This window comes from Carassius auratus, chromosome 21 (genome assembly GCF_003368295.1).
Source record: "Carassius auratus strain Wakin chromosome 21, ASM336829v1, whole genome shotgun sequence".
Lineage (NCBI taxonomy): Eukaryota > Metazoa > Chordata > Actinopteri > Cypriniformes > Cyprinidae > Carassius > Carassius auratus.
This window is the reverse complement of record NC_039263.1, coordinates 13055794-13127882: the sequence shown is the minus strand read 5'-3', so window position 1 is coordinate 13127882 and position 72089 is coordinate 13055794. Positions and strand designations below refer to the sequence as shown.

Below are 72089 nucleotides of genomic sequence, written 5' to 3'. Positions count from 1 at the left end.
ATCACACCTCTCATAATAGCAGATGAAAATGCACCGACTGTCATCACAGAATATTTGTACCCTGCTGTTAAATATCCAATATTTAAATCCAGTGTGATTTTACAATAACTTTATTATCGCTGACTATTTTTAATGGCTCATATAGAAACAGCCTATGAAAATTTTAAAATTTTAATGTCTATGGACTTGGCTTTAGTGTTAAGTATGATAAATGCTATGAATTAGTTGTTTTTGAGGAGGAGAATTTTTTTAAATGATTCATTTATTAAGGGAAAGAACTGTGAAAGAACTGTGATTAAGCACATTATTTTAGAAACATTATTTCACACCCAGCCCTTATTACTGCCAGACCTGCTGAATCAAGAAATCACTTAAATATAACCTGTCTGACAAAGTGAAGCGTGCTTAAAGAGCAACACAAAATGCAGTGGTTTATAGAAATTCAAGAACTAATGAGAAACAAAATAGTTGACATATATAAGTCATATCAGGCTTTGGGACTCCAGCGAACCACGGTCAGAGCCAACCACTTGGCCTACCAAAATTACTCCAAGAGCGCAAAGACGACTCATCCAAGAGGTCATAAAATAACCCAGAACAACATCTAAAGAACTGCAGGCCTCACTTTGGGTGTTTGAACTTATATCATTTCAGCAGCTGCTGGAAATGGTAAGCAGACTGAAACCTACTAGGTCAGCTATAGATATGGTTCCTCTGTGGTTTTTAAAAGAAAACTTTGAGGTTATTGGACCTAGTATTCTACAGATTGTGAATAAAAGCTTGAACACAGGTACTTTTCCAAGCATGCTGAAGCAGGCCCTGGTGCAACCTACACTGTAAAAAATTTCTTGTTGTTTTTACAAAAACTTTTTGGCAGCTGTGGTTGCCAGAATAATTTTGTAAAAATACAGAAAACTGTAAACACATTTACGTCAAAAACTGTTAATTTTACAATATAAAGCTGTAATTTACAAACAAGAAAATGTGAATATAAACCAGTAAATTCAACAACACACAAAATTAAATCTGTTTTGTACCTTGAAAATACTGACAACCACCATAATAATAAAGATGGTACTGTATAAGAGAAAGCCACATGAAGTATCAAAGCTCATCACAAGTAGCTTCACCACAAGCAGAAGTATATATTAACATATAGAAGGTGCACATTTATGGAAACACAAAACACCATCATGGTAACACACGTGATACTTAAATAATGCAAAAAACTTTCATTAAGCAACAGAAGATGTAACATAAAGCTCAAATGTACATAACTGATAACAAGAACTATTTAAAAACATGATTATTTAAACAAAATACTTTCAAACGTGGAGTGTCACGCAGGGAATTCTGGGAATATCAGTTTACAGTTTTAGACTGTAAATTATACATTGATTTGTTCTTTTTTTACTTCTAAAAGCTGTATAATTAACAGAATTTTACTGTAAATTTACATTAAATGCTTTGTTAGATCTTTTACAGTTTTCCCCTGTATATAGTACGGGAACTTACTGTTAACCTATTATCAATTTTTTTTCCTTAGCGTTTTTACAAAATTTTACAGTTAAAATTACACTTATTTTTTACAGTGTATATTAAAAAAAACCCTAACTTAGATCTAACTGACTTGACCAATTTTAGACCGGCCTCTCATCTTTCATTCTATCAAAATTTGTAGAAAAATTAGTGTTTAATCAATTACATGTATACTTAGAACAGAGTAATATTGGTGAAGTTTACCAGTCTGGTTTTAAGAAGCATCATTCCACAGAGACTGCTATTGTAAAAGTGTTCAATGATTTGCTGATGACAGTGGATGCTGGTGATTTAGCAGTGTTAGTTTTATTGGACTTAACTGCGGCTTTTGACACAATAGATCACACGGTAATGCGTTCACGGCTAGAGGAATATGTAGGGATTCAGGGGAAGGCCCTAAATTGGTTTAAGTCTTACCTGACTGCCAGAACCATGGCAGTGAGACTGGACACGTACACATCGAGATCGACATCACTTAAATGTGGTGTGCCACAAGGCTATATCCTAGCCCCTATGCTTTTTTCTCTTTACATGCTCCCATTAGGAGTCATTTTTAAGAAGTACGACATCATATTTCATTGTTATGCAGAAGACTTGCAAATATATTTACCGTTACAAAATGGAAATAATGTGCAATCTCTAATGTCTTGCCTGTCTGATCTTAAATCATGGGTTGCTTGTAATTTTTTATACCGCAATGAAAAAAAGACAGCAGAGTTAAATTTCGGATCACTGTCATTATATGTGAAAGACTGTGTTAAAAACTTGGGTGTTTATATTGATAGCGCACTGAAATTGAATGCACAGGTAAATTATGTTGTCAAGTTTTTTTCACTTATGAAAAATGAAATAATTTTTGACACATAAGAGCCTTGAAATTGCAATCCATGCTCTTATATCCTCAAGACTTGACTATTGCAATTCTTTATATAAGGGTATTAGTCAAGCATCTATTCAACGGCTACAAAAGGTACAAAATGCTGCAGCAAGATTACTAACTAACACTAAAAAACGTGAACACATCACTCCATCCTTAGTCCATTTACATTGGCTCCCAGTACAATATAGAATTGATTTTAAACTCCTTTTATCAGTGTATAAATCTCTTCACGGCCTTGCACCGACTTATTTATTAGATTTGTTAATAGGGTACAAGAGAGGTAGAACCTTGAGATCATCAACTCAAAACCTGTTCAAAGTTCCGGGGACCAAGCTAAGCCAGAAAGGGGATCGTGCCTTTGGGGTAGTTGCTCCAAAACTTTGGAATAGCTTACCACCACATGTTAGGGATGCTGATTCTGTACATGTTTTTAAAGTACAACTTAAGACAGACTTGTTTGAAATGGCTTATTCATCTGTTTGATGATAATGATTATTACTATTTATATATTTTAATCAGTTTGTCCTAATATTGTTGTATTGTTTTATTGAGATGGTGTAAAGCACATTGGTCAACATGTGTTGTTTGAATGGTGCTATATAAATAAAAGTGACATTGACACATTCCTCAGTTAAGGTCATGATTCAACAATAAGAAAGAGACTGGGAGAGTTCCAAGGCAAAAGCCGTTGCTGACCACAAAGAACACAATGGCTCGTCTCACATTTACCAGAAAATTACCTTGATTATCCCCAAGACTCTTGGGCAATGATGCGACAAAAGTTTAACTTTTTGGAAGGTGTGTGTCCAGTTACATCTGGTGTAAAACCAACACGCATTTCATAAAAAGAACATCACACCAACAGTCAAACGTGGTTGTAGTGTGATGGTCTGGGGCTGCTTTGCATCTTCAGGACCTGGATGAATTGCCATAATTGATGGAACCATGAATCCTGCAGTCTATCAGAAAATCTTGAAGGAGAATGTCCGGCCGTCAGTTTGTGACCTCAAGCTCAAGTGCACTTGGGTTCTGCAGCAGGACAATGATCCCTAACACACCAGCAAGTTCACCTCTGAATGGCTCAAGAAAAACTAAATTAAGGTTTTGGAGTGGCCAAGTCAAAGTCCGGACTTAAATCCAATTGGGATGCTGTGGCATGACCTTAAACAGTCCATTCATGCTCAAAAACCCTCCAATGTGGCTGAATTAAAACAATTCTGCAGAAAAGAGTATAGGCCAAAATTCCTCCACAGCGATGTGAAAGACACATTGCCAGTTATCACAAATGCTTGATTGCATTTGTTGCTGCAAAGAGTGGCACAACCAGTTATTAGATTTAAGGGCAATTATTTTTTTCACGTAGGGCCAGGCAGGTTTGGAGTGGACCGCTTTTTTTCCCTTTAATAAATGAAATTATTTAAAAACTGCATTCTGTATTCACTCGGGTCATCTTTGTGTAATATTACAATTTAGATGATGATCTGAATCTTTTAATTGTGACATGTAAAAAAAAAACTGGAAAGGGACAAAAACTTTTCCATGGCACTGTGTATATGTTTTCATATGATAATTGTAAATTAATACAATTATTTTTAAGTTAATTGTTATTAATATATTCTCTCTCTCTCTCTCTCTCTCTCTCTCTCTCTCTATCTATCTTTATTAGAAATGAGACAAAAAGCTCAAAGCATAAATTCAGAAAAAAAAGTTGCAAGTCTAATTTTTACCGCTAGATGTCAGTGATCAACCAGTGTTTTTTAGACGCTGAAGCTGCTAAAATGCGTTTCCCATTCCATATCATCTTCTTCTTCTTCAAAAAAGAAAAGAAAATCAATAATTCAGTCATGCTTTCTATTCTTTATCAATCAGTCCTTTATTCATTTTAATGTCGTAGATTTTCAAATCTCTGCAGTGTTTTTTTTTTTCTTTCTGCCAAGATGTAGCTGTTGATGCCTACAGCATTGTGGATATTGGAAAATATTAATACATAGGTGAAAACAGTTATGAAAGACTGCTTCTACAAAACTGCTGCAGCTGATTTTGAAATCATCATGAGAATAGTGTATAAAGCATAATAATTTTTTAGGTACAGTTAATATTTTACAGCATTACTTGTGTTTTCATTATTATTTTACAGCACACATTGACAGGACCAGAAACAGGTTACAGAATTACTACAAGAAATTAAAAATGCATTCATACAGAGCTCCGAAGACTGGAAGAAAATGTCAAAGGACATCTCAGGGTGCTTTATCCTGGTATTCCTGTGCTGTCAGAGCTGTTTTTCCTCAGTTCGCCTCCTGGCGGTCTTGAAACAGGCCTTTTTTTTGAGGAGAGACTTGAAGTGACTTTGCTGTGGGCAGGTGTTTCCACTAACAGTTTCACCATGAGTTTCCTTGGATCTGACAAGACATTTAAGACCTCCTCACGGTGCTCTGCTGCCTCAGGCAGACCTGCCGCTTAAACATTTAGCATGGAAATGGCCCGGGATGTCAGAGCGGCAGTCGAGAGCATTGTCTTTCTGTCCCATATTCCAAATGACTTACCTCATACAATTCATCAGTCATTTATATAGATGCATAGATACATAGCTTGCAAATGATTTCTCATCACGTGCCACCATATAACCTACTTCACAAAGTTTGCTTCTGAGCAACAGACAGTGAATGAGAGGACTATCTCTTCATCTTTTAGGGCGTCTTTAGTCGTGCCTGTGCCAAGAGGCTTTTGTGCCTTGGCAGAAGGAACATCCCATAGCGGAGTGGCCCACTCATCTGTCATCACAGCTCCTCTAGACTCTGGCTGATGTTAACACACTTTGATGTCAACTGTACATTCTGATGACATTCCTTCTCCAGCGTTTCATTTACAACATTAGAAAGCATTTGGCAGATCACAAAATGACAACAACTGACAGTCTGGAGCCTTAATGACACGCTGCTAAACAATTGTCCTTGCTGTGGAAGCCATGCGATGTCTGTTTCCATACAGTGCGATAGATCTGTAAAGCTGAAAACCCTCTGGTCTCAGTTTTTGCTCCTGGGGTAAACAATCCAGCTGTGCTTTACTGATTGAACTGCATTATTTCATTTCAATTCATGTTCCTTTTTTGTCATATTTATATATATTTATACAAACAGTACACATAAAGGGTATACAATTTATTTTGGAAACAATTTGCATTTTAAATTACAAATCACAAAAAAGGTATGTATTGAACTCTTGTTGTTTGTTTTTATTTTTATATTAGATTTTATTTGTATTATTTATATTATTATATTATTTTTAATTTTATATAATATAATTTATATTATATACAATATATAGCTTCTTTTTTATTTTTTATTTTACATTTTCTTTATTTCTTTATACAGTACAGTTAATTTTCTTGATCTTAACTATACTGTGATGCATGAATTGTGATATACGTATAAATAACTTTTCTTGCCCCTTGTATAGTCTCTGAGGGGTCTTTCGGAATGCAGTAAATACATTTGATGAATATATTTAATCTTTATTAAATCGAGTAATGCATTTAAATCAACCAGTTATTAAAATGTATTCAGTATTCTATTAACCAAAAAGATTCATAAACATTTGATTGTCTCTAAAGTTGATTATAAGTAAAATGCTTGTGTGTTTAAGTTGCTGTCAATACAGTAATGGTTTAGTATCAGTACAAACATGGTAAAGTGTTCAAACACTTCACACTAATATTCAAGTTTGGGGTTTGTGAGATTTTTTATTTATTTGTTTTTGAAGAAAGCAAAATACAGTAAAAACAATAATATTATACATGGTAACTTAAAATAATGTTTTAATATATGTATATATTTTTAAATGTTATTTATTTCTGTGATATCAAAGCTGACATTTCAGAAATAATTCTGATAATTTTTCCAGGATTTTGTTTTAGAAAAAAAAAAAAAAAAAAACCTTTCTTGACCCCGTAAAATTTGTAAGAGGGGTCTTTCTATTATTATTTTCATTAAAGACATTTTTACAAAATAAATAAACAAATATAAAAGATTATTTTTCAAGTAAACACTAAAATGTTAATAGTCAAAGTGAATACATGGCTTGTTTTCCAAACAAACTGATGACGTAACCCACAAAGTAGCGTGCAAGTCACAGAAAGGACTTTCAATAATATATACTCAAGCTTGTTTGTGTGAAAGCTTTAAGCATGAGCCTTGGTGAAGCATCAGCGCTTAAATCTGACAAATGTGCCAGCCTTTGAAAATCTCATTAGAGGCCAGTCCAAACCAATGAAGGGCTCCTTTTATCAGAAGGTCACAAGATGCCGCTCGGTGTGACCGATGCTTCTCACAAACCTCTCTGACAACTTCTTTTAAATCTTTGAGTGTATGATGACACATTTCCATAAAAGATGAAAGTGGTGAATAATGCATAAGACTCCTTCATGAAACATTGACTGTTCCTCTGATGTCACTTCTTGACACTTTTTGTGATGCATCTCTCTGATGATCTTGTTATACCATATCTTATGTATATTTATATGTCGTTCACTGTTCATCTTTGATCTGTGATCTCATTAGTATTCAAATTATTGTATGTAATGTTTACATGTATGTGTTTGGATATATACAGGGACTTAAAGTAAGGATGTACTGACAGCATCTTAAATGTTAAAGTATTAGAATGTTAATTCATATTATATTTGTATTTATATTTGTATAGTAAAGTTTAGCTGTTATATAAATATTTTAGGCTTGAGTAAAATGATGGAATCCTTGGTACCATAAATCACACAGAGCAGGATGAACCTATAAAAAAAGGAAAATGCAGGAAATATATATGTGATACATTTAATCTCTATTAAACTGAATAAATACAGTAAAATCAACAAATTACCTAAGTGTATTCAGCATTCCATTAACTAAATAAGGTTCATAAACCTTTGCATGTCTCTGAAGTTGTTTACATGTGAAATGCTTTAGTTTAAGTTGCTTACATTTAGTAATAATGTTTCAGTGTCAATGCTTGGTAAAAAAAAAACTCTTTACACTGTTATTCAAAAGTTTGGGGTGTGTGATATATATATATATATATATATATATATATATATATATATATATATATATATATATATATATATATATATATATATATATATATATATATATATATATATATATACATATATATTTATTAAGAAATCTCCTATGCTCACTAAAGCTGCATTTATTTGGTCAAAAATACAGTAAAAAGGATAATATTATAAATGATTATTTAAAATAATGGTTAGTTTTATATATTTTTAAAATGTAATTTATCATGTTGATAGAAATGCTGGGGTCACGTGATCCTTCAGAAATCATTCTGATGCTTTTTTTCTTTGATATATTTGTAAATATTTAAAAAAATAAATTTATCAAAAGTGCCAGTAAAGAGATTAACATTGTTACAAAAGATTTCTAATTCAAATAGATGCTGTTCTTTTGAACTTTTGAAATGATTTACTGACACTTTTGATCAGTTTAATGCATCCTTGCTGTATAAATGTATTAATTATATACACACATATATGTATGTGTGTGTGTGTGTGTGTGTGTGTGTCAAATATATGAAGAGTACATAAAAACAAAAAACAATGTAGTACTCTTAAATGTAATTCATTCAAATATGTGCGTTTTCAAAGAATTCATATGACACCATATGGAGTTCATTTGTGTGTGACGTTACAAAGCTGACCAGCTCCAGATGTGACCAGTGTCTCTTTCAAAAGAACACCTTGAGTAAGTTAACCTGTTATCCTCAAACGTGGCAGGGGTTGTTTTGAAGGAGACCAGTGAAACAGGTGTTAAGAATTCATCATCTGCACGCCATATTATTACTTCTGCTCGGAGAATTTCAATCCACCGAGGGCATTTGAGGGTTTGAGGAGAGCTGGCAGACTCTTAAAAGGCCTGGCAACCTGGACAACCAGCCTGGAATTTGAACAACCGTTGGGAAACACTAAAATCCTTCCATTACTGTGAGGCTCTTTTACAGCAAACACACCGCGGACATTAACACACACTCAATGGTGAATTTAAATCATTTGTGAAGTGTTATGTCAGTGACAAATAATAGTGAAACCATAGCAAATAAAAGATAGTAATTAAGCAAAAAAATTTAATAGTTACAATATGTATAGTTTGTCTGCCGTCTGTAGAGATTTCATCCATTTCTTACTGGTTAAACTCACTGTGGCAAATCAACCCCTCCAGCTGTAATCAAGGCTCTATAAGAAACGCCTCCCCATTAAATTTCTTTCTAGCTTGACACAGTTGCCATGCAACGCAGGTGTATAAATTTCCTCCCACAATGGAAATTAACTTGGGAGCTGCCAATGAACAAGAGGGCTATAAATACAATCCAGGATAATTATCATTGGTTCATGAGGTTTTCAAAAGTGTGAGTCTTTGGCTAATCTGTGCACGGGGAGGTTAGACAAGCTGTAGACCCAGGTGTTCCTGTATGTAGCATCTGCTCGGATGGCAGACATCCAGAACCCCATCTCTCTCTCCATGCTCTCTTTTCTGTCTATTCTTTAGGGTTGGGAGCTGAGATCCCCCTGTTGCTTCCGTTCTTGCAATCTATTGCCGACAGAATATCGTACCAATACCAGCAGCTTTTAGTGCAGAATAGTGACGCATCACTGATATTATAAAAATGGATATTTCCGGTCCTTGATTCTGATTGGTTGAGCTGCGTTTGAAGCTGTTGTAAATTACACTACAAACATACACCTTTGTTTACTTCTGTGTGTTGCTCGGCAACAACTGTTAGAACCACATGTGTTTCTGAGGAACTACATTGTTTAGTGGAAGAATACTGTTTCTATTTATATCATTACACTTTATTTGCTCTGCTTTATTTTGTGAAACCTTACTACATATATGGAATAACCATTTTATAAAAGCAATAAAAATCATAAAGCCATGGTTTACAGTGAATTTATAAGAGCTAAGGGGGTTTTAGACACTGCGCTTCACGTCCTGCGTAACAACGGCCTTTATTAGCTGTTATAAATTCACTGTAAACCACGGCTTCTTGGGGCTTATTGCTTTAATAAATCTATAGCACAAAACAGACATTGGCCGACTCCAAAAAGAATGACACAGGTGTATGCTATTATTCCTGAATAAATTCATCTAAATCTAATGGTTCTTGTGAATTAGAAACGCACGCAACCTATAGTCTGATTCTTGAACACATTTTTAGTTTCTTTTTAATTGATTGAAACATGTTGTGCAGCAGTGTAGCCAATTCTCAGATGTAATACTGATTTGATAAATTTTTTGTGAAAATCAAAAAAATACAGTGAAAACAGTGTAGTACAATTACAAAATAAATGACTCATAATATAACCTAGTTCTTGTAGTGAATCAAAAATGTAAATCTAATGAGTAATTTTTTGAGTAAATCAAAAACATAAAGCACAACTAATGTAGTTCACTTCTTGAACTAATGGCTATTATGAATTGGTTATTTTTAGTATATCAAAACATGCCATGAAAGGAATGTAGTCTGATTCTCAAACAAATTACAAATTACATTTTTTTGTAAAAAAAAAAAAAAAAAAATGCAGCTTAAAAGTGTAGTCTGGCTGGCTTCTTTTGAACCGATTCTTTATTACTGTAAAATTTTATACTGACTGGTTGTTCATAATTATTATGCATTTTGCCTGTAGCATTTTATAAATAATTATTAATTTTTTTTTTTTTTTTTCAATAGTTAGGAATTTTTTTGGAGTATTTAAAGTTGTTGCACTAAATTAAAAAAGCACAGTTTTAAATTAATTTTTAAGAAAGAAAGAAAGAATGACAGAAAGACAGAAAGAAAGAAAGAAAGAAAGAAAGAAAGAAAGAAAGAAAGAAAGAAAGAAAGAAAGAAAGAAAGAAAGAAAAAGAAAGAAAGAAAAAGAATTGTTGATGGAACCATTAACAGTAGTTAAGTTCCACTTTTCAGTGAAACTCTGAATTTTGCTTTGACCCCAACATTCTTCAACAAATCATTTATTCATGTGCCACAGTAAAAAGTCATTTATCCAGTTTTGGGGCAACATAAAGTTTAACTCAGTAATAACATTAATTTTGGGAGAACTATTCCATTAAGTAAGCGGAATCATTGAGTTGAATTCTTCATGACTTGCATCCCTACTTTCATTTCTCATTGTCACTTGTCTGTGTTCCTCTCTGTCCTATTAGAGCAGTGACTACAGCCAGACTGCGTTCCATCGATGGCCGACGACTCTGTTTCGGCCGGCTCAGGCTCTGCCCTCTTTAGCTCTTCTGACCACATGCACGTCTGACACGCTGGGAGCTCATGACAGCTGTAACTGTGGAGGGCCAGACAGTGACAGTGCCTAGTCTTGGCAGGCTGGATGAACAGGTGGATGAGACTAGCGCTAGCAGACCCATCTGTGTATGGGGTTGGCCAAGGGCACACCTATATCACGTGCCAGGAATGTGAGGCATCAGTGTTCAAGTGACTTAATCTATTTGTGACAAATACCTGGAAAGAGTAAACATGGAGCTGTGAAAAGACGTTGAGCAATCACTGCTTCTTTTAAATCAAAAGCTGACGTTTTGGCAGTGCACAGATCTATTTCATTAGCATCATAAAAGCTGAATCTTTTAAATCGACTGGGTTATTAAAAAAAAAAAAAGGTCCATTGGATAATGGTGATATTTCTGCTAAACTATATTATGTATTGCTTGTAGTATATTTTGCAATACTTTCAAGGTGAAATGTCCAGTTAGGGTGGTTAAAATTGAGTTCAGTTTTATCCAAAACATGAATATAAATATTTTACATTGGTTATTGTGTGTAAGCCCCCCTCTAAACCTTACCAAAGCAAACATGGGATAAAAAAATGTTTTGCTTGCTTCTTTAAACTCTTCTATCGGGACTTGTTTTTCACGGGACTCGTACCTTGCTCCACATCACAAGGGACTCTTTTCATATTTCCAGGGTTGACAGAAGCGGATGCAGAAGTTGTCATAGCTGAGGAAGGCTCTAAAGTGGTGAACTGAGAATACAACAAATATAATTCTTGCAAATATAATTTTTGTAAATAAAGAATTTTGCTTCAAGAGTACAAAAAAAAAAACACAAAAGCCTTTCTATAACTTTATAAAAGATGTCAAATTTGCTGTTACTCGCTCAGTCATTGTATTAGAAACACTAATGGAGTAGTGTTAACTAATTTAATACCATGGTAATAATGTAATACAAAGTATAGTGTTATAAATGTACATAAATAAAAATAAAAAAAGAAGATATAAAAATGTACAGTGTAAATAACTGCAGATATGTGTCATCACAGTCTGTGAATAGGGTCCAGTGCAACACTCTACCAGGTGAGCAAATGAGCAAGTTTACTACATCAGAAAAGCCCTACCTATGGAACTGGATATGTGTTGAAAACATCAAAATGTATTAGTTTACAAATCATACACTACGTTAAGTGTGTTTTGATCTCGTAACATAATATTGTGCTAGGAATTGCTTGAAAATATGTATTTACCTGCCCCTAGCCTATGTGTTAAGGAATAAAAGTTTTACTTCCACTAGTGTTCACTTCAGCTGCACACTGCAGTGAATTGTATGTATAAGTATATTTTCTGGAGTTTTGCAAAAAAAATATAGGTACACTGTAAAAAAAAAAAAAGATTTTTAAAAAGTTTACGTTTTTGTTGTTGTTGTTGTTGTTAAAGAGTTTAAGCAAAAAACAAGCACAATCCAGCTTCATATTACAGTGTGAAAAGAAATGTGTAAGAGGTTTAGGACTTAATACCTTTATTATTAGCTCCTCTAATGTCCTAGTATTTTACTACCTAAGAAGCTCCACTCCGATCGAGAGCTTTACATCAAATGGATTCAGTGAATCTTAATCCCTCTTAATTTAGGTGTGTAAACCGGCAGTGCTTACACTTCACCTAAGTGAATTAAGCAATTAATTCCCTCACCCTGTGCTGGGCTTCAGTGAGCCTACTTAGACAGTTTCTTCCAGCTGGGTTCCCCACAATCATTTTTGTTGCTGAAGGGGTCCGCCTGCATCCTGTCTCCAGCCTGGCCCAAAGGTATTAAAGGGGTGTAGGGTTAGAGCTTCAGACCCCTCTCTCTTTCTCTCCCCTTGAACTGAGGCTGTAGGCACCGACACTGTCAGCTCCCATTACCTAATTGGAGTTGAGATGCAGCTGTCCTGTGTTTTTGCCTGCATGGCGTGCCTCGCTCAGCCTCACACAGATGCTGCATGTTGCAGACTTTAAAGGCGTCCGACAATCTCTCTGTGACAAGAGGGAGTTAACGGGCACTGACAACACACCGATGGATATGGCAACAGCATTTCATGTAAACACTGAAGCTGTGTGAAGCTCTCTTATGCAACGTGAAATGTACATGCGAGTGAAGAGTTACGATGCGCTCTATTATGCAGCTGTCTTTCAAAATATGTGGAGGAGAATAACAACCACACCCAACAAGTGTCACAATCCTATCAACCGCATGTTGTGTCATTGGTTCATAATAGAAACAGCAGGGGTTGCAATTGAATGACTGTGTAAATCTTAACTTGGATTTGTTATTTTCAGTTCTCAGCATGCAGCATCCACTATAATGAATCTTATTTAGTTTCACCACAAGTAGGAAGTGATCAATGTTCATTTTGAGCTGAGAAATTGATCAGTCTTATTGTTTTGCTTTGTGATAGTCCTCACATTGTTGTAGGGCATAGTTGAACTGGCTTCATTAGTGAAAACGGTTAAGTCCTATAGCATTTAAAGCTAAAACATCTGTAGGGCAGGGAGTTGCTAACTTAATTATCCGACTTCCTGTTTAGAAGTACCCACGGGACAGCTAACAATTATAAAAATGATATCCATTAGTGTTCTCTTCCTGTATATTTAACGAAATCCTTAGAATCTTAGACCCTAAGACATAATGCAATGCTATGCAAAATTAAAAATATAAGAAAAAAATCAATACTAAAAAATTAATAAATAATACAGAACATTCCTTCATATTAATATGCATAGGGCCTTACTTATTTATTGATTTATTTACTTGTTTTATCTCCCCGTCCATATTTTTCTCTGATTTGACCTCTGACCTACTGTTTAGACTATATTTAATATGATTTTCAACAGTGGTTCTTAAGCAGGGGATCTGCTTTGCTCTGAATCTCAGTGTATGTGTCTTGATATTATGAGATTAAATTTCCTCCCTAGCTAGACAGGGGGAGAGTTGCAAGATCCAAACCCACTTGAGTTGAAATCCACTTTTCAAGAGGATTTTATAATGTTCTTTTAAAAACTGAAGCATTTAACCATGGGCTATTTAAGCTGCATGAAGCCTGGATCAGTTTTCATCATTTTTGGCTGAAATCTTTTGTTGGCAGCTTGACTAAATGTGTCATCTTACAGTGTGACTCATCAAACGAGGGTAACAAGAACAAAAAATCCTGAACTGAACTGTTTTACCCCATTCCTCAAATGTATTGAAGATTTTTACTCCCTATAATTAAATTTAACAAATTACAATTGCTATGTAATGAAACAAAGAACATGTTAATTTAATACATTATACCATTATCATGAAATGGTTTCAGTTCAATACATTTGTCACAAACAAATAAATACATTTACATAAAACTTTAAACTTAATTATTTTTTTTTATTTTTTTTTACTTTTTATTTTTAGTAGTAGTAGTAGCACATCCTTTTTTAGCACAGTTAGAGGAAATGGGGAATATTGTTTAACTTAAGTGCATGATGTTAACACGGGAAGTCAAAGGAATTCTGCATGACTGGTGTTAGAGGAAAAGGAGGAACTGCACAGCTAAATACAGACAGGCATGTTTGCAACTTCCTTAGTATTTAAAAACTATCTGGTGTTATTAAGTAAAGCATTTTTTTTTTTCAGAAATTGAGGCAAATACAATTTAATACAATTCCCAATACTAATTCTTTGTGTGATCTGAGTGTGATCAGAAATGAAGTCTTTGCTTGTTCATGTTTATTTTGTGTTTATTTTAATGTGGAATGTATATAATTTTTATACTTTGGTCTACAGTTAACCAGGCTGTTTTATCAGACATGACTAATGAGTCTGTCATGTGCCTAAAATTCCATTTCAGTCAGTCACTCTCAATGTTACGTCCAAGACCATTGAATTGGGATCTCGCTTAGAGAGACCAGTCAACTTTGAGTTTAAACTAAATGAGCCTGTGCACATTGGCATGCGATTATTGAATCCAGCCGCTGTTTATCACAGCGTGAGCATAAGAAGGCAGCAGGTGCAATGCATACCAGTTTTTCACTTCAGAGCAGAGAGACAACATAGTTCTGCTGCTACCAAACTGCTTCGTGTGTGACGAGTTCAGCAAACTCTAGGGAGCTTCTTGTGTTGGCAGACGGTGCTTCAGAAATGATCATCCATTTCCCCTGTGCGTCTCCGCACCTGAAAGAGCCTATTTCTCTAGAAGATCTTAAAAGGGGGCGGAGCTCTGTTGCCTCTGCTGCAGTCTAGTAGTAACATGGGTGGTTTGAGGGTTAAAGTGGTGGAACCAACCCTTGGAGGACCATCGCTTCTCTAGCACTTTGTAATCAGTTGAGCCGTCAAAGGAATGCGCTGGACCCTCTTTAAAGAGCATACCAGCAGTATACTTTGTGGTTCCTCCCAACAACCATATGTCAATCACTGCATCAGAGGGAGAGCTCTCGGGAGAAGAAGATTCGGCTGCTCTGCTGCCCTCCAGGGTGGTGACAAAGACTTGAATCGGATATGGAGATGTCGGCTATGCTTTTCCGGGCCACCAAGAGGGTATGGAATGAGTATACAGCCTGTGGAGAAGCTGCCTCCGCCTTACATGCTATGGCATTACTGCAGGTTCACCAGGCCAAGGCACTGAAGGACCTGCATGAGAGTGGTCACAATCTGGAAGTTCTGAAAGAGCTCTGAACATCTACTGACCTCGCGCTCTGAGCGATAAAGGTAACTGTGAGTTCTCTGAATCGTGCGATGTCCACACTTGTGGTCCAGGAGTGCCATCTCTGGTGGTGTCTGGTCAATATGAGAGACGCCGATAAAGTTCAGTTCCTTAATGCCACTGTATCCCAGACCGGCCTCTCTGGTGACACAGTTGAGAGCCAGGCTTATTAGCTCTTGGCTGCACAGAAGCAGACTGAGGCGGATCGTCACACCTTGCCACGGTGGGCAGTTGCTGCCTCACCCATCTGCTGGCCACAGCACCCCAGCCTGCTCCTGCGCCACGTCTTCAGCAGCCTCCAGCAAATTGTACCGGAGAGCTGGGCATAGGATGGCCACCCCACCCATCCTGGCACCCATCAAACCTGGTTGTAAGCAGAAGAACAAGAGGCCCAGGGACATGCCACCCAGAGAGGGAGGAAGCTTCTTTTTGAGGGATAGTAAAGTCACCTCTCCAACCTCCAGAGGAGGACCAGGTGGAGAATCTGGAAAATCTTGATGAGGGAGCAGCTTTCTCTGTCCCTCTTTTTTCTGTCCCTCTGTCCCTTTCTCTGTCCCTCTAGCGCCACCCAGCCCATCTTGCTGGCTTCTGCAGACCATCAGCCTCGCCTATGCAATTTAGTTCACCCTGCATCCCCCCAAGTTCAGTGGCATCCACTTCATGACAGTAAAGATGGCCGATGCCCCTTGTCTGCGTTTGGAGATTGCAGTCCTACTGGTGAAGGATACGATAGAGCCGGTCCCTCCAGCCGGTATGAATATGGGGTGTTACAGCCCCTACTTCATTGTACCCAAGAAACACAATGGATTCAGACCAATCTTGGACCTGTGTACAATTCAAGATGTTGACGAAGAAACGCATCTTCAGGTGCGTCCGTCCCTGAGATTGGATGCATACTTTCACGTGTTGATCCTTCTATGCCACAGACCATTTCTGTAGTTTGCTTTCAAAGGAGGTGCATACCAGTACAAGGTCCTATTGCATATACAGTAAGACCGCTTCAGCACTGGCTTCATGGCCGAGTCCCACAGTGGGTGTGGCAGCACATCTTGCATTCCTCCAGGCAGGAGTGCCCCAAGAACAGGTCTCCAGGGATGCTGTGGTTTACACGGATACCTCCACCACTGGCTGGGGGCCACATACAATTGGCACGCAATGCCTTTTTATGCTTACGCTGTGATCAGCAGCTGCTGGATGCAATAATTGCATGCCAGTGTGCATTGGCTCATTTAGTTTACACTCAAAGTAGATTGGTCTCTATGAGCGAGATCCCAATTTGTCGGTTTCCAATGTAACTTCTCCGTTCTCTCCTTCAGGGAACAAGGGTTACATATGTAACCAAGACGTTTTCCAGTAAAACATGAGTATTGCCCTTAAGAATACCATAGTTAATTAAGATTCCAATGTAGTTTCAGATGAAGTTTCTCAGAAATTTCCATGCGAAATCACAAAACTCTTTTGAAAGGTCAAACCTATTTTGCCTCCCAGAATATCAATTACATCTTCACAAACAGAACTGCTCTTCTGTGTTCAGTGGCCAGGGGTTGCGGTGATTGTGTGAAGATGTCGGGATGTCTGCCTGAATGTTCGCAAGCCACGCTAAGCCAGGAGGAATTCATTCATTTCCCCTGAGCTCACCACACTGTCCACCTTTCCTCTCTTAACACACAGCTTTCCCTGCTTATTTTCAGTTTGTGGTACAAAAATAAATTGCATTAAAAGCCTAAAGGGGGGAAAGGTGAAGCTGAATCAAAAGGAAAAAATATATTTATTTTCCCAGTCAGTTGCTAATACTAGTTTTAACATGCACTGTAAAAACTTGTGAATTATTTATTTTGAATTTTTTTTTTTTTTTTTTTTTTTTTTTTTTTTTTTTACAAATGACCACCTCTAACCCCGCCTCTAAACCCACCCCTCACAGAAAACGTACAAAATTCTTTGAGTGAGGTCAAAATTAGATTGTGATTATGTTTTATGTGATTACGTGCTATGGAGGTTATCATTAAACTGTATGTTTACTGGTTGTTTTGTAAATACATTTGCATTTTTACTGTATTTTTTCTTATATTCTGGCAATCACAGCTGGTAGAGTTTTTTTTTTCCAATGACAGGATTATTCATGTATGCATTTATTTATTTATTTATTTTAACAGTGTAGTAAGAGTATTAAAAAGCTATTTTTATATGGCTATTTTCTAATAATGTGTAGGATAATGTCATTTTCTTAATCAGATTATTTTTGCTAAACATTTATGTTGAAATAATGGAGCTCTGACGGGTTCTGCACTGATATACTGATATATATATATTTTATTTTGAGGAAAATTTGTATAAACAATTCAGTTTCTGGAGCTTGCAACAAGTAAGTAGAGAATGTTTGTAAACTATTTAATACAATATATCCATATAATATTTAGTCTGTGTCCTTTTACTGCTTGTGGTCATCCTGTAAATGTCATTTGAAATATCTTTTTTATATATTAATTTGTATGATTTATTTATATTTCTTGTCAAACAAGAGTGACATTGGATGTGAGTGGCCTTGACTAGTATACCCTCCATATAAAAGATAGAACAAGATATAAATACACTGCCTTGATACCTCTTCGTCTTCAGCCCCATATAATCATTTCCCAGCACATCGGCGTCATACTGAACCACAGACAATCAGAGCACTGATTACGGACTTCTCTTAGTATGTGTCGAAGTGCTGCGAGTGGTTGGCAAAACCAGAGATTCTTGCTTTGAATGTCCTTGTTGTCGGTAATGTCTGGAATTGGAAAAAATATAATATGCCCTAAGCCTTCAGGATTTGCGCTTATCTCCCGTTGTCAGACACTGGAATGATTTTTTGTTGAAATGGTCCCACACACACACACACACACACACACACACACACACACACACACACACACACACACACACAAACACACTATCTATCCTTGCCATCACACAAATTCACATAAACAGGTTATGATAACATCACTTACTGTATTAACTCTAATGCTGTGGTATTTCTGCAGAATGAAATCCTGAAATTTACTTTAAGATTATTTGTGCTTCTCAAAGTCCAATACTGTACTTGATTTCCAACGCACTGTGTGGCTAAATACAATACAGACTGTAAGGAAAACCCTGAACTCGACTGCCCTTGTGAAAAGAAGCAGACTTTGGCATACATTTTAAGAGTACTTATTACAGAAATTATAATCTCTAAAATAATATACAAGTGCGAACTGAAAGAAATATTTCCAGATATAAATGCATGTTAATTTAAAAGAAATTAAGAAAGTGTTTTTGACATACTTGCATAGTAATAGGCTACATATAATTCCATAATCACTTTTTGTCTTACATATGATTCAAGTGCACTGCTGAATACTGAAAAATATAAACTAAACTAAAAATATACTTTAATATAAATTCTGTTGAAATGTGTATGCCATCTATAGCCTATATTTTTAGTTACAAAGATAAAGATGTAATTAAAGTAACTATATTTACACATTGGAGTCAAAATTATAATTACGTAACTTACTTGATAGGTGCTTTATATGCCAGTCGACAAATTAAATGAGTGTAGGCTACTTTAAAGCACGACCAAAGATTATTAAAACGTAATGAATTAAATAGCTACTTTAAAAGTAAGTCATTTAATTTGAAAGTAGGCTAGGCTATTACAAAGTTCAAAGTCAATTTAAATGTATGAAGAAACAAAGTCATGAAATTCTCTTTAAGTACACTCAAATGGTCTTTATTTCATTCATTTCAGGCCTACATTATAATTGTTATGTTTACGATTTGAAGTAGGCTACACTGAAAGTGCACATTCAAGCACACTTCTTTTTTTTTCCGTGGATAGCATTTGAATATAATCTTTTTGACCCTCTTGAACATTTGTGAAATATAATAAAACAATGAGAAATTAGACAGGAAATATGAAAAGTAATTTCAAATAGCGTGATACAATATGTAAAAGTTTGTAGAACCGCTCATAATCCGTCCACTCTTAGATCTGTCACATGTGAAATTCTGAGCGGTAGCCTACTGATCATAACTAATTTGTAATAACTAGCCATAAAAACATGTTGTTCCAGTAGGCTTTAGGAACTGTGGCCAAGTGGCCAATTCCTAAAAAATCCTGAATATTCATGACGATGATGCTGTTTGTAGTCATGGAAACTCAACACAATAGATCGGCTTGCCTCTCTCTCTCTCTCTCTCTCTCTCTCTCTCTCTCTCTCTCTCTCTCTCTCTTTCTCTCTCTCTCCATCCTCTCCTAAAGCCCTTTACTTTGCGCATGTACGGCTAAACTGAACATTTCATCGACTCCAAGATGGCGTTAACACCGCTGGCTTGCGTTCTGCTTCTCCTTTCCATGCAATGTGAGTACGCATCCCCACACGTTTATACTTTCTTTGTAGAAGAGGCAAAAGTGATACAAATAGCGGTGAATCATTCATCGAAGTTCTTGAAATCTGTTTCAGTGAACGTCCTGTTTCACAGTTTTCTCAACTAAACTATTGAGCTAACCCGTTAGCTCTTTTATATGAGATGTTAGATGTGACCGTTGAATCCAAAGTGGGATAAAAGTAACATTATCGTGTGGATATGCCGTGTTTCGCGGCATGAGCTTGAGGATTTAGTTTTCTCTCGCGGGAATTGTTTCTCATCGCCGGCTGAAGCACGCATCCCGCACTCAGTGTTTGTCCAACTAACCGTAAATAAATCCGCACGCCTCTATAATTCCCTTATTCTACAGGTTCCATTGGTTGATTACGGGAACTCAGCCTTTATAATCCTATAAAGCTGACAGAAAAGTTGTTTTCGTGCTGTTATGATTCACTGGACCATTCGGCTGAGTTATTTTTTTTCACGCTTTAAAAGTTTTTGAAATGACATAAACAAACGAGGACTGGGTAGTATTTTGATGTTGTTGTTTTCTCCTTTTTGCTTTTTCAAAATGGTCACGTTTTCGTTAGTTTTGGGGTTTCTTTTAACTGTTAGAAACTGAGTGTTATTTCGAGATAACGGTTTTCTGCCTTCAGTCTGCACAATACGGTCCTAAGTTAAAGGCTCGGGCAGATAATTAAAAAGATGGCATATTTTTGTCCTAGGCTAATTTAATCAGAGGCTTCAGACTCAGTCTAGACCAATAGCTTAATTAAATTCAGTCAGAAGATGAGGTTTCTTTTCTTTCTTGTGGACTAAAAATAATCCGATGTTGTTGCCTAAATCATTAATATTGACATTTTTTTAATTCGATTTTGAAGCCAGTGTAAACTCTTCCAGTTATTCAGGTCATGTGTGTTTTATTTTCTGTTTATCTCACTTTTGTTTGATTAAAATGACCTTTTTAGGTAGTTGTGGTTGTAGGGAGTCACGTAGGCTCTTGTGGAAACTGCACATCTCCTGTGATTATTCGTGTGCAGAATGGCTTAATTATAGACTTAGCTGGGAATACTACTGCTGGTAAGTCTGTGTTGTGTACCATCTTTCCTATTCTCAATTTCTTTTTGTCCCTTTGTTTATTTAATTCCTTTATGTTTTTGAGAAGTTAAAAATTTAGTTTTACAATTAGATTTTGCCAATTCAGTAGTTATTTAAATATATACATATTTTAAAATGTAACACTTTACATAGTGGCCATGTTACATTTTTTAAAACATGTTTTGTTTTGAGTATTTATTTATTTAAATAGGCCTATATTGCAACTAACGTGAAGTGTAATTTTAAGCAATTTTAAGCATAACTCTACAAGTTCCATAGAATTTTTCAGTCAGTCTAGTTTAATTTGGATTAAAAGTACATTTACAATGTAAATCACCTCATCAACAGAACAATCGAAAGTCTATGCCAAAAGCAGTTTCTCTGTGCTTTGTTATACCTTATATGTTTAAAAGCCTGTGTCTAGTCTCTGGAGTGTATTTGTACAGTGGAAACTCTCCAGTGTCTTTTGCCAGCACTTTTGGTGCCAAGACATGCTTTACTGGATAGGATGAAATAGATTCAGGAATAGTACAAAGGTTGAGATCACACCCCATATTTTAGATGAATGCTTGGACGGGTGGTAGACTTCCATTTTAGTCCACAGCGAACGCTCCAGACTTTGCAGAAACGTGGTGTCATGAAACATAAAACATTCACCATTGTGTCGCCTCTGAAAATGCTGATAATTGACTGTTCTTGAGGTTAGTACTTCAGAGGTGATTAAATCCAGCTTAAATAGTGAAAAACAGTGAAAGTGATAGCTTGGCCCTAGAAGGCTGAGTGTGCTTTCTCTTCCACCCGCTGCTTCCCAGCAAATGGCTTTCTGGGGGTTCATGAAAAGCATGCTGGACCTTCTGGGCATGTCCATCAGTTACAAGCTGACATTTTTGATGTGTTCAGTAAGCGACAGAGAGAAATCTGCATGGAAAAGATAGCTGTTCTCTATGTTCTTCACCCAGGGCTGTTGCTGACAAAGACACATTGCCCTTCCGCACATGCTTAGGTTTGTTTTAGCTGGAAGATATAGCATGAGAAAAGTATGATGTAAACAGCATCTTGTGTTCCTAAAGGCAGTTTATCGTGACAGTGTAGTGATGGGAAAAATTCCAGACGGGAGTCCCAGTGTAATCCACATGGGTACCAGGACAGGCAGGCGGTCGAGATGAAACATGCTGAATCTTGGAGCAATGGGAGAACGGCACATGTCCGGTCAGCAAGCCGGAGTAACCCGGAGTAACGTGCAGAAACAGCTGAGCGGCTGTGGGTGCGAGTGAATGGAGGACCCCCCTGACACGGAGCTGAAATATGTCCCACTCAGCCCACCACAGATACTCAGCATTGAGAACAAACGTGGAATGCTCACCCACAAACAGAAGCTGTGAGAATTCATTCACTTCACATGCGAAAAAACAGACACGCAGAGGTGAAGATGATGTAAAGGAGTCGGTTGAGTACGAAACATTTAGCATTTTCAGTATTAAAAAACTTAAAGGTGATCTGAGGGGTTCTTATGAAATGGAAATATTCATTGTTTTGCTAATGCTGTTTTTTATTTATTTGTATCTTTTGGAAAGCAGTGACAGATGTGGAAGGGAAAGCCTAGAACTAACAGATTCGCAAGTCAGGAATGGCAAGCATGTGCATTCCCTAAATTTCAGTAAGACTTCCATGTGTAAGATGGGCATTGATCAAAATAGTTCCCGACTGCTGTGCTGGGTATACTGGAGCCCGTGCAAAGGAGCAGGATTAGCACAGACCAGCTTTTATTTTTATTTTGTGTCATTCCTGACTGTCTTTTTTCTTGGAGCACAAAAGTGGATATTTTGAAAGGCTGTTTTAACATAAAGTGAGAGACAAAGGGGTCAAAACCAGCGCTGGAGTCCACTTTCATTGCTTAAAAAAATTACTTGGGGGACCTACTTAATTAAATGCATGATTGTGATTTAATTAAACCTTTTAATTTGCAAGTATATTTACATCAACATAATATTGTGTGTAATGTTAAGTCAGATTTCTGTCAGTTTATTTTCTTCAAAAAATCAAGTTATAGTAACTTAATGAAATGGTCTCGTTAACTTTGGAAATTGGACAGTGGATTTCTAGTTCCCTACATGCTTTGCATAGGACTGGATAGTGTTGTTTTTATATGATTTATTAGTGAAGGTAAAGACCTGTACATGTTTAATGCTGTTATGTTTTACATCTAAAAGAGTTCATTACATTTTGCATGTGTTATTAGCCGTTGATTTTAACTGAAATATTCAAGAATAATTGGTTCCAGGACCAACTTAAATATTTGGAATATAAAAAAAAGTGTTTATGCTACAAATGATTGATTTCTGCTAAATCAGTTTAGGTTGTTGGTTGAACATAACTTCATTAAAAGTTGTTAACTAAAAAAAAGAGTGTTGAGAGTTGAGCCAACATTATTTTTTTCCACAGAAGGAAAAAATAAAGGGTTTAATTTGTTCTTTTTGGGTAGTTTTTAAATTATCCCATTAAATATTATACATTTTTTTTTATTATTATTATTATTCTATTAGATTTTTGACTGTCTCAGTATTCCTAAAACATTGGATGTAATTATCAGTTCTTTCATTCCAAGTTTGGTTAATAATTTCCTATCCTTCCTTCCGAAGGAAAAGGTTGTGCTATTGTTTTTCTCAGCTTCATCTTTCCCAGTAGGTGAATAGCTCCAGAGGGAATCAGTTGGATACCGTCAGCTTCATGCAATCATTTCTTATTAGCCAATTTCAGAGACTGAGGTAATGAGAGTCTCTCTCCCTTTCAGTTTTCATTTTCAAATAGACTTGTTTTGTGTATGGAACGATTTCAAATTGAACCTTGATTTATAATGTATTCACAAAGGTAATTATTATTGCTAAATATAGAAATATGCAACAGATCATCTGACAGCCGCTGGAATCAAATGCTGGGCTCTCTATGGAAACAAGCCATGTGCCCTGTTTATAAGCTCACAAATGCATACGGCAGTAATAGTTTGAATAGGACTGACATGATAAATGAAATTCTAACTGTAATATGTTGGTTTTATATCAATCAAAAACAGATTAAGGATGTGTTTTTGCATTGCACTGTGCAGCTTTTCAATTATTTCAGTAGGTAAACATGCTTTTGTGCTTGTGTCTGATGTCTTTTGCAATGTCTGGTGCATAACATGCCATTCTAAAAATGCACTGCTCGGATTAAAAGAAGTTCAACTATCAAAAACACTTTTCTTCATTCCGCTGCTTTATGTCGCCTGCATCTAATGATGTGCAAGGACAGAAAACAGACATAAGATCTTTGTCTTGGTTAAACGGAGTGGCATCTTCTTTGAGTTCCTCTCAGCTGAAACATCTGCCATTAGCACACCTTGTATTTGATGTTCGCTATCTCAAGTACAAATGTTGACAGATAGGACAGACTGGCTCCCATGATTCACCTTGGTGACGATGATTTGAAACCCTCACAGCAGATATCAAGTTCTAAAGCGACTGCTATGAAGAGCAGATGACTTCGGCGTGGTGATAAAAAAAGACCCGCAAATGCATTTGTTGACTGTCCCAGCAGAGGTTTTGAGGGAATAGATGATGAGCGTGACCAAATACATATCTAAATACTGAGAAGTTCACACAAGTAGAAGCTCATTTTTAGAGGTTAGTGACTGTGGGAGATGATGTGTAGCTGTACAAGAAACTCCGATACATGATACCAAACTCTATCAACAAACAGCTCAACCACTTGGATTTATTATCTCTCCATCGAATTACGCTTTGTCATTTTTACGACTCGAGTCAGACCCGCATACGGTCAATCATAAGAACAATTTATCACCTGCTCGACGGCCCACTTTTTCATTCGCTTCGCACAGCTGTTCATCAGAAAGGAGAAAATGTATTACCCTAGCCTATTTCAAATACATTTTTAACGATTTCCATTTGTAGTGCCTTTAAGCCTATATATTTTAAAGAGCAATAGCTGCAAAATGCCTCTCTTAAAATAGTGCCTCCACTGTATGAAAGAATGATTAGCAGTTGATAAGTTAAGGCAACATGAACGGAGCAACCTTAATAAGAAACTTATTTGCAGTGTTACTCCTCTCTGGGTTAAAATCCACCATTAGCACCAGATTTGTTGTGTGCGTTTAGCCGACTGGTCAGATTGCACTGACAGATTGCGCTCAGACCATCTGTCGGGCCGGTGTTAAGGCCACCTCATAACGCTTCTCGCACTTACTTGCTAAGTTAACAGGGATGAGTTTGAAAATAAAACCAGATATCCCATAAAGCTGAGCTTGAACTTTTTTATGACAGGCACAGGCGAATTTGATCTATTTCAAGATGCCATCTGATTCACAAAATGCTATTAATCTGAGCGTCTGTGTTTAAAGATGAAGATAAAACTTACAAATCTTTATTCAAGTCACTGTAGCTTCCCCATAGATTTTATGCAAAGCAAAATAGCAAGTTACTCTTAAATGCAAGCTTAATGGTAGTGAGCAACCGATATAGATTTTATTTTTATTACCGATACCAATTATTTGCATGTTTATGTGCCCGAAAACCAATATGCAGATGATCTGTTTTTACAGATGTAACTGTATTTATTAATTGTTATATAGTAAATAATTTCAGTCATCTTTTTTTTAAGTGTTGTTAAATTTTAATCTTTATATTACAACAATAAAACATTTTATTTATAAAAAAGCATCAACAGCTACAGCACTAATATTAACAAAGTAAAATAAATGTAGAATGTCTAATGTTTTCAAATGGAGAAAATAAATAGAGGACAGGAGTCCTATCAACTTCATTTTAAACTACTGTTTCAGTAGGCTTATAAGCCGTTTAATAGCTACAGCGTCAAGAATAATTCACTGGATAATGTTAATTCACTGAATAATATTCTCTGGACTATTGGAATATAAAAAACAAAACATCGTATTTTATTGCATTTCTCATCTGGAATTTTATATCAAAATTATTAATAATGTTTTTGTCCTCCTAGATTATGAAATGCCTGCAGACAGTGCGGTTTATCTATGCAGTTACACAGACCTATACTAAACTGTGATTGCTCTGGGCGATAATAAATCATTTCCATAGAGTTGTATTTATTTAGATGTTTATTAGCAAAATAATGGTTATAGTAAATGTTTAGGGTCTTTTAAACAAGTGAATCTTGTTACATGCGGTGGCCATGCTGGAGCATTTCCTGAATATCAACCACTGTTGCCATCTCAGCAAGTTTGTTGCTAGATTTAGCAACTTTTCACACTACCCTAGCAATTTATTTTTTCGAAAAGCACCACAAGTTTCTGGTAACTTTTAAAGGGGGTATGAAATGCTATTTTATGCACACTGTAAACCCAAATTAGTAAGCAGAACTCAAAAAATTTGATGTAACTCGTTGCCTCAAATTTTTTAAGTTAATGAACTTAAAAATTTAATTTAAAAAAAAATTAAATATCTATATTACATACTACATAAACCTTTTAATTTCAGTTAAATTAAAACATGTTATGAAATTAACTGAAATAGTTTTAGTTACAGTGACTTAAAATTTAGCTTCCACATACTCAAGACATTTAGTTAAAAACACTTAAAAAAATTTTTTCACAAAGAGCCACTTTTAAGTTGAATGAACTCATTATTTATTAGTATCTTTGTCTTTGTGTTTTAAGTACAAGTTACTCAAACCTTTTAAAACACAAGACTCAAAATCATATGAATCAAAACTAATTTTTTTGATGTAACTCGTTGCCTCAAATATTTTAAGTTCAACAAACTTAAACAGTTTAAAATTACAGTGTGCTGAGTTCTTGTCCTTTCCTATTTAACACTTCATTTAAAAGACAGAAAAAAGGTGCACTATGATAAAACCTGAAAAACTGATTAAGACCACATCTCTGACATTACAAATTCACAAACCTGCATGAACTTTTACAAAAACATGAACCATTTAAAACTAAATTACATGCATTGTTACCAAGTACTACCCAGCTGTACTTAACAATTGTAAAGAACAAGAGCTGTTTTAAAATCACAAATAACATTTAGAAATGAAAACTGCACATTAATAAATGCACACTGTGCACATTTTGGGGGAAAAAAGTGCAAAAACCTTTCAACCATTATTTTCACAAATTGTTTTTACATTGAACTACTGAGGAACTGCCAGGCCTTAGTAATTTTTCCAATACATTTCTACATACACATCAAGTCATTTTTGAGACTCTGTAACTTGGGTGACAGTTTACCCTCATCAAGACCAAGCAAAATCTTTTGAATGAATTCAAAAGTGTTGGTCAGTCCCCTGGGATAGTTGAGGTGTAGTGCATAGATTAGTCCAAACATTACCAGGAAGGCATCAGCAAATCTGGAGAGGCTGCCCACAATCTCACTTTCGATGACAACAGAGATTTTCACAGGCTGGAAGTGAACTGGACTTGTGTCATTATCTTTGATGACTGTGAGGAGGGCCACTGCAACATCTAAAAGCTCTGGCTCATCAGATGTGTCCTGTAAAATAAAATGGATATTAAAGCAAAAACAGAATATCTGTCAAGCCAGCCAAGCTAACAGTAAACAAACGTTGCAAGAGATTGATACTATGCAACAAAAAAAAAATAATCTAGAACTAAAACTATTTTACAGTGGGGTCAAAGAAAACAAATCGCACAAACTATTTGGTTGGAAAGACTGAACAAGAGTAAGCATGTATGTATTTATAAGAACTGTTTAGTGTGGTAATGTGATATTTCTTTTTTTAAATACTCACCATGCAGGTCCTTAAAAACCCAGAGACGTTCTCACGTAGATACACAGGAAGCGCATGAAGAACAGTGACACGTTTGGTGTGTATGTCATGAAACTCCTATAATGATAAAAACAGAACTGTACATAACTAAACTGTAAATTCTAAACAATACAATCAGATATGCAAATACAAAAAAAAAAAAAAAAGGACAAGTTGTAGTGTTCAAAGCTGATTTGAATCATCAACATTTTCTAATGTTTTCAAACTTTAATATTTTAATTAAGTTTTAGCCTACAAAATGTACAACAATATTTTTACCTGGTCATCATGGATTCTTAGGATTTCAGTTAAAGTATCTGATGTCTTCCCGGTTCTGGATGCTTTCTGTCTGAACAGGGTCATCAGTCTAGGAAGATGTCGGTCAAGCTCAGAGTAGAATGTGTTGGGCAGGTTCTCGTTTGTAATCCGTTGGAACTCTGCATACACCTACATTTTAAAACAATGAAAGACAGAGAACACAGCCATGTTCATTATGTGAACCTGGTTAATCTACTACCCCCTCACAGAAAACAGCCCCTGAATGTGGTACATGTTATCAAGAAAGCAATAACAGGACAAACAGTGTTACCCCACATTACCTCAGATTCCATTTTGAGTGCAGGCCAGAGTTCCATGAGCTCTTTTACTGGTGGGCATGTCTTCACTATGGTCTGTCGCCGCAGAGCAAAGGTGGTTTGCATCATCTTTTTTTATAAGTGGTAAGTTCTTCTCAGCTTTCTTCATTTCATCAACAATTTTCTGTCTCAACTGTTCAAGAGTTGAGGGATTTTCTCCTTGGGGAAAGTTGGGCAAAAAGTTTACTTCTGCTCGTTTGGGTCTTTTAATATTTGAATGTGAAGATTCATTGTCAGGATTCATTGCACTCCTTTTTCCAGCATTTACAGTGATCTCTGGACATCCAGCCCTTCTCATCTTGCTCCTATAGTTCCCCATCTTAAATTTGAGGCTATTTTTCCACCCATTCCAGCCAGTCTGAGATCCTGCTTCTTTCAAGCAAGGATGTTTTACCACAAGAGCCTCAGCTACCATTGCTATCTCCTTATCACTGGGATAAGCCTTGTAGCCATACATCACAGATGCTAGCTTTTCTAAAATGTCATGTTTTATGTCTCTAGTTAACTGAAGTTGCTTGTTGTTCTTCTCAAATTCGGCATTACCTTCCCGAAGTCTCAGTTCAACGTCAAAAGAAAATGTGGGAATTGGAAAAATATGTGAAGGCCATCTTCTCCCACGTTCTGAGGATGATACACTTGACATTGTTTCTGTTGATGCAACAGAGCTGGAATCTTGCTCAAATGACACATGCACAACAGCTTTCTGTGGCAACTCATCAATGTCAGAGAGGGAAGTAAGTTTTCCATCAAAGTCAGGGTCTTCATATTTTAAACTGAAGTCAAGGTCTATTTCCAGCTGTTCTTTTATAACAGCAATCAGTGCATCAACAGAGGCTGGTCGTGAACTAAGTTTTAATTTTCTAGCCCGGTCTGGCTCAACAACACGAAGGATCATGGCTTGTGGAGATAAAGCTGCCATTATGCTGATGGAAATCAAAAGATTGGCATGTATAAATACTAGGGATGGGCATGATTAATCGACGATCGATAATTGATCGTTAAGATTTTCCTCGATCATGTTAATTTGTTATCGATTAATCTAAAGCATTTTTTTTAATCTAATCCAGGTTGCGTTGCGTAGTGCGAGTCTTCAAGCAATTAAATGAATTTCACTGTGTGGCAGCAATTAAATATTTTACCACCATGGGGCAATATTTGACACCCTACTCGGTTATCTGTGATCTTCCGTTTTGATTTCAAAGAATAATCATGAAGATGTCACGGCGAAGTGTGGCGTGGGACCATTTTGATTTAAAAAGCGAACTAGTTAACTGCAAACATTGCGATACCGTGTTTAAGTACAACACGGCCACGGCTCAAATGATGTACCTGTGCATCCCGGCAAATTTTCATGAGGCTCTGTCTACAGTCTTTGTCTCCGCTGGTCGTCATGTACAAACATTTCATTAAAATGAACCGTAACTCCGTGAATACTCAACGAAGAGACATGAGAGAGATATCTATAGAAAGCCTGGAATGTCTACTTTTAAACTAAACAAGTGCTTCCGAAAAACAAATATTCTGAGATAAAGTAATCCATATGAAAACAACGCAATGTCTGTTTTTCATATCTTCCTTCATTATATTTAATGTGACCACGCCCCCGCGCTGAACGCGCTATTCAGATTCAAACTGAAGCGCGCGCTTGAATACGCCCACACAGAAGAAAAGGCAGCGAGACTGTTCTTCAAGTTTTTATTTTATTTTACTGTTTGCTTCGCGATGAGAGGACTAAGACATAATTCACCCCAAAAAGATGTGATGTGGTTGATGATTTGAGAAATGGATTTCCTCAGAAAAAAGAACGAAGCACTTTATTCAGACTCAAAACGCATATATGCGTTAATCGACTCGAAAGGGTTAAGAACGCCTGCTAGCAGCTGCAGGTTCCGCTGCTTTAGAGCACTGCATATGCACGCGGATATATGTTCGGTTTGCCTGAACGTAGTTTAACTGTCTGCCACAAGTTGATCTTGTAATAAAGGTCTCATTTGTATTCATTGCATTTTTTTATTATAAAAATTAAATAATTATAAAAATATTAATGATTAATCGATAGTCGATCGTTAATTCTCCCGACGATCGACTAAGAAAATTTAATCGAATGCCCATCCCTAATAAATACTTATTAAAATACACAGATTATATACTGCACCGTAATAAAAATAGTAATTGATTCATGAAAAATACTCACCACTGGCTTGTTTTATTTGTATGAATCTCTTGGGTGTCAACAGAAGCGAGCCTTCTACCTCGTATGCAGAGAGAGGGACTGAATCGTTTAAGTCAGACCTTAGGTGGATTGACAGACTTGTCTGTGAAGGTGAGAGCTCATAGGATCCAAGATGTTCTGAAAACCAGGACTCACAATCAGAACAAAGGAATGAAATGGTGCTATTGACAAGGTAAATGTGTTCTACTCTGCAAAACCTAGGTAGTCCACCACTCTCTCCGACAGACAAAAACATTCCACAGACATAGTCTGTGCCATTGATGGTAACCTTTGATGTCTGGTATATTGTGTCACTAGTTGTTAGTCTTCTGATGTGTAGCTGAGCTACTTCTGGTAGAGCTGAAACCAGAACAGAGTCAACACTGGACGCTTGTGTTTCAGGGTTGAAAAATGAAGGGGCAGCAAGATGGTATGCCATCATGTGTTGGTGTCTGACTGCCATTGTCTTCAAAATATTTTTGAAGTTTTGAGCGTCATGCACCACTCGTTTAAAAAAACGGTGTTTGGCCTCAAATCGCATTGTCCAAACATGCACCAGGGGCCCAAAGCACTTGATCATGGTGGGGTAATGCTCCACGTAGTGATGTTTAGGACGAAGGTTAAACTCTGGGAACGTTTGCAGAAGTACTTGCTTATGATCACTGATTTTGGACTGAAAATAGTCTAAGGTTTCATCAGTAAATGATGGGCATAATGCTAACTGCACTACCTCTTTCAGTTCCATCAAAACTGTCCATGCACCATCACCTTCTGGTACTACACTGCCTACAAGTAATGGAAGCAGTCGGAGCAGAGTAGCATTTTCATGTCCATTCCCTCCTATCGTTCCTCGAGACAAAAATGTTTTGGGAATTGGATGAGGTCTATCCACTTTATCAGTGTGCTGATATGGGAATGATGCAATCTTTTGGTTCAAATACTCTAAAGTGAAGTACTTCATCCGGATCATAGTCTTAATGCAGAGAGAAAGCTCCACAGGAACTATTCCTTCCAGAAGATCATGAAGTACATCTGGAGGAAAGCCTGTGATTGGATGAAAGTAATCCAGGGAGTCACGCAAGACACAACTAGCTTTAACACCAAAGTGGTTGGAGCAAGTGTCACTTTCCAGAAGGTTTTGTACATGAAGGTCATGGCTGTCTTTGGTTCTTTGAGAAAACTGCCTGGCTTCAGTTGCTTTAAACTGTTCTCTTGTGGCCAAGCAGAATCTGCAAACATAGCCTTCTTTAAATGACTCCACAAAGCCACTTAATCCATGGGCGGCTAGATTGTCAGCAGAAACACAAAAGATGGTACCTTTGACATTGCGACCAGCTCTTTCAATAAAGACACCATCCTGTTCAAGAATATGAACATCACGTAATAATGGAGCAAGTACAGCTGCATACCCATGCTTATGGATGTCTGTCACTTTTGCAAGCAATGCTAGCTGTATATTGTGTAAAGTTGATCTGTGTTTTGGTGGCATATTGGCAAATGCCCAGTAAACAGCACAAAGTTTGTGAATTTTACGTGATGTGCCAAGTGGGTTGGCAATTTCAAGATCATCAATATATAGCTGGAGGGGTCAAATGAGATCACCGGTTGAAAATAATTCATTTTCAAGGAAATAAGAGCCATTGCAACATGATGCATATTGACCAGAATTGGTATTTGGATCAGTAATTATTTTTAGAATGTCTGTGTTCTTAAACAACTCCTGAATCATTCGAAGGATAGGAACATGCATTATGGAATGTCCAAGTTGCTCCAGCTGATACTCAATTGGCATTACACATGGATAGTTGTGCTCAAAAAAGATTTTTCTGCGCTTCGATGTGGATAACTCTGCACAATTAGAAGTACTAGTAAATATAACATTAGAGTCCATAACTCCACTTACAACCTCATCCAGTGCAGATTCTGCCAAATTGCAACCATTTCTCTGCAATATATCTTGAATTTCCTTCTTGATCAAAGGCTGCGATAAGAAGCAGACCTGATTTAAATGCTCCACTATTTCCTGGGTAGCTGTGTTTGAGACATGGAGGATTGCCTGCATCTTTAGAAATAAGGAAGATAAATTCATTCTGAGATCTTGTTTTAGTTTGTCAGTGTCACACACACCATCATCCCCCAATGGATCCTCATCTATACCTGAAGGTTCTTCATTCAAATCACCATCAACTGCAGGAATACTGGGTTGAGCAACTTCACTGACAATGTCATTTTTAAAGTCTGACGAAACACTTGCTTGGTGTGATCTACTTTTATGAGAATTGAATGTAGAGTACACATTAGTGGTAAAGCTGCAATCCTTATATGGGCAAGCAACTGTTTCATGATTTCTTAAATGCCTTCTAAGATGGCAGAAGACAACAGATTCAGAAAAATGCTGCTGAAATGGGCATAAAGGGCATTTAAACAACAGAGACTGCTGACAGTGTTCTGCACTACTGCCAAATTGGTGAGTGTGACATCTTGCCAAATGAGTTCTAAGACTATTAAAAGTCTTAAATGTACACATGCAATAATTGTAGATGCATGGAAGGGGGCATACACTGGAAAAGTGGCTATGCTGCAGTCTGTAGTGCTTAAATATTTGCAGTCGTTCAGTAAAAGAAGCTGAACACAACTTACACTGCCAAATCATATTGAAGCCAACAACCTGAAAGAAAAACAAAATTAATGTTAGAAAGTGTATAGCTCCAAAAAAGAAAAAAGAAAAAAAAAACAGTTTAATTATCCGAGTACAATTCAACAAACAGGTTACATGACCATGACCAGAGAATACAGCTACCACTTGAGCTGCACGATTAATTGTTAAAAGATCTCGATTGAAACTGCAATATATATTCTGAAAGATCATAATTTACATGGCACAATTACGTTGTTACGCCGTAACGTTAACCATTAAATATGAATTTTCACTGAATAATTTGTGAGAAATTTGAATTATTTATCCAGTAATGAAACATGTAAAAAGTTATGTTGATGTAACACCAAACATAAAGGGGACTACTATATAATAGACAGTTGCAGCTGTTAAATATTAAGCCGGAATGTGATAGTTGTGGGCCACAGTGTTTTATATGTCAAAACAGATGTCATCAGTCAAAACTTGAACGCGTAACAGGTCTATATCATTTTACCATATTAGACTTAAAATATATGAAAGTGTTCAGAGGATTTCCAGGCACATTTCTGCAATGGCACGTGCTCTCCAACTCCCCAAATTGCGTATCAGTGGCACATCACCTCATTGGGAAAAGTATTTTTTCCAAGTTATATAGTGTTTTTGCACACCAGACAAAATTAGTAACTAATGTTTATTTTTAAATCGCGTGTCTAATGTCTTTAAATAAAACAAATGGAACGTTAGGCAAAGTTACATTGTCTCGTACGTTGTGCAAGCGGAAATATAGACTATGATCCGTTCGAAAATGATATAGAAGTTAACTAATGTGTAACATATGCTTCGCCCGTTCGCCGTTCATTTTTTTTTCAGGCCCATTTCATCAGTTATTCCTTGCAGGACATCCATTACTTTTGGATGTAAATATACGTAACTGGTGAACGCTATTTAAAGTTTTTTCTAGACTAAACTGTTGCAACTGTTCACTAGATAAGCGCCTATTTAAAATGCATTTAACACTTACCGTGATAACTGCCGACAACTTGAAGCTGAGATCCTCCTCACTCACTGCAGTATTTTGTGGCGCCAAAGCAAACGTTATCCAAGCGTTGCGCGCTCCCACAACGTCGTAAAAGTCTCACACTGACCTTGGAGCACGTTAGCCGCGTAAGCCAATAAAATAACGACCCTTACGTCAACGGAAAAGTTTTTTAAACAAACATTTTTTTTACTGCATGTGATAAAGGCCCATTCTATATATAATACTGTATATATAATAGATATATAATATATAATATAATATTGTATTTTGTGCACACATTAAAACAGCTGTTCTGGTTAGTGTTAACGTTTGTGTATGTAAAATTTGTAATATTTATGTAATATTTTTCTTGCAAAATAATTTTTAAAGCTGAATTCATGAAGACACAAGCTTCATTAGTCAAATGAAGTTTTTATTTTATTTTAACTTATTTATATGTATATAATTTAATTAAAGGTGACAAATTGCTTCACCACACACGCGCGCACACACACACAAAGTTTACTAATGTCATATGCAGACATCATGTTGAAACAACTAAAAAAATAAAAATAAAAAATAAGTAAAGTTAAATTATATTCCTAAGTGACACTTACTTAATGAGCAAGTTGTTTCAGTTAGTCAAAAATAATAATTTTAAATCACTCAAAAACTATTAAAAAGTCACACAAACCCAAACTACTTGAGTTAGTAGAACTTTTTTGGAAAATTAAGTTTATACTACTCAATCAGTTTAATTATTTTGAGCATTTGGGTTTACAGTGCATACACTGTTAAAGTTTTTTACACTGTTAAAGAGTTGGATTCCCATGCTAAACATGGACCAAGTTTCAAAAATTAAGTTGTACGTTTGAAGGAGTATTTTTGTTCCAAAGTTTGTTGTCACAAGTTTCGGAAAGTTTTTTTTGAGTATGGGTCTGTGTGACGTTAGATGGAGCAGAATTTCCTTATATGGGTCCTGAGGGCACGTCTGCCGGAAGAGCGCGCGCTCCCGTATAGCAGAGCAGAGACGAGACATTCACTGACCAGAGCGAGCGGCTCGTGTTTTTTCGGAAAAAATCGGCACAGACTATTTTTCTCTTATAAATATAATAAAACTAAAGACTTTTTGGAGATATGAAGGATGCAGTACTACTCTATATGTACTCAAGATTAACTGGAGATTGAGTGAAAATGAGCATTTCACCCCCCCTTTAAGGAACTTTCCCTGGAAATTAGCTGGCACCACTGTCAACCACATCAACCTGGTGATTGAACAGAAATATGATAGCGGCTTCACAAGTCTAATGATGGAGCAAATTTACAACAGAGAGAGAATTAAATTCAGCGCTTTTTTCCTCAACATGCGCTCATTCATGGCTGTTTTATTAAACTCATGCAAAGTTACGTCTTTATTGGGAGAGGATCTTGACGCATTATCTGCATGACTCCGACTTCATGAGACTAACGATGAGCACAGACAACAGAGAGAGAATTAAATTCAGCGCTTTTTTCCTCAACATGCGCTCATTCATGGCTGTTTTATTAAACTCATGCAAAGTTACGTCTTTATTGGGAGAGGATCTTGACGCATTATCTGCGTGACTCCGACTTCATGAGACTAACGATGAGCACAGACAACAGAGAGAGAATTAAATTCAGCACTTTTATTTCCAACATGCACTCATTCATGGCTGCATATTAATTCAGGCAAAGTTATGTCTTTATTGGGACAGGACTTGATGGATTATTTAACATGATTCCATGAGTTGGTCTCTATTTCTTAGAGCCAATCTGCATGAACTACATCAGGCATTTATGTAATGCTTCTAATTTGTGCATAACTGGCTGTTATGTTAAATTAAGTTTACAAACTACAGGAAATCAATGCCTGAACGTGTTGCAATGCCGATCCTGCACGCAATTCTCAAAACACCCACAAGATGACAACATTAATAGGTGAACCCAATATTTCAAAATCGATATCCAATTATGGTAAAATGCTTCAATACCTTGGAAAATATCAGTAAATCGATATATCGGTCCATCTCTACTTAATGGTTTGCCTATATTTTGAAAAGGATGTTTGATTCCTCCAGTGGCCTCAAAACTGAAATGAACTTTGTAATAGTATGTGCTGAGTACAGCTGTTGTGGGTTTGAGAGTGTGTACAAGTAAGTGCCTGGGATATTTGTCATTATGCCAGACATTGGTCAAGATCATCCCATCTCGTGGCTCAGAGGCATGTATAAAAGGCTATGTATTTACGGTATATTTAATAGGCAGAATAGGTTTGTTTTGACTAATGGTTTTATGGATAAAGCTGTTAAGCAACTGTTTACTGACAATAAAGCATTTTAATCATGACACCAATTAGTTGGCCAATGCGGAAAACTCAGGAATTTGGAATAAGTTTTTATGAGCATAGTGGTTTCCAATTTATGAAAATGGAAATTAAAGCGATAGATCGCCCATAATGACAATTCTGTTGTTGTTTACTTGGCCTCATGTCGTTGCAAAGTTCTTTCTTCTGTAGAATACAAAAGAAGGTATTTTGAAAAGAGGCTGTTTTTTGTTGATACATTGAATGTCAATAGACTGATGTTTCAGACCCCATTGACTTTTGTAGTATTGGGAAAAACAATTAAACCATCTTCAAAAATATATTCTTCTTGTGTTCTATGAAATTGTTATTTTTTTAATTTGAGTGATATTTAAAGGGGGGGGGGGGGGGTGAAATGCTCGTTTTCACTCAATATCCTGTTAATCTTGAGTACCTATAGAGTAGTACTGCATCCTTCATAACTCCAAAAAGTCTTTAGTTTTATTATATTCATAAGAGAAAGATAGTCTGTACAGATTTTTCCTGGAAAAACACGACCGGCTGGAGGCGTGATGTGTGGGCGGAGCTAAAGAATCACGAGCGCCAGTAGGCTTTTGCGTTGAGAGCGTTTGGAAGCTGTGACATTACCATGAGGAAAAAAACATCATCCAAAACAAACCATGGCTTACAGTCAGATTCAGCGTATATTTATGATCCAGAATCAGATCCAGAGGCTGAAATTTAACAAGAGCAGCATCAGCAATGACGTCTCTATGTGGTATGTACTGAAACAGTATATATTTGATTAGTGGTTTTGGAAAATGACTAAGTTCCACTTTATGTCGTCTTTTCTTTTCTTTTTTTTTCTTTAAGCTGTACATGTGGAAAGTGCAGTTTGATGACAACATCGCATGTTGTTTACTTGATGTGTTTACACGCTGATAGCTAAGTTAACAACACTGAGATATTTGAAGCAGTTTTACTCACCGCCTGCGGTTCCAACACACGATCGTGACCCTTTTTTCATCGGGACAGCATTATCCTTAAGAAATAAACGATGTGCAAATCCGTCGTCAAACTGGGCCTTGTTTGTAAAACAAGCATCTTCAAAATGCAGGGAACAAACAAAAACACTTGCACAACTCCGTTGATGCTCTGTAAAAATAAACTCCATCCACTGGTCCCTTAATGCTGTTTTTTTTTGGTAATCTGTGCAGGGTTGTCTTGCCCTGGCAACCAAAAACACACTTCTTTTGTGACATTTCGCGACGCTCTCGCTCTGATCAGTGAATGTCTCTGCTGTGCTCTGCTCTACGGGAGCGCGCATTCTTCCGGGAGAAGTGCCTTAGGACCCATATAAGGAAATTCCGCTCCATCTAACGTCACACAGAGCCATACTCGAAAAAAACTTTCCGAAACTTGTGACAAACCGGAAGAGGTATTTTTGGAACAATTCTTCAAACGTACAACTTAATTTTTGAAACTTTGCCCATGTTTAGCAAGGGATTCCAACTTTTTAACAGTGTAAAAAAACTCAGTATGCATGAAATAGCATTTCACCCCCCCCCCCCCCCCCCTTTAATGTAAAACTACTTTGCAGTTCATATAGCTGTTTCGCCCTCATCAGATATGAAAATATGTTGTGGCACAGTGTGGTCAGTAATGATTAATATTAGCAAATGTTTTAATATTTTTTTCCAACATTTATTTGAATAACATGGTGGTAAATGTGAAAACACGATTGAATGTAACATTAATCAAATAATGAATTTCCTTTAAGATCATTATTAATGCCAAAAATGCTTACATTTAGGGATGTTCATTTAGGGACAACCAATGCTCGTTAACAGATTATTAACCGTTAACTGACAAGATTATTTACAATTAGAATTGAAATAAATTAAAAAGGATAAGTGTATGTGACCCATTAAAAATACTAACATTAGTTTCCAAGGGGATTAATTTTACATGCGCAAAAAGCAACAAACAACAAAAAATGAGGATTCACATGGTCTTCATATCACACCACGCACCTGCAGCACTTCTGCGAGTGGAGAAATACATAATAAAGCTAGGCTATATATAGTGAATAAATAGGCCTATACAAGAAATATATTTTTACTTGAATAATAAATTTTAAAAAATTTACGCAAAAACAGAGTTTTGGTTCATGTTTGTGCTGCATGAAAGGAATTAAATGGCAGAAACAAATGGCATCCTAAAGATTTTTTTTACTGTATATACAATTTATTGCACTGACTCCGCATGCACACTCACAGTCAAGCTTTATAATAATAAAATACAGTCAGTCAGACATATGGGGAAAAAACACCCTGCTCAGTTTAGATATGTACCGAACCCCTTCACCTGAACGTGCAAAACGGAGGAGTTAGGGTAAGTGTTGTTATAAAGGGTGGAAATGGGATTGGGCCTAAGTATCTTTTTTGTTTGTTTTCTGAAAACTGACGGTTGTACATAGCAGTTTGTTCGGGGTGTCCCAGGGCGAACATGTTATCTCAGAGATTTGGCCTATTGCAGACAATACAGGCCACGTGTTTACATCATGGCTGCATATCAGCATACACCAAGATGACCTTAAAAGGAGTCGCTAAGATAGGGTGCATGAGATCCTTCCTGCTGGAAACTAATCAGTCGGTAGCCTTTAAGAAGATTTGCTGAGACTTAAGAAGTCCTAATAATGTGCAGAGATATGGAAACAATGCCAGAATGCTGGATGTAATTAAAAGATCTTATTGTAACTAACCGAAGTGGAAAAGATGCTGCTGTTGTTGTTGATGTTTACCGAAACATCAGAGAAAGACAAAGTACAAATATAGAAGGAATGCAAAAGTGTAGCTTTGTAACTTTGATTTAATGTATACATTAGAATTTAGTATAATCAAGATTACAGATCACAAGGTGGATGTTTTCCATATGCCTTTTTATGCATTATAATACTTTCATGTGCTGTATGTATATATCAGAGTAGCAGTGCACAGGAAAGATCTGGATTATAATTTTGTTTATACATCGATTTAGTATTAGATATACACTGATGTGTATTTGCTAGCATTATTGCACTACATTAACAGCCTGTATCTGTTGTACTTGACCCCTTTATTGGCAAAGCTCTGGGAGTGTGCAGGGCCTGGGGGATGTTCTCATAAATAGTAGAAATGATTGGCTGTAGCAATTATTCCTAATGCCATATGATAATTTCTGGCTTCTGAAAGTATTGAACTGCAATGGCATTTGCATAAATTGTCTCTTTAGAGGACAGAGAATTTCTAATAATGCTGATGCTTCAATTGAATTTCTGTGAAGGTTAGTTTCAGTCATTTGCTTCCAAGCTCAAGGTACACTTAGTACTTTCTCTCTCTTTTTTGATTCTTTTATGTACAAAAATAAGTTTACTATTTTTTTTACTATGTTTTTATCATGATGCAGTACACTTATTGTAGATTATATTGTGTTTAATTTCACAGCAGAAAACCAAAAAATCATGTCTGAAGACGTGTTGTGTAGTACCTTAAATTACAGTTGTTCTGTGGACCGAAGAACAAAGAGAACACTGATGTGTGGCTTCTTGAAATATTAACACATAAAACAGTAGAGAAAGAACAGAGACAACAAATAATTTATGGCAAAAATAAGGCCCAAGAAGACACACATATAATGCCTTTTAGCTTGGTCCCTTGAAAGTACGGGCCTATATAGCCATCGCACCCCTCAGAGGAGAAAGTTTTCCCTGAAGTTGAGAATAGATTCTTTTTCTTTGTTGTTCCACTGCACAGTGATCTTATGGTTCTGTGCACTTTCATGGAATTTTCACTTAGAATCTCCATTTTGAGCAGATGAACCTGCTTCATTCATTCATGCAGAAGTGGGCATCCATGCAGCTTTATTTCTTATCAGCACTACTCAAGATCACTCCTCATATGTCTATGGGCAACATCCTATTGTTTAGGGAGAATATTTGAACAAGTCGAGACCATCAGTGCAATGGATTCTCTAAATCCAAAATGTAGGGTGAAGCACTTATTCTTGTATCAGTTTGCTGGATGTTTGTTCTGGCCACATTTCAGGAAAATGGAGTGCAGTTGTTCATCAGAAGTAGACATCGCATGTGTTACACTTATCATGGGTGGGGTTAATTATATCTACAGCTATCCAAATTGCAGATTCCAAAATGACGGCAATAGAGTTGACTGAGTGAGAGATATTTTCAGCAGTTGAGGAAATACTATTCCCCTCGTAAAACTACCCTCATTAGTGAGTTTACATTGTATTCTCTCTGGGCTGCAAAGGCTTAAAGCAGATAAGCATGATGCAGTTGGGTCAGGAAATTAGGAATCGGCAGGCATGCACATCTGGATCAACCCATGCAAAATGTATGCGGTGTGTATAAATCCTTACAGTAAAGATGGAGTTTGGCTCTACATTTGTGGATGAGCTTGAATGCACCAACATTTGATGATGATTATGAGATCTTAATAAACTCACTTTATCATTTGTTTAAATCAATCTTTTACGCTGGGCTAGTGTTTCCTGAACCTATTTTTTTTCCTTTCTTTTTTTTTTTGCTGAATCTGCAGTTTTTCAGACAAATACATATTTTACCTCAGCTTGCCCTCCAAATTGAATATGATTAGAGAAAATGGCCTGCTTCATGAAACATGCATAATGACAACAGCATTGTCGGTGTAGTTTGTTTCTCAGGAATTGATTGTTCTTATAAACTGGTACATGTAGCACAACCCGTGTAATTATAATCACAAACAAATGACTCTTTTGAGTGGGTCCTTGTGATGAATCGTGAAAAAAGAAAACGGACAAGCTTAGGAGATTGAATCAGTTTGATAAATTCACTGATTCCAACAGAGCGGTTATTGTGTCAACATCAAGATACCATAACCTCGCATTACCATTACCATTTCTAATTTACATTGTAAATTAAATATACCCATATGAATCAGGATATGTCTATACCCAGCCCTAGTTATCAATATTCAAGTTGCCTCATGAAAGTCTGGATATTTAGCTGGTTCACTTTATTTGAATTGTGAGTGTGGTTCTTTCCCTGATTTATTCTTTTGAAACTGGGCATGTTGACATCAGATGTGTCTGTAAACTCCATCATTGAGTCAGTGTGGCCTCCTGGGCTTTAAAGAAGCACCAAAACAGTTGAAATGTCACTGTTGGTAAATCATGAAAGATTGTGAGAGCTCTGTCCAAGTTTTAATATTGCCTCTGTGGAAAACCGAAAACATTTTATGATTTGAAATATGCTGCGTTTTTTTTTCGCAAGTGTGAATGCTTCTGGCATATCTGCAAATGGGTAGAAGAGCAGCAGAATCTGAGTGTTGAATAGAAGGACACACCCTTGCTCTGCTGCTACAACCACATGATATCATTTGCTTTCCTGCGGTTGCATGAAGATGTCAGTCTTTTACATGCTCCCACGGTCCACAGGAATGTCCACATTTGTTTTAGATGTCAGGGCATGCGGATGGGCATCGAATGCTCCACATTTTCGCCAAGTGAGCAGGAGCAAAGCATTTCCCAAACAAGAGGGGATCTTCCTGAGCAGGTGATGAAGTGGTTCCTTTTGGGAGGTCACTGCTTGCGTGGAGCTCAGATGGTGTGCGTTGTGAACTGTGAACCCCTCCACTCTCACCCCACCTGTTTTACTGTAGCATTCCTTCTCTGGTCACTTAGACGGCGTATGCAAACTATTTGAGTCTGAAGCATGCCTTTGCAAACATTTGTTGTTTCAGCCTAACTTGCTCTCTTTAAATTCCTCAGCCTTTTTTTTTGGTGAAGCACGAGTATATCTTACAGATTTCTGCAAAACTCTCACTGTTTTAATTTGTGGTGGTGTTGACACTCAAGTCTCTGAGGACTGATCAGTCTTTCACATGAAACTGAAGATGTTTATGCATAAAGCTTGTCAGTACAAGCTGGAAAATTCATTCTGTTTTATAATGGAATCTATATGAATATTTTGATTACATAAGAATATTTGGTCACATTTCATTTAAGGTCCAGTTATTGCTATTAACGAACCATTAATTAAGACTTTTGCCTCAATGAATTCCTAATTTGCTGATTATTAATGGTTTGTAAGGTTGTTAAGTTTAGGTGTTGGGTTGTAGAATATTGTCATGCTGAATAGGCATGCTAGTTAACGATTAGAATTAGTCCCTTACTAAAGTGTTAATAAATATTTTTTCTTAAATTACTGGAGATTTAATGCTTCAAAAAGGCCACAAAACACCATAAAAGTATCAAAGTGGTTCATTTGACATATTGTACTTTATGTCTTGTCTTCTGAATCCAGTAGTTTATGTGAGAGATTGATTGAAATTACAGTTTATTGACTTAAAATTATTTACATCTTGGCCTTTTTATTATTTAGTTTTATATATTAAATTAATATATTTAAATTGTACATTACTGTTTAAAAGCCTGGGATCACTGAACATTTTCAATGAATTTTATTTTGCAATAATTTTCCTAGTCTGTTTAACTATGGTCTTCTCAAAAAAGTTTAGAGGGAGGGATACTCCCTCACCCCCATCACTTTCATTGCTGTATGAACCTGTCCCTTTATTTGTGATTTTAGCTTAACTGATATGTTACAAAACCAAGCTATAAATCCATAAAGTGTAATACACTCTCTATCACAGCCTGGTGAAATAACATCAATACCCTCTGTCCAACACAAAACACCTGGGGTCTTCGCAGGAAATAAAGTCGCTGTTGAATCTTGGTGCATGAGAAACTCTCATAAACATTCCAAGACAGTTTGCAGTCAATATACACACCGAAGTATTCGTAAGAATGAACCGGAGTAATACAACTGTTATGGACCAGTAATTAAGAATGGTACCCCAGATCAAAATCAGTGTTTACAATGAGGTGATGGTCCTCACACAATTGTACAAACTTTTTAACCTCCAGTTCCAAAGTATAACTAGAAATGTCCATATCCATAATTCCTAAGATGGCAGTGTCATCAGAAAACTTAACAATAAAAGTGCTGGGATAGCTACTTGTACTATAGTGTAAACAAAATGGGAGAACTCACACATCCTTGTGGAACACCTGTCTTCACAACTTTAGACTCAAATAAAGCCTAATTCACTCTGACCTGCTGGGTCCCATTGGTCAGAAAAGATTGATACCACTTAATGATGTATGTTAAAGGCCACAAACAGCAGCCTAGCATAAGCCTTGGGGTTTTCAAGATGTTGCAAAATAAAGTGTTTTATACTTTAATAAAGCATCGCAAATTCCCCATTGCAAAAAAAGAAAAAAGAGTGGTAGTGTGGCTACATATAGCCATATAGGTTTAAAACCCCACATGATGACAGAATTTTCTTTTTTTGGCTGAATAATAACTTACAATCAGCAAACAAAGAAAGTTGCAACAGTTGGAGAAAGTCAATTCAGCCCTAAAATAAGCCTCCCCTGGTTGACCTCTCACCTTTAGTGTCTGTTCCAAAATACTGACTCACCTGTTGTCTGTTGTCTCAGACTGACACACATTATCAGTGGCCCTCATGCCTGGCTTTTCTGCATTACCTCTGTGGATCTGGCATGAGGATGCGCATTAATCTGACATCAAAGTAGACTTCCTCAAACAGGCGAGTCGGTTTATACACAGTATAAATCATACTGAGAGTAAACCCTCTCCCGTTTACATTAGAGGCCCTTTGGAGATCCAAAAGCCCAGAAGACTGTCACAGTACTGTTCATGTTAATTAATATCCTCAGATAAATAGGTTTTCTGCTGGATTTTAGTGTTTGCTGAAGACCTCAACGTCTGCGTGTTTGGCCGTTTTCCAAATGAAAGGCTTGCATAACCAGCTATACACAGTATTTGCAAAACAGTGTTCATGGATTGATTGGGTTTGCGGCCCTGATTTAAAACTCTCTGTGCTAGTTCATCATTGGTACTGAAGCAAAGCGATGGTGCTGGAGAGAGATGGCATATTTTATGGTGTTGCTATAGAGCCAGAAGTGAATGTGGCCTGTATTTGCACATTTGCAAATGAAAAGAGAGAAGCGGTCACGAATGAACATACCTTTTTGCAGACTGTACTACTTGTATTGCAGCGTATAAGCTGTTTTTCAAATTCTATTCAAATCTAATTATGAAAATTAATTTGATTCTAAGAGAAAATGTAATTAATAAAAATAAAATCAAGATTAAAAAGAAAAGACTAACTCAAGATGATTGAGCACATTTTACTTGTTGTTTTTGAGAATTCCCTGTATTATAAATAAGTGATGACAAGAAATCAATCCACAATTACTGATACAAACTAACGTTATGCCTCAGCCAATAGTCATATCGATTTCATTTTATAAATGCACTATAACAGATGCATGTGGCAGAGGTAACGATTTTGAAACAGCAGCAACAACTTCAGCTCCAACTGTTCAGAGCAGCGAGTAGCACTACACAACATGGCTTTTGTACAAGAGTGCAAACAAAAGGCAATTAACAAGTGATGCTATGGGGGGCCAGCGCTGTACAATAGACAATGAGAGTTCAGGGGTTTTTGCTTGGCTTGCTGTTTTAGCACCGATTGTATCTTGAAGAGAGGAGTGAATGCTGCTACCGGGTCTATTATGCAGTTTATAGACTTCCTGCTGCCGGTCCAGCCACTGCTCTGTGAGAGTGTGATTCTATAGAGACTGAGATACTCTCCTGTTTACCCCACTGCTCTCATTTTATTTTATTTATTAGGGTATGCATGTTTTAATATGTCACATAAGTGTTTTTTTATTTATTAATTGTGAGTAAAAGTTACAATTACATGATAATCATGCTAACACCCCCCCCCCCCCCCCCCCCCATTTTAAAAAAAAATGATATCCCAATTTTTTGGAATGGAAACACTATGGAAAAGTAGCCAGTCCATCATGGTTTTTATTTTTATTTTTAGTAATATATTTACATGCACAACATTGTTTTAAAATATAAAACTCCCGACAGTACTTGAGGGGGTTAAAATTAATTTTTGTTATATTTTATCAAATATTTTTGTATAATTCTTCAGATAACCTTTTACCAAGATATACACACAAAAAAAAAACTTTTGCCACCAGCTTACTACATTTGTGACATGTAAAGAGTCACCCCGCAGGGTGCTCTTTTCACCTACCCCATTGCATTCTGGGGCATTTCTTTTGAACAGGAAGTGAGGAGGATTATGTACATATCCCTGCTAACTCAACAAGTCTCCAGCCACTGTGGGGTGGCATTATTCAGCTGTCAGCCAATCCGTACCTCGCTGCTTTGCTACACAATTCGCATGCTCAACAATAGATGTTGTTTCCAGAACTGGGCCCTTTTAGGACTCCAACAGCTGAGAGAACATACGAGTTAATGTCCTTTAGACTTCATCTCACTCTTGAATTTATTAAGCCTGCTCGGGGATTTAGCCCAATTTGCCTATGTATTTATCACAGCCCATTATTTAGAGAAACGTGCAGACCACAGTACGGGCTGCAATGACGCTTGTATGTATTCCTCTAATCCATCATCATAAAGACATTGTCAGAAATCCGGACGCATCACCATCTCATATCGTTTAATGTCACAAGTTAGAGAAGACAAGCTTTTTCTTTATGTTTCAAGGCACACGCTTGTACTGCCACCGCTCTTGAAGAAGGCTCTGGCAGAAATTACAGTCCTAATTAGGATTAAGGAAGAGGTCAGTGTGCTTGTTCTAGAATGTGAGGCATTTGCAGTGAGCGGGAATGACGCCATCTGTGCTGAAAGCAGTGAGCGGCTAATTCTGGAGCCGAGTGCGACACGATTTACAGATTTCGGCTGGAGCCTCACGGCGAATACGGGATCCTCCAATCAGCTGATTCGGTGAGCTAAATTAAGGCCTCTTAGCACTGACAGAGGAGATAAGCATAGTCTTAATATTGTGTGCATATATGCAAATGCATTTCATATCTCTCAATATCAGTTTCTGTGAAAAGCAGTTGCTGAAATGGCATCCGGGAGCCATGAGGGTGAAAACTAAGCCTCTAGTAGATCTTATTGGGGACGGTCAGTGCTCTCAGCTGCCTATGAATGGGACGGGAGGAGATGCACAGCACTGACTTACCTGCAAATGCAACCAATTAGTATGCCGCGCAGTCTCTGCCTGGTGTTGACAACTGCTATAAATAGCAAAGGCTTCTCCAACGGTAACCTGTTCTCACCCCTGTGGAAAATAACTCATGGTCTTGCAACGTATAACTGCCCTCTGAATAATCACGAACCTGTGTTGGAAGACGTTCAACAATGGTGCTTAATCGAGGCTGCATTTTAACCCTCATGTTCTGTGCGGGGGTCTCTGAGACCCCAGGGCCATTTTAATAGCTTGAAAAGCACTTACAGATCAAGTTGATACATTAAGGCTTTTCCTATGCTTACTTATGAACTAAATAAAAAATGCATGTTAAAAGCTACATTGATGGGGTCACAGGGGCTTTGGAATTTTTAACACATTTTGCACACACTTTAGATTATTATTTTTTTTCATTATTGTATTGTATTTTATTTTTATTTTATTTATTTCATTTTATATAAGGTTGAAGTGATGCTCAAGCATCTCAAATTGAAGGCAGAGAAGGCAGAGAAACACTGTTGAAAGATGGCCATATTTTAAAATGTTATTTTTTATTTCATTATTTCTATTAAATGAGACTATTTTTATATAATTTTTTGACCTGAACAGTTTTAAAAGATAAAACAAAATTTGATCTTTCTAAAATTTTTACAGAACTTAATTTTCTAATAGGCCTATTTAGCAAATATGTGTATCATTTTTTAATATATATTTTTTTTAATTGTGCCACTCAAAAGTGATCCCCCTTTGTACTGTTGCTATCAGGAATGCTTTTGTTCTGCCATCAGGCCCTGTCCTGATTAATTTACTATTCATTCACTCCCACTGCCTGAAACTGTGTCACAAAACAAAGGTTTCGATTGGTGTTCATGTGGACTTCAACCATGTGATGTGTGACACTAAACAAGGGGTCTATTTTTATTGGGGGAAAAAGTGGTCATATAATCAAGCCTAGTTATTTCATGTGACCAGAATGTGAGGTGGAAAGTATTCCTAATATGACCTATCTGTGAAATACATTTCCCTGTACTGCTTTTTGATGCCAAAATATAATATTTCCAAATGCAATCAACTGAAGCCATACTCCGTTATTTTGATCTTCCATCACTAAATCATACCTGACTGTCAAAATCTCACCTCATTTGAAGCATGTTGCCATGCAGAAGGGGCATAATGGGATACAGGACTGAGATGTGGAATGGGAGATACGCACACCGGTCCTATGAACTCTAGTCGGCTGGAGGACAAAAGGAAAGGGGGCCTCCTGCAGTAACTAATGCTGACGCAAAGTGACATGTACTCAGGCATTCTGTGACACCGCTGCCCCTCTCTCACTGGCTCAGCTCAAGCTTAGTCTTTGACCTGGCTAGATCAGAGGGAAGCTCGGCTGGAGTCAGGCCCTCAAATACCTCCAAGAGAGCCTATAGCATCCACACGTGAATGCAAAAATTACAAATGCAAAGAGCTGAGCCTCTGGCGAAAAGTGAACTGTCAGAGACCACCGAATTTAGAAGTAATGCAAATGAATCCTGTTGCACGTGCAGTTTAGTCTACCTAGATTTACCTCATGCCTGTCCAGATAAACAGAGAAATTATATATTTAAAAGGTGTATGCATACATATTTATATATGTCTGAACACAGAAAAATGGTATAGAAAAAATCCTCACTCAGAAATTGCATCATATTGCATCATATTTAGTTTAGCTTATTTTTGGCATATTACATGTATAGGATCTGTATGTTGACAGACGTCTTGAGGTGTTGCATGCCATTTTCTGGCATCCCACCACAGGTGGTGTGTTTCTAAGATGCTACGTCAAGTTAAAAATAGTCAGACTTTTGAAAAGGTGTCTCAGTTCCCCTGCTTTCTGTTCATTCCTTTTGTTTTTCGTCTACTTGTTTTTGAACGCAGGCTCTATAAGTATAAAAAACAAATCAAAAGTCATTTTAAAAAGGTTGCTCATCTTCATAAAGGCAATGAACATTCCTCCTAATGTAGACCACAGCAAGCCAGTGTTGTGTTTTCATCAGAGGTGCTGTTCAAGAGGAATGTCTGCTTGTTCTACACTTGCACTTTGAAGTGACGCCTAGTGACATTTGCTCAGCAGCTGAAGGAATATCAAAGGTATTTTCGTTGTGGAGATTGCCTTATCTTAAACTATTTTTAGTCTTGGTGGAACAAGAAGCAAGCCTATTTCTTCCTTGATAGAAATCTAACAGTTCACAACAGAGTAATGGGACTTTGGGAATATGAATATGAGTATAAGAATCCTTTTTCTCAATTGGATGAAAACCAGAGAATAAAGATAGATCCAACATGAGGGTTACGTAGAAATGAACAAGATGTTCAGCCGATGTAATGACTGTGTCTAGTTCCCTGAGGTACCTTCTTCTCAGCTTTCATTATTAGATGTCTTCACTTGAGATAAGATGTAACTGATGAGACTGAGGGCAGAGCAAGAGGTCATTACTGTCATTTCTCCAGCAACTTGGCAGTTTTTTAGTCTGTAACCGACTGAATATTAAACTTCAGACCTTTAAAAATGAAGATTTCCTCTTTAATCTTATGCACTTATTCAAAAGAGTCTTTGTTTAACCTTTCTGACTCGTAACACCCATGCAAATAAAACCACAGCAGACCTAAATGTGTAAATAAAGGAGATAAAAATGTAGACCGCTGAGGTAATTCATTTGGGCAGTGTCAGGAGAGTAAGAGCCGTCCACAGCTGTAAAAACACCACCATTACTGACTCAAAGCTTAAAACACTACACTTCTGTTGATGCCGTTGTTTTCATGAGTTCGGAGAGGTCAGCTAAGCTACTTTCCCTAGAGCAGGTGGGATGTCCTACGCAGGAGATTATTTGTAGAGGGGGTTTAACACTGCCATGTCAAGTATTGAGGTGACTGGCTTCATGAGTAGCCTTATCTCAACCGAAATGCATCTTCACATGGGTTTTTTTCTCTTGTAAATGTATGCTTATTAGAGAATATTGGAATACAGTGGGCATGAATATTTTTGCATGGAGTAAAGTGACTTTCCAATGTACAGCTTTGGGGAAAAAATCCAAGATGGCAGATGAAAAGTTGATTATAACTATAATTTAAACCATTTTACCCAGAATTTGTCTGAATCAGTCAGTCAATGCGAGGCTAGCTTTTTGTCCATTAAGATGATCCCTTAGAAGCCAGCTGCCTATGTAGGTGGTAGGTAGCCTTATAGGATTCAGAACAGAGTCTTAATTCCTCCTGTCAGCGTCAACCAAAAACAAATGCCAAAATGCCCATGAGATGAACCGTGAATTTAAAACATGTTGTCTCCTTTGTCATTTCTCAATGGTTTCGAAATCCGACCCTCAAGTTTATACCATGCATCTACACAAGTGTTCGTACAGGATCGGAGGGTGTTGTGTAAGAAACACACGCCTCAGCGAAGTCACACTGGGAATATTGCTGTACAGTTATCCATGTGTCAGTGGAAGAGGATTTGCGACCTCTTCCACATCATGAATTGTTCAGAACTACAAACATGCGGATCATTTTAAAGCTGCGGGGGCAGAGCCCGAGTTCGGCTCTCCATGTGATATGGCTTCGCCAGCTTTAGAATCTATTCCAGTTGGATACGATCAACATCCAATGAAATCCCAGTGAAGCAGAGCCGGGATGTGTAATGAATGGCTCTGTGGGCATCTCTTTCTCAGCCAGTGAACAGCCTCCCCCCCTTCCCCCCTGCAAAATGAATCAATGCTGCAGTTTAAAAATAACAAGGAATATTATCCACTTCATGCATTGCTGAGTGAACCGCATGTGTTGAATGCTCTCTGACAGGCTGCATCAGAGCAGAATGTGTTTCGGCGTTTCTGCACGCCGGTTGCAGATCACGATGCAGGGTGTGGTGGGGTTTAAACTCTGCACTGTGGAGGCTGTCCAAACAACCCCATGATTCTGGCCGTATAACTCGTTTCTCTGTGGTGTAATGTTTCTCCATAAGCCATCATGCTGAGTTAGGTGTCGATGCCAGGATTAGAAAATGGCTTCCTCGAATAGGCTGACCCCTTTGTTGACCTTTTTCACCATCGTGCCATTTATTTATTTATTTATTTTTTAATTCCAAGGTTGTCCATTCGTGCGGTTTTGAAGAAGCATTCCAGGCATGATGTTGTTTGTTTCAAAATGTTAATTTAGACTTGTCCCTACTTTTCTTTAAAAAAAAGAAAAGGAAAAGGAAAAAGTGGTAATGATTTAAGAGCAGAAATATGATATCTTTTAGTAAGATTTAGTATTTTATAGTATATAAAACTAATTTCTATTTATCAAGGATACATTTAATTGATCAAATGTGACTGTTAAGAAATTTATAATGTTTCAAAAGATTTCAAAATCAGCATATTAAAATGATTTGTAAAGGATCATGTGATGCTTGAAGACTGGAGTAAAGGCTGCTCAAAATTCAGCTTTTCTATCACAGAAATAATTTATATTTAAAATGTATTAAAATATTAAAATATATATTTAAAATTGCAATAACATTAAAAAATATTATAGTTTTCATGTATTTATTTGATCACATAAATACATTAATATAACTTGATATACCTTCACAATTAAAATGTTTGTAAGCATTTTTTCACAATCAAATCATGTTAAAACACATATTGTTTACGTCTTGTGGCTATGATATTGAAACAGTATTTTAGTGTTTACAGCTCAATTCACTTCCAATATAAGTACATCACTGTTTGCCAGACCCTTTTTTAGAAACTAAAAAAAGGGATGATTGGAAATTAAATTTTGTGATTAATCAACATTGTGCCACAAATACTATCCATTGCGTTGATATGGAAATCTCCCTCTCTCTCTCTCTCTCTCTCTCTCTCTCTTTCTATTATATTATTCAGTTCTGTAATGCCTAGGATTTTACCGGCGCATTACACTAAGATTACTGAAGAGAACCAACAGTTATGGCTCTAAAGGAAGAAGTGGAAGATTAAAGCTTGGCTAGGATTGTCACATCTCATCCAGCTGTGCTCTCCAAACAGGAAGAGAGAGGTCAGGATATGTAGGTCATAGAGCACCTGCCTTGTTTGAGGGCTCAATTATTCCTCAAATGGCATCAGACCACAGACACTTCACCCGACAGGACAGACTTTACATCACTGGTGAGGTGAGGTGTACGGAGGCGAACATTACTGACACTACACTAGCTATGGTGAGCACCAGCCTCCTATTGGATGATATGATAGGACAGGATGTGGCAGGCAGAAAAAGGAGACGGGAGACAACACCACCACTTCCTGCCCGTCTAGAGTGGCCAGTGGCCTTCGTGTCCTCCATATGGCTGGATATGATTGTAAAAGAGGATGTAAGCTTGTGTGGATTTGTTTGTGTGTGAGGTGTTTATGTATTGTTGTTTGGGGGGAACATCCTGCATCCTTTCCAATTATGTCATTGCACTGATCTGCACCTCTTATAAGTTCTAAATTAAAAACGAATATTTAGTCATGCCTAATTGATCTATCTGACTAAAGGAAATTGTGAAGACAATTTTTTATATTTTCCATCGCATACTGTTTTGTACACAATAAACAACATTGTTTTAGCTTTACAGTCTATTCAGAGCCCTTATCTGTCACTACAATGGTCTCAAAATGGGGCTGAAAATATGATATGTGACAATTATTCCAAATCTAGTCTGGAAATGTTTTGTTTGTGCATGCTGATTTCATTAGAGTAAACCAGTGTTGTTATTATCCAATACTAAAACAATTATTCTACAGTAATTGAAATTGAATTGGAAAAACTTAAACTTGAAGTACTAAAATGATTCAAACTAAAACTGAAAAAAAGTAAATGTGTGTCTTTCTCAATGTTTGACCACAACACACTGATGTGGTTTCTCAGTCATATTTGCTGCTACTTCTGTTGTATTGCTAGCCTTGTTCTGTGTTAGATGGATGAATTCTCAAGAGCCTTGGCCCAAAATACAATCATCAAAGATTCATAAAAATTATCCCTAGCAATCAAATGGCCATTAAAATTTCAGTGCCCTGAATATATGCTCTTTCATTTTAAAAAGAACAATGTTTTTGATAGCTATATGAAAGATTATGACAAAAAAATTATCTTATTCCAGTATCTGATTGTAAATGGTGTTTGATTGCTAAAATTGCTTTTACCCAACCAGCTATTCATAGAGAGTTAACCTTTAACCTTTTTAAAGTGGTAAAGAAAGTGATAAGGTTTATAGGTCATGTTCTGTGCAAATATAACACTGTTTTGTCTTCCTCTGTGAACCTCGATTAATAGATTCATTTAAATTCTTTTAAACATATTCTTGATGTTGGACAAAAACGATGAGACACAAATGTCTAAAATTAGTATGAACTTCAGAGTTGACCTTTTTGATTTAGCATGTTTACTAGCGACTTCATGCACTTAGCGAGTCCCCTGGCCTTCACTTTAAAGCAGCCAGCTGTTTTTCATAACAGAACTGAGACTGCTTGTCAGTCTGCACAATTATTTGTGGTGAAACGCTTTTACATTAGTGATGTTTGTTGTGAGAGTGAAACTAAAAATGGCTGGTAACATATCCGTTCACAGCTCACAGTGATTCGAAGAATGTGTGCTGTCAGGGTAGAAGTTAATTGAGTTTCAGAAATCATATATACATTGGTACATATATCACATGTGGTTTAGACCATAACGATACCCCTCACCCCCTAATGTCAAGTGGTTAATTCAACATAAAACTGATGTTTGTTTGTGTCTTCTCACTGCAGGCTACATCAGCACCTTGGCAGTCATCCTCAAGACGACGAATGCTAAACCATGGGTCAATGAGTTTGAATGTAAGGCTGAGTAATCTGCTCCCCAGCAGTCGTTAGCTGCTGATTTTAACATTAAACAGGCTAATGGAACTGCTCACGAGCTCTTTCGCTTTCTCTCCCTATGCAGCGATCGAGCTGTCCTGCATGATAGAGTCAATCACCACTTCTAATCCAAGAATAGAATGGAAGAAGATTAAGAAAGGAGAGCCAAGTTATGTGTATTTTGGAAAAGAAATAGCAGGTAAGCTATAAAAACACTCCACTGAATACTGTGCCACGAGGAATGCTTTATAATAAGTTTCAAGTTGCTAACATTCAGTTAATGCGATACTTGACATGACATTACAGTATACTTCTACAATATTTAATAATGTTGGTTAATGTTAATTTCTACATAAACCACTAATAAAAGATTCTGGTCTGTAAGATTATATATATATAATATTTACATATATATATTTATATATATATATATATATATATATTTAAGTTTAAGTTTGTTAACATTTATACTGAGAGTTTAACAGTTAATGCGATATTTCACTTTTTTTGAACAATGTTGAGCAATACATACACTTGGGGTTAAAAACTTATAAACAGTCAATAATGTAGTATTAATTATGTTATATGTTATTAATGTTATATATTAGTTATTATAAATTAACCTGCATTTAATTAATGTGTGTTGTTTATTGTTAGGTCAAGATAGCTAAACTTTTACTGATATCAAACGTGTGTCGTTTATTCAGCTAATGTTGAAACCGATTGTGTTTTCTCACATTCTGTCAGTGTTTAATAAGGATTTGGAACTTTTGGAGTACAATTTAAAGTCCCACATTTAGTGAACAACACTTTTCTTCCACGCTTTCAACTGTGAATCATCCATTTTTTTTATTTTTTTCCAGGTGACTTGGAAAAGAGAGCAAGAATCCGAGAACCTGCGTCTTTATTCATTCTCAACGCAACAAGAGCCGACACTGCTGATTACCGCTGTGAAGTCACTGCCCCAAACGACCATAAATCCTTTGATGAGATTTTGATCTCACTCACTGTAAGAGGTGAGGGCTCCTCTCAAATAATTCTGCATTCATTAATTGCTCAGTCCATGATGTGCTATAATGTGTCCAAGTATGCATACGTTTAAGAGGAATTTTGAATTTGTTGTAGACGTAGCATTGTTTGTACTTCCCAACTGCTTTGATGTAACATGAGACGGAGCGGCGGGCCAATGCACCCACCCTTGGCGCACATTTGAGGATGCTTGCAGCACTAACTCTACAGGGTGTGTTCAGGGCTATATGAGGAAACCTCTGAAACTGCATCTGAGTTTAATCAGGGGTCTAAAAGGGGAAAGAGCAGCATGTTCAGTTAGCCGGGATGTTTGCAGTTGGAGTCACTAAGGTGCATGCGAGGATGCTTTCTCTTCTCTGATATGATTTTTTTATGTGTGCCATGCAGTGAAGCCCGTCGTGCCCAGATGCTCTGTACCCAAGTCCGTCCCGGTAGGCAAACCCGCAGAGCTGCATTGCTTGGAGGACGAGGGCTACCCAAGGTCCCAGTACCAGTGGTTCCGCAACAAGGAGGAAATCCCAGACGATCCCAAGAGCAGCCCAAAGTTCCTCAACTCCACCTACACCTTGAGCGGAGAGACTGGCACTCTGGTGAGTTCAGAAAAAGAGGCGATGGGGTAGGCATAGGGATATTTTTGGGGAGCCAGTTGATGTGCGATGGGCTCAGCCATGAAGAGAATCTGCTGCCCTCATTTGCACATTCCAGAGTGCCATTCTCCACCATTTGTACTCTCTGCCCTCGTCAACCTTCACACCACTTTTTAAAGTCTGACCTGCACTGCGGAACAGCCTCTTCTCTCTGAGGAGACAACCTCTGAAGAGTTTACCGTGTGTCTTTTAAGATCTGCAAGAGCCTCGCTCAACACTTTTCTAACATACACATACACAAAGATGCTTCTAGGCTTCATTTTTTGATGAGAAAGTCCTTTAAATTCAGTTAAAATGTCATCATTTCATATTAATTAATTTGAATATTAATAAAAAAAAAAAAAAGTTGTCACACTTTATTTTTAGGTCCAATTCTCACTATTAACAAACCATTAACAATGACTTTTGCCTCATTGTACTTCTAATTAGCTGATTTTTAATCTTAAGATAGTTGTTAAGTTTAGGAATTAGGGATGTAGTATGTGATCATTCAGAATATGTGCTTTATAAGTACTAATAAACAGCTAATATGTTATTAATAGGTATGCTACTAAGCAAGTAGTTAATAGTGAGAATGGGTCCCTATATTAAAACGTCACCAAAAAAGTTTAGTCTACAGAAAGATTTTTATTTTTTCTTGACCCATTTTACACATTTTACCCATTTACAATACAAATTTAAATGCACAAATTTGTAAAAATAGTGGGGGACCAATATATCTCCAAGGCCGATGCAGATATTTGAAAAATGCCAAATATCGGCCGATAAGTTTTTCTGCTTGGCCGATGTGTTTAAGGCGGGACTTATTTTTTGACGGCGCACACAGCGCTCACACTCTCTCTGCTGTTCATCGTCGTCATTAACCATTCTTTCTAATAAGTATAGAAGTCTGTCTAATAATCAGATAGAATGATTAAACAAAGGAATTCATGTATACATAAAGTATTATAACAGTTGCTTTTATATTAGGCCTATTAGTAATAGAAAGGCAAACATTATAATATTCAATCATTCGCCTTCAGCATTAAGCAAATAACATTACGCATTTTTATAATTTAAACAAATCTTTGAATGACTAATGAACATTTAATTTCACAAACCTTGCGAACTTAGTCGAATCCAGCTGTGAGATCTTGTGAAGTGTGCATGTGTATCCAGCATGATCGCGTGTTCTCTGTGTAACAATCTGTCTGTGGGAATTGAATGCTTTAAACTCTAAACTCGTGCTTTAAAATTATGCTGCGCTTCACGCATTTACCCACTGTCATAATCATGTCATTTTCACTTTGTGCTGGAATGTAAAATGAGGGTTACCCTGGCTTTATTTGAAAAATATTATTCCCAATGCACACCAACTTCCCAGAATACTTAGTGCCATGTTGATTACAGTGTTTACTTCTTTTTATTTTTTTTATTTTTATTATTAAATATTTATTTATTTGTGAAAAATACATTGTCATCTAAAGTCTAAGTATGTTTAATTGACACATTTCTTTTTTTAATCCATTGTCAAATGATTTCTGTCAAAAAAAAAAATTTCTTTTTTTTTTTTTTTTTACAATTACAAATACAATTATAATTTGAAAAACTATTATAATGTTTAATGCATCCTAGCTAAATAAAAAGAGATATTTTTTTAAATCATACCGAGTCTGAACATTATCCAAAACAAGTCGTCAACTCAAACCACTGTAATGTATGATCTTCAGAAATTCAGTGCGGTCAGGAAGGAGGATGCTGGAGAATACTACTGCAGAGCCAGGAATGAGGCTGGCTTCTCTGAATGTGGAGCGCAGATGATGGAAGTTTGTACGTATTTTGATCACCTTTACACATGTGATAAGGACACCCTGCAAAGCCATGATCTCACACTTGGCCTTTATCTGTAGATGACATCAACATAGCTGGAATCATCCTGGGCGTAGTGATTGTGGTGACGGTGCTTCTGTGTATAACAGTGGGCATCTTCTGTGCCTATAAACGAGGCTACTTCACCAGCCAGAAGCAGACGGGAAACAAGTAAGCACACGACTTTGACAGCGACTTCTGAGTCACACTCTGTCCCAGAGCAGTTTTGACTCACCGTTTTATGGCTTTTTTCCATTTCATCACCCAAGGAGCTCCTGAATGTTTCCAGCTCAGTCCTAACATCACATGTAGTCTGTCCAGATATTCAAAATACAAAAAGGTTTTGCAGATGTAAAACTGACAGGTTTCTATTTTTCTCCTCAGTTACAAAGCTCCCGCAAAAGGAGATGGACTGGACTATGTCAGAACAGAGGATGAGGTATGGGGAAATCGAGAGATGTTATTTTTTTATTAAGGCTTCCAAGAGCTTAAGAAATCTCTTGGAAAGTCTAGAAGTTTAAGACAGGGAATCAGTTTAACCTCCTTTACTCAATCTTCTCTCTTTCAGGGGGATTTCCGACACAAATCCTCGTTTGTCATCTGAGAGGAGGAAGACGGGCGATGGAAGAGATGTGGAATTACGTTGAAAGTTATTATTGGCGCTATTATACCTCGCAGACACAAATCCCCAAATGAGGACATCGAAGTCGGAGCTGCCATTGTACGTGCCTCGCTTTACGGCACGTCTGCAACAACACAATTTGTATTTGCCAAAGGTGACAAATAATCATGTCTGATCACTGTTTAAAGACACTAGATGTTACTTGTTATTTGTTTAATTCAACTTTTGCAGCCCCTTTTTACTAAAATTCCACCTACTGTGGTGTCAGATTTCAGTAGAACCTGACATATAGCAAGAAAACGTTTTCCTCGGATCTTCTGTCTTTTTAAAACATTTATTTTGTACTAGGTAAATTTGCCAGACTATTTTTGATGGAATATATTTTAAAAAGCCTACAAATAAAAAATAGAAAAAATACTTTTTTTTAAATATTTGTAAAATACTAACCTGGAAGCCAGTACTTATTATTATTATTATTATTTTTAATTTGGTTATGAAAGAAACCATTTCCACCAACATCCCCACCTCTGTTTTAGTCATTCAGCAAACAGATAATGTACAAGACCACTCGATGTGTGGATGTTTTGTTTCTAAATCCTTTCAGTGGTATATCCAGCGACACCGGCTTCAATCAAAGGTCTTATGTACTTACTATACTGCTGGGATTTCATGTTAATCGTGAGAGGACGTTCCATGTTCATGTTTGTAGATAGTCTTAGACCGTGAGTATCTTCAGAATATTTTGAAAGACCAGTGCTGCGTATCCTTGATTTTAAGTGTCCTTCTATGCTAGCTGTTTATCTTGTATATAGTGAATATACTGTCTAGGTTGTTTATTTTTTATTATAATTTTTTTTTCTTCTATTTTTCTCGCTCTACATTTGAGTGCGAAACGCTCTCCGTGTTACTTTTTAACATTACAGGGTTTGTTTGTTGGCTAACTGTACTGGTTGTAAATAGATCCACTGTGAGCTACACTGTGCTTAAGAAGTTTCTGGTTTAACCAAACGTCGAATGAGGCAAATATGACACTCTTTCCATGGAAAAGCGAAATGGTCATGGTAGAGAGGGGATCTGCCTTATTAAATACATTAACAATCTGGAACTATGCACAATGAACAATGTACACTTCCATAGCAATGATAATGGATAAATTTGGACTATTCACACACACTTTTGAAGATGTTAAAGGGTGCAATCCGCTGAAACTAAATGCTATTGATAATATTTTGAGTAAAACCATTTTATTTTATTCTACCATGTTCTCAGAAAACTTCTGAAGCTAACTTCTGAAGAGAATCATAAATCATTCCTCTTAAGTGCCTTCCTCTGTAGACGGTGACAATAATGCAGTTTTCAATCGTTTAATGCTGTAGCAGTTAATTGGAATATGCAGAACAATCTAATTCATCGCTCTTAAACCAGGTCAATGATTAGAAAAGAACAGGTGTTTGAGAGGAATGATAATGTTCTGCGCTCACTGTTTTGGTCACGCATATCTAATATTATATATTTTACTGTAAATAGACATGTAGTTGTTCATTGTTTTTTTTTTTTCTTTTTCATTGACATAGATATTCTATTATGTATTAGTGCCTAAATGTAGAATGAAATAATGTTTCAGGAGGACAGAGCACTAGTGTTAATTCAGCAGATGGAATTGGAAATTCATAATTTCACTAGACATGTGCGATAGATTATTGATTTATATAGTAAGTTAGAAAGCGAGGTATAGCCTACATTATGGGTCACACAGCCCAATGTCCCTGCATATGTCACTGTGAGGGAAAAGTTGTGGTTTTGAGAGAAAAAAGAAAAGAAAGCAGGGAGAGCTGTACCAAATACTGACTGCCAAAAGAGCATTTTCTCCAATTCCAGTATTATTCTGCTCCCAGTTCTCTTTCTTTTTTTTCTTTTTTTTTGTTTATAACTATTGAAAAGGATTTCTTGGAAGCTGAGTTCAGATGTTTTTCACACATTTTAGTTTCTGTGGAGTTTGTGGTTGTTTTGGAGACAGCTGGAATTTGAAGTGAAACATATTTCATTCACTGAATTCATGTAATGTCCCGATGGTTTGGGACCGGTGCAAATCCTGTGTGAATTCTTGAACAGTATGCTTGTGATTAATAAAACTCACTTCTTAAATTCATTATGTTGTTATTGGGCCGTTCATTTAAAGGAGCATAGTCTGCATACAGTGTTTACACAAAAATCTGGACTTTAGAAAATCCTGTAGGCTTACACTGTAAAGAGATAAAGGCTCCAGACATATAATTAGTCTAATAAAAGGAGATTTATTTTAGAATTTTTTTGTTTTGTTTCGTTGTTAAAGGCAAATTGCTTATTTTAACCATAGAGTGGTTAACACTGACATCAGTGTTGTAGCAAGTCAGCCCCGGGCCAATGTGCAAAAATATATATATATATATATACATTTTTCTGACGTAAATAATATTACACGACCATTCACAAACGGTTTTAATTATGGTATAAATGTGTTTTCATTTCCATTTTCACCCTAAACATAATTTTATTGTCATAATTTTGACTTTATTATTGAAATATTATGACATTAATCTTATTTAGTTATTTTTTCTGAATGGCACTAAAATGCCGCTGTAGGCTGTTTGTAATTAATGCAAACACAATCTTGGCACAGCCAATTATTTTGTTTTAAAGTAGTAATTTATATCATTCTATAAATATATTTATCATGTCAGTGAGGTAAGTATTTGCTGAGTTTCGATTCTGCATTTGTGAGGCATTTCTGCGCAAGACTGTGACTGCAGAAAGCCACCCTGTGTTGTTTATTTTCTTTATTTTACTAAAGCGCAATGCTTTGTTCATATTGTGAGCGCACACAAATAAAAGTAGATACTTTGCAGTTCCAAATGATGTATACTCTTACCTCTATGAGGACAAATTATGGCATATTTTAAGTTCCAAAAAAACAAAGTTTTTATTTGAACATTTACATTAGATACCTCAACATGCTATTAAACTGTTTGTCAAGTTGTCATTTAAAATCCAGACATCATTGGTAATATTATAGTTTTAGTGATTATGCAAACAAAAAGTCATTTTATTTGTTGTTTGTTAATTTTTAAATATAAAACTTGAAGTGATTTATGTGTCTGTACTTTTTGAACATCTCCAGCACATTTGAACAATACTGATAACCCCGATTATTTTGGTCACTATAATAGTGATAAGAAATGTTCATACTGTTAGATCCCTAATGTACAAAGCTTTCAAAAGAAACATCCAGAATATATGAATAACTCCATTGGGACAAAAATGTCAGATAGAACCTTATTATTCCAAAGCAATGAAACATAAAACGTTCCAGTCATGCTTCTCAATTAACTTAATAAAGAAATGAAATGAAACAAAACAAAATATATCCACTTTGCCATTAAAAAACAAAACTGAACTATTTTTATGGCTGCAACAGCAGCTGTGTAAAGGGGAAGAGAGAGAGAGAGAGAAAGAGAGTGATTTGATTTACGAAAAAAACTTTATTACAAAATATCCAGCCAATCAAGCAAAAAAAAATTGTTTTCAAAAACCTCACACAATGTTCCAACATAGCACCAAATCAAGTCGAAAGAAAGATCATGCATAGCTTTGAAATAACAAAAGTCATTGAGAATTAATTTTACTGATTTGAAAAAAAAAACTGCCAATAAACTATAACTCATTTAATTCAATGATGTGTTTCCTATTACCACATACCCATTTTAGCTCGACCTAATAAAAAAATCTAAAGTTGACATTTAATTAATTTTCTCTGAACATATTTAAAACCACAAATAAAATCCCTAATAGAAAACGTCTAACCAAAACAAAAAAATAAATTCTGTAAAACAGTAAACAAAGGCTCAAGTCTAGAACATTGCATACATGCGTGAAATTCATTTCTCTCTACAGACAGAAGTGCCATCATGACCAACGTCAGAATTTAAAACTGAGATAAAGGCAAATGGACCATGTTTAATTCTCCACGAAAGATCCCCAAGTTAGTTAATGGTGACAATGCTCTCCATTCAGGGTACTTGACCTCTTCCAACTGTAAAATATTACGCCAGGGAGTATCCACACTATTATTTAAAAACATTTTGTTTAAAGATTTAACACACATTTTATAGCTTTATTTTCCAGAAGCTGGCTCCAGGCTAATTAGTGTCATTCTTCACTGCAAGAAAACACCTTTACAATCTTCTAAATTGGGAGGTAATGACAAAACATGAAATGGATCATCACTGTTTGGATCAATTTGCTCCTCATAATAGTCCTCCAGTAACTTGATTTCATCTGCTGTGAGAGCAGCTCTGCATTGCTCAAGAAGTTTATTGACTGTACATTTTAAATGAAGGCCCATATGTCCAGCAACTAAGTCAACATTTTTGAAGTCTTTTCCATCTGACTGTAATAGGCACCCAAGAGTTGTTATTTTAGAAAAGAGAAGAATTCCACTGAGTGCGGGGAAAGGGCCCTCAAGAGATATGTCCATGCGTGAACCATAAAGAACTTATTCCACAGGGACTTTGCACCATGAACAAAGTCCACACCCTAAAAAATAAAAAATAAAAAATTGGAAGCTTGTAAAACGCCATCTTTTTAGGATTCATCTAGAACAAAGGCTTGTCCATACCTAGTCACGCAGGTTCAGATCAGACTCGGGTGGAGAATTCTAATAAGCTGTCGGACAAGGGCCGGGCCCCTGAAGGGCTCTATATTCGTTCCTTTGTTTCACTTAAAAATTCCCCCTTGGCTCGGCGGGCCCCTAATCTGCCCGGGCCATATGCCCCACGCATACCCTGTATACGCTATGCCTGACATACTTGTTATTAATATTGAATGTTAGGCTTGTTAATATTTGATTTCAGATCAAAAGAGGAATTAAATGTAATCGTCTATGGTACCTCTAACCATGTCTTATAAACGTGTGGGGCACAATCCACTTGTTACACCCAACAGCCGCCTCAAACAGGATTTGCAGGGTAACCTGATTAACGAGTTAACCCAAATCAGCAGCCCTGCTGAAGGGCCATCACTGATGAGGGCTTCACCTCTGATCCCTGACCTCTCTAGATTAATCCAGTGTCATCTGGATACTGAACAGCTCCGGATCAATGGACGTTAATGAAGAGCTAACCAACGTTTGGTAAACAGCGCACTCTTCTGGTGCAGAAGGAACAGTTTTTCCTAGTAGTTTGGCTATATGATAATGTTCAGTATACAGCATGACACCTTCAGATTATTCATATATCCTTTAATCTGTGTGTGTAAATGCAGGTAAATTGCATTGTCCTTGATGGGATTTTGCAGATATATATATATATATATATATAAGACTAGGATTATCCATGTCTATAATAGATAGATAGATAGATAGATAGATAGATAGATAGATAGATAGATAGATAGATAGAACTAATAAACACAGCAATAAATAAATAAATAAATCACATGTAAAGTTAGCTAGTTACTCATTATTAAATAAAGGCATGAATAAACATGAATCTGAATGCCATCTTTACTTCATTTAAAAAAAAAACAGAAGAAGAAGAAATTAAGGGTCAATTCCGAATGTAATGAATTCTGGAATAAATATTGTATATGAGAAACATTAACATTACTGTATGTCCATCCTTGTAGTTTTAGCCCAGTTGATGGCAGTATAACTCTGATGATCACTAAACAACAAGGGAGGAAGAAAAAACTATGTTGCCAGATCCCACTAGATAATAATCATTATGCCTTGTTTGACCAATCTGCAGAGGGTTCCAGCCACAATCTAGAAAAATCGAGAGAAAATGAAATAACAGATTATTTTGTGGCATTTCAAAATATTTTAAACTTGTATTACAATCCTTAAAGCACCTAAAAAATAACGAATTTAACCCTAAATTTACTTGCAATATTTATTAATTAATCTCCTTCAGTCTAATACTCTAATTTAATTTCTTTTAATTAGCTTTCAAATATAATAATTATTATAAATTATACAGTATTTATTATAGCTATATGTGTGTGTGTGTGTGTGTGTGTGTGTGTGTGTGTGTGTGTGTGTGTGTATACATATGTATATATATATATATATGTGTGTGTGTGTGTGTGTGTGTGTGTGCGTGTGTGTGTGTGTGTCGGTGTGTACGTACATACTTATATAGGCTATTCTTTTTAAAATGTATTCTGCTTTGATTTATCGTGGTATGTTTAACAATGAGGAAGTGAAACTTTACAATGAGGTAAAATGCATTAATAACAATAGTTCAAATTAAAATATCATGGTATTTGAAGAGATTTAACAACGGTTTGATGAAATTCAATCATATTAAGCATACATGGCAACCCTGAAAGAAACCCTCGTTTAGGCAGACGCCGGCTTTTCTCGCGTGATTACACGTTCTGACGTCATACTTCTTTGCGTTCGTCAAGGGAACTGCAAAGCGATTTCACCTATTTCTGTACAGAGCGTATTCGTTCATTTAGTATTTATCGTTCATGCGTCCCCGATTAAACACATATTTTATGGCTGTAATAGGACGTTGCAACGGATACTTTGGGTAAGATCTCATATGCATTTAGTTACCTTAATTATATTCTGCAAGAGACAGTCTATGGCTGTGTCTCAAAACCCAGTGTTCTGCCTATCTAGACAGCATTTTTGGACATCATAAGCGACCGACATAGCAAGGCAGTCTTGGTAAGCAGCTCTCTGGGTTCATGCATACATGTAAATGTCTTACTGCATCTCAATAATGCTCAATAAAACAATCGCAGTACTTAAAATGAAATAAAACAAAACAAATATTAGGTGAAAAATAGGTGAAAAACTCAAATGAAAAATAAAACTGAATTCAATAAAATGTATGTATGATAGATAGATAGATAGATAGATAGATAGATAGATAGATAGATAGATAGATAGACAACTTAGACTGAAATTCATATTAGAATTGAAAAAAAGCAAAATGTGAATACATTCTGTAATAAAATAGAACTAACATAACCATAAAGAGTGTAACAGATGTTATAGACTTTCTGATAAAAAGATGAAAAAAGATTGACTATAATATAATGAAGATTACACTGACTGTAGTTTATATTTGTCTGATTTGATCTGCAGTTATTTTATTATTTAGGATGCCTTATCGATATGAAGTGTTTCTTATATAAAACTTAATTTAATAGGGCACTTCTTCAAATCCTTTATCATAGAGTCATAGAGAGTTTTGTTTCCTTTTGGGAAATATTAATTAATAGCAAACACAAGCATACATTGACTCACAGAATAAACAATCTAATCTTAGATGAACTAATACTTTGTTGTATGAGCAGGATGGGTTGTGCAGACCTTATGTTATAGCTTGCTCTGTGTGGACATCACCGCCACCGTGGAAGAAAACGGCAGCTCATGGCACCAGGCCTACACAGACTCGGGCTCCAGCCCCCTCCCAGCACCACCCGAACACTTGTGCAAGGCCTGCGGAGGCCAGGTTGACAGTATAAGAACGGTAAATCAGGTTACATTTACTACAGTTCTGCTGTTAAAGGGATAGTTCACCCCAAAATGAAAATTATGTCATTAATTGATATAATTTACATAAAATGGTCTAGCCCCGGCCTACTTTTCTGACCATATACAACAACATGTTCCATCTAGGTCTCTTAGGTCAGCAGATTGTATGCTCTTGGCTGTCCCTAGAGTAAGGTTGAAACATAGGGGAGATCGAGCTTTCTCAGTTGCGGCCCGTAAACTATGGAATAATTTACCAATGTCTGTGAGGCTGGCCCCACCACTATCTGCTTTTAAATCTAGTCTTAAAACACATTTATTTTCCTTGGCATTACTTCAGTTTGAGAGCTGTCATTTTATTTTTGTTGTTGTTGATTTATGATGTGGGATGTACAGCACTTTGGTCAACTTCTGTTGTTTTAAATGTGCTCTTGAAAAAAACTTGACTTGACTTGATTAATTACTCATGTCGTTCCAACCCATAAGACCTTCGTTCTTCTTTGCAACACAAATTGAGATATTTTTGATGAAATCTAAGAGCTCTCTGACCGTGTATAGACAGCAATATAACTGCAATGTTTCCAGTCCTAGAAACGTAGCAAGGACATTGGTAAAATAGTCCATGTGACATCAGTGGCTCAACTTTTACGAAGCTATAGAATACTTTTTTTTGTGCTCTGCACAAAGTAAACAAAAATAATTTATTCAAAATTCTTCCCCCCGATTTACCGTTGTAGCTTCCACCATCTTGGAGAGAGCATGATGCGTGTGCGCGCTTTCCCCAAGAACGCAATCAGCGTTGTTTACGCTCAACATGCGCTTGTTTTCTCCTGAACGTAAACAACACTGATTATGGAAGACGCTAACTCGAGGAGAAGAATTGCTGAATAAATTATGTTTTTTTGCACACAAAACAATATTTTCGTAGCTTTGCAACACTCACACATGGACTGTTTTACCGATGTCCTTGCAACGTTTCTGGGACTGGGAAGTTTTCGGTTGTGTTGCTATCTATGCAGGGTCAGAGAGCTCTTAGACTTCATCACAAATATCTAAACTGTGTTCCGAAGAAGTCTTCCGGGTGTGGAACAACATGAGGGTGAATTATTAATGACAGAATTTTCATTTTTGGGTAAACTAACCCTCTAAAGCAAAAATCCCAGAAATAATCTAATTGGATTTGAGCGGTTTTGGCTGATTTCAATCTATTTCATAGCATGTCTGCATGGACTGCAAAAACAGCTTCTGCAGCCGCTGCTCGGTGCAGATGGACGTCCGGCCGCGGATGTGCCACACCTGTCAGCGGCTCCACTGCACCTTCTTTGAACGGGCAGAGTTGATGAGGCTGAAGGTGAAGGACCTCCGTGACTATCTTCACCTGCACGAAACCCCCACACAGATGTGCCGAGAGAAGGAGGAGCTGGTGGAGCTGGTGCTGGCTCAACAGACTCCCAGGGGCAGCGGCAGTGCCGAATCCCGATCACAGCCGGCTGCACCCTCCCATCCTCTTGCCGAATCTGAAGCCCTCACGGAGGAGGAGGAGGAGGAGGAGGAGGATGATGACAACGAGGATGAAGAGGGTGAGGAGGAGGAAGAAGAAGATGGAGATAGAGATGGAGAAGATGAAGAGGGTGAAGAAGATGATGAGGATGATGAGGAAGAGGTATGGATGAAACATGCTGTGTTATTGTGTATAACAGAAGCCTCTTGTCAAGATATAATCGTGTTTTATCTGCGCTTCACTTAGTCCACAGACAGTGAGGAGACGCTGGTGCTCAGCAGAAGAGCCTCTCTGTCTGACCTGAGCAGGGTGGAGGACATCGAAGGCCTCAGCGTGCGGCAGCTGAAGGAGATTCTGGCGCGTAACTTGGTGAACTACCAGGGCTGCTGTGAGAAATGGGAACTAATGGAGAAGGTCACCCACCTCTTTAATGATCAGAAAGACTTTCACAACCTCGGTACGTCTTTCTACATGAACACTGTGAAACCACAACAACATAGTGGTAGTATTGCCTAGCACATAAAGACTTGGACTAGTAATGCAAAAATTGCAATTGCAATTGAAAATATTATTGTTTTTTTTAGCATGTGAGTTTTTTTTTTTTCTTACAAAATATTCTTACAAATCAAAGTATTTAAATGTATAGCTAAAATGACAGCATAAGATTGGAATAAATGTTGGAATAATAAAAAAAAATTCATCCTAGTTTATATACAATTCTGTTTTGAAGTCCAGTAAGATTTTTTTTATTATTATTGTTATTGCTGCTCAATACTTTTATTAACATTTAGCATTTGATCAAAATTGATAGTCAAGACGTTTACACTACCAGTCAAAAGATTTTTGACAGCAAGATTTTTATTTATTTTTTTTATTTTTTTAGAATTCTCTTCTGCTCACCAAGCCGCCATTTATTTTATCCAAAATACAGCCAAAGCAATAATGTGAAATATTTTTACTATTCAATATATTGAATAGTAAATATTGAAATAGAAAAAAATGCTTTCTATTTATTATTTCTAAAGGATTATGTGACACCAAAGATTGGAATAATGATGCTAAAAAATGTAGCATTGTCTTCACAGAAATAAATTACATTTGATAATGTATTTCATAGAAAGTATTTATTTTAAATAGTAAAAATATTTAACAAAATTACTGGTTAAAAAAAAAAAACAGGCTTGGTGAGCAGAGAAGGAATTGTAAAAAAAGAAAAGAAAAAGAAAAAAAATAATACAATTCTTATTCATCCCAACTTTTGAATGGTAGTGTAACTTAAATCATCATTGTGTATACTGTTGTTCTTCAATTTACTGTAATTGACGTTTTTGCACTTTCTTTTTACTTTCAGTATCAAATACAAAAACGGAAGCAGGTATGATTTATAAATACCATGGCAATTAGCCTCTATTTTAAAGTAAGACAATTATTGAATCTGTGACTGATAATTGAATCTGTCCCCACTCTTCCAGCTGATCCTGCTGAGCCCAGCGGCCAGGAGGAGAACCTGTGCAAGATCTGCATGGACTCTCCCATTGACTGCGTCCTGCTGGAGTGCGGCCACATGGTCACCTGCAGCAAATGTGGGCAACGCATGAACGAGTGTCCCATCTGCCGACAGTATGTAGTTCGAGCCGTGCACGTCTTCAGATCGTGAAATTCGAGTGCAAAGAGACAGACTGTCCCCTACAGTTTGCTGCTTTTTCACACACCGAGCAACATTTTCTCAACATTTTGTGATAATACTCCACCTTGCTGCTTAGCTTCTAAGTTTACATGATTAAATGTGCACTTATTTGATTTTTCATCACAACGGTGTTAACGTGTGGCTTTAAAGTTGTTTAATTTATTTGTTGACTTTCACACTTTTTTTTAGTTATTAGGATTTTTTCTTTATATCCATCCTACAACATTTGCATTACTGTTAGAAAATATTGAATAAGCAAGCAAGGTTTAATGGATAATCTGCATGAATGATTAATGTTTATTAGAGGTTAAGACATTAATAAGTCTAAATGACATATAAAGAACACATTTAAATATGTGGAATAATCTTGGAAGTGTCTGGGATGTGTAAACAGGGTAAGATGGTTGACTTTAATTCACCGATTCTCATGTTGTTTCTGTGTTTAGGTCTTTACGATAATTCACCACTATAATGTGACCACTTCAGGGGTCAGTTCACTCTTGGTTAAAGATATAGTTAACCCAGAAATGAAAATTTGCTGACCCTTAGGCCATCCAACATGTAGATGAGTTTGTTTCTTCATCAGAACCGATTTGGAGAAATTACATCACTTGCTCAGCAGTGGATCCTCTGGAGTGAGTAATGGGTGCCGTCAGAATGAGAGTGCAAACAGTTGATAAAAAACATCTCAGAAATCCACATGGCCCCAGTTCATCAATGTTTTGTGAAAGTTACAAATTAATGAAAACTATCATTAATGTCTTTAACCTTGAACCATGGCTTCCTAATAAAATACAGTCCTCTATTTATCATATTGCTTTCTTCACTAAAATAAAGTCAACTTGTTTGAGTTTAGAATTTAGAGCAAACACCATTTACAAGCAAAATCAGTCCAACACGGCTCTAAACCAATACGTCAGTGGATTTGGATGTGAGGAGACACAAGAGGATAGACTGTTTCACTTGAGGAAGCTTTATTATGGATTTGACCAGAAGCAATGGTTTACAGTTAAAATGCCTTAATGATCTTTAAGTTGATTTCTTACGAACACACAACTTTTCTTCTCAAGATGTTAACTGAGCGACTCGAGTTGTGTTGTGAATCATTGTTATGTTTTTATCAGCTGTTTGAACTCTCATTCTGACGGCACCCATTCACTACACACACTACACATTGGTGACCAAGTCATGTAATGACACATTTCTCCAAATTTGTTTCTATGATGAAACTAATTTATCCAAATCTTGCATGGCCTGAGGATAAATACATTTTCAGCAAATGTTCATTTTTGGGTGACCTATTCTTTTAAATTATAATGCACTCTACCAGTAGTGTGTGGGTGCTATTTCCAGGCTTTGTGCACTTAGAGATCAAACCATTCCACTGCCTCATGCTTTGGTCTTGACTCCATATCTTAGACAGAACCAGTACTTCCAAACTGCCAAGAAACCTTTCTGGCTTGACTTTTGCTTCGGTACATTCTTTCTTTTATTACACTGGTGGCTAGTTCTCCACCGTTACTAGTATTACTTCCAAGTCTGTGTTAGTCACAAGGTGCTCATTACTGCCTACACTTATTGTTGTATGATAAAGTGTGTTAACCTAATAAAAAGTTGTCATGGAGTGATAATGCCAATCATAACTGTACATTTTTTTTTTCAAAAAAGAAATCTTGATTTTTAAAAGTGAAGGCTCACACTTATGGTGGTACAATGTTTTAATTATTAAAAAAATATTATTCAAATTGCAAGTGTATGAACGTATCATAATTGTGGTTAAATAGGATCGTTTTCTTTTGAAATCTTCGTTACCTGGCTTAAAATATTTCAATCTTTTGGATTTTCTCACATACTGAAGACTTTTGACAGGATATGCAAGCTATTTTGATAGCTTTGTGTTTTATGTATTTGCATATTTATCAATCAAACAGCCACATGATAAAACCTAAAAGATCTCAGTTACTCACTGTATTTGTTTCACTGGCCATTGCAATGTCTAGTCAGTCCAAACCCAGCATGAACGTCCATAACCTGCATAACAAAACAAAAAAAAAAAATGAAGCGATGGGTGTAAATTTCTGCTCGGTTCTTGCGGTGCTTGGAGCTTTCATTTTGTGCTTTAACAGCTCTAGTTAAAAAACTAATAATTGGGCAAAATGAGTTTTACATGTTAAGTCAAAATCCAAGTAAGTTATGTTATTTATGTAATAGCAAAGGTGCCCAAATATGTGTGTGTATGTGCCAAGTGGAGTTATAGCCCTTGAAATATCAGTAGGTTGTGTTGTGGTCTGAAGATTTAAATATCTACAGAAATTTAGTGAAAATAAATATAAACTAAATTCAATTAAAACTTCCTGTAAAAGTGTGGAAAAAAGAAATATAGCATTATTTGTAAGCCAAAGTGTATTTGCAAATATATCTTCATTGAATTGCAGCAATGAGAAATTATGTGCAAAGAGGAAAAAAAAAGTAAACCATTGGATGTGTATCTAGACTTATTAAAAATAATAATAAGAATATGAGGGGGGAATAAGTGCTCTGCATACATGAGCAAAGAAAAAGATTATTGAAAGGTGCTTCGAAATGCCTGAATGAACTTTTCCAGGTTTTGGATTTTGTATTGACTTTTGTGTATTGTTTTGTAAATGGTTTGGTTTTAGATTCTTTGCGACTGTGACTTTATTTTGAACTGTATGAAGTTGAATCGAATCGGCTGATAACTCAAAAGCTGTTCCGGATGTAATAAACATTTATCATATAAACTAGCATGTCAGATTGCCAATATTGTCTTTAATATGCAGTGAGCCTGATGTGCTAAATGCTGTATTCATGTAAAACACTACATTGAAAGGTGATAAGGTTTATAATCATTGATACATTTATATATTTTTAGATTTTGTTACTCTAGGCCTATATGTTTTTGTGCAAATATTTTTTTGTTTTGTTTGTTTTTTAGAATTAATAAACAAACCTACAACAGCCAAATATGTGTCGCTTGGGATTTATTTTAATAACTATTCGGTTTTGATTTAATAGTCCAGTTACTTAAAAGTAGTGTTTTCTGACCGCATTACAGTTTTGCAGCTTTTACAGCAGGGGGAGACACGGGCCAGTAATACAAAACTATAAACTAATCATACAACACAGGGTAAAGTTAGAATTTCATCTCGACAGTGATGATTCAAAACACTTGCACAATTTTTTTTTCAGCCGCTTTGATGGCAAATCAGAAAAACTATTCCAACCACTTGCTGTTTAGCGCACGTGCTTCTGTTTCTGGTAACCATAGAAACTATGACCGGTGCGGATTCCGAAGTCTGCTGCTGTGATTTACTTTCTACTGCTGCAAATGTATAACTATATTTACATGAAGGTGGATTACCAAACTCACTAATGATATCGTCAAGAAAGCGGGAGAAACCTAATGTAGGTCGCTAAAATTTAAGAACTGATTTCTGGTAACGTTATGGATGCTAACGCTAGTTTTATAGTTGAGAGGCTCTTGAGAATGTTTACAAGCCCGATTGGCTTTACAAGTTACGAGTTTCAGTAAATTGTAATCATGTGGCGAAGTTCAGTCGGAGTCAACCGTTTAATTAAACGCTGAAGTCTTGAAGTGTAAGTGATGAAAATCTATGGGAGAGGCTCGCTTGTATGCAGATTTTCCATCGTCAACTGGTTCGTAA

At 36.6% G+C, this 72089-nt stretch overlaps 3 protein-coding genes across 9 annotated transcripts; 2 read left to right on the top strand and 1 right to left on the bottom strand.

Annotated features, from left to right (window-relative positions):
• The first annotated feature begins 19663 nt into the window (after positions 1-19663).
• On the top strand, positions 19664-59839 carry LOC113038580 (junctional adhesion molecule C-like). Its single transcript, XM_026196100.1, has 9 exons — positions 19664-19804; positions 53455-53523; positions 53630-53743; positions 54408-54560; positions 54961-55163; positions 56930-57029; positions 57110-57239; positions 57453-57507; positions 57637-59839. Exons 1-9 carry the CDS (start codon positions 19756-19758, stop codon positions 57670-57672), a joined length of 909 nt encoding a protein of 302 aa, XP_026051885.1. The 5' UTR covers positions 19664-19755; the 3' UTR covers positions 57673-59839.
• Positions 27368-35003, bottom strand: LOC113038578 (uncharacterized). Of its 5 annotated transcripts, XM_026196097.1 has the most exons (6): positions 34217-34997; positions 33198-33225; positions 30540-30695; positions 28310-29268; positions 27990-28157; positions 27368-27788 (listed from the first exon to the last, which is right to left on the bottom strand). In XM_026196097.1, exon 4 carries the CDS (start codon positions 29262-29264, stop codon positions 28311-28313), a length of 954 nt encoding a protein of 317 aa, XP_026051882.1. In that variant the 5' UTR covers positions 29265-29268; positions 30540-30695; positions 33198-33225; positions 34217-34997; the 3' UTR covers positions 27368-27788; positions 27990-28157; position 28310. The 5 variants fall into 5 exon arrangements, with proteins under 5 accessions (XP_026051882.1, XP_026051880.1, XP_026051883.1 ...); XM_026196095.1 differs by having other exon boundaries at positions 30540-33225; positions 34217-35003; XM_026196098.1 differs by having other exon boundaries at positions 33198-34997.
• Positions 59840-64087: 4248 nt separating the features above from the next.
• On the top strand, positions 64088-70027 carry zgc:171740 (RING-HC_CARP domain-containing protein). Of its 3 annotated transcripts, XM_026196093.1 has the most exons (7): positions 64088-64262; positions 64355-64402; positions 65038-65213; positions 66432-66878; positions 66963-67173; positions 68068-68091; positions 68189-70027. In XM_026196093.1, the coding sequence occupies exons 4-7, from the start codon at positions 66441-66443 to the stop codon at positions 68371-68373; spliced, it is 858 nt and encodes a 285-aa protein (XP_026051878.1). In that variant the 5' UTR covers positions 64088-64262; positions 64355-64402; positions 65038-65213; positions 66432-66440; the 3' UTR covers positions 68374-70027. The 3 variants fall into 3 exon arrangements, with proteins under 3 accessions (XP_026051878.1, XP_026051876.1, XP_026051877.1); XM_026196091.1 differs by lacking the exon at positions 64355-64402; XM_026196092.1 differs by having other exon boundaries at positions 64088-64402.
• Positions 70028-72089: the final 2062 nt, after the last annotated feature.

What these genes read in the sequence shown, in the direction of transcription:
- LOC113038580 (XM_026196100.1), top strand. Translation starts at nt 19,756, where the DNA reads ATGGCGTTAACACCGCTGGCTTGCGTTCTGCTTCTCCTTTCCATGCAA. An exon ending in CAGAAGCAGACGGGAAACAA is followed by an intron (nt 57,240 to 57,452) that starts GTAAGCACACGA and finishes TTTTCTCCTCAG; the next exon opens with TTACAAAGCTCCCGCAAAAG. An exon ending in ATGTCAGAACAGAGGATGAG is followed by an intron (nt 57,508 to 57,636) that starts GTATGGGGAAAT and finishes TCTCTCTTTCAG; the next exon opens with GGGGATTTCCGACACAAATC.
- LOC113038578 (XM_026196094.1), bottom strand. Translation starts at nt 32,046, where the DNA reads ATGCCACCAAAACACAGATCAACTTTACACAATATACAGCTAGCATTG.
- zgc:171740 (XM_026196091.1), top strand. Translation starts at nt 66,441, where the DNA reads ATGGACTGCAAAAACAGCTTCTGCAGCCGCTGCTCGGTGCAGATGGAC. An exon ending in ATGAGGATGATGAGGAAGAG is followed by an intron (nt 66,879 to 66,962) that starts GTATGGATGAAA and finishes CGCTTCACTTAG; the next exon opens with TCCACAGACAGTGAGGAGAC. An exon ending in AAATACAAAAACGGAAGCAG is followed by an intron (nt 68,092 to 68,188) that starts GTATGATTTATA and finishes CCACTCTTCCAG; the next exon opens with CTGATCCTGCTGAGCCCAGC.